Source organism: Ictidomys tridecemlineatus, chromosome 11 (assembly GCF_052094955.1).
Source record: "Ictidomys tridecemlineatus isolate mIctTri1 chromosome 11, mIctTri1.hap1, whole genome shotgun sequence".
NCBI lineage: Eukaryota > Metazoa > Chordata > Mammalia > Rodentia > Sciuridae > Ictidomys > Ictidomys tridecemlineatus.
Window position 1 is genome coordinate 24,116,024 of NC_135487.1, and position 71,622 is coordinate 24,187,645.

At 50.7% G+C, this 71,622-nt stretch overlaps 1 protein-coding gene and 1 long non-coding RNA gene across 2 annotated transcripts in view; one reads left to right on the forward strand and one right to left on the reverse strand.

The window, feature by feature from the left end:
* Window positions 1-9,155: 9,155 nt before the first annotated feature.
* LOC120890712 (uncharacterized) lies at window positions 9,156-58,387 on the reverse strand. The gene is made up of 5 exons (XR_005735090.2): window positions 58,184-58,387; window positions 50,511-50,681; window positions 12,468-12,561; window positions 12,100-12,260; window positions 9,156-11,810 (listed from the first exon to the last, which is right to left on the reverse strand). It is a non-coding gene; the product is annotated as an uncharacterized LOC120890712 (long non-coding RNA).
* Window positions 58,388-71,559: 13,172 nt separating this feature from the next.
* The window catches only part of Gjb5 (gap junction protein beta 5), a 3,044-nt gene continuing 2,981 nt past the window's right edge, over window positions 71,560-71,622 (forward strand). Inside the window, exon 1 of the mRNA XM_005317784.4 lies at window positions 71,560-71,622. This exon is cut by the window's right edge and continues 84 nt beyond it. The gene's annotated coding sequence lies outside the window, so the exon portion shown is untranslated.

Genomic DNA, 71,622 nt, shown 5'->3' on the forward strand with positions numbered 1-71,622 from the left:
CCTCTAGAACCATGACATAAAACCTTTTTCCTTTATAAATTTCCCAGTCTCAGGCTGGGGATAGAGCTCAGTTGGTAGAGTGCTTGCCTCGCATGCACAGGCCCTAAGTTCAATCCCCAGCACCATCAAAAAAAAAAAAAAATCCAACCTCATGTTACATTAACAAAAAATGAATTAAGTTAATCAATCGCTTACTGTGCTTTGGGGGTTTTATTATAAGTAAATTTTTTAAAAATACCAATGATTTTTGGTGACCTTTAATAACTCACTCTGTAAGCAGCCCTTACAAAACATTGCAGACGGCACACATTTATCTGTTTAGGGGGGCAAGAAAAGAAGTTGGATTTTTGGACCCTTTGCAGCCCACAAGGAGGTCCTGTGCCGGCCAAGGACCGCATCTGGGGAATCCTCAGTTGGAGAAGATTTTAAGGGTCTCTAAGTACAGAGAAAGAGTTCAGGGGTCTCTAAACACAGCCCAAGGGTTTGAAGTCACACAGGGCTAGACAACCTCAGCTCTACTCCTTGTTGCTATAACACTCAAAAATCATTCTGGGAAAACGAGGGAAGTTGCCGTGAACGGTTCATCCTTCCCACTGAGGGTGAAGGGCGAGTCTTAGGATTCGGCTCGGAGCCTCACGCCTGTGGTCTCATTTAATTCTCATGCCAACATCGTGAGGGGACACTATTGTCGTTTCTTCTTCCGGGATAAGGAAACTGAGGCGTGGAGGGCTCTGTTTTCCAGGGACAGAGTGGCAGAGCCTGCGAGGATTGGAATATTTGTGGCTGTTCCTGGAACCACTCCCCCGGGGTTGGTTTTGGCAGGATTTGAGCCGTCTGTGCATCCCCCTCCCCCTCCCCACTGGCATATCTGTTTTGTACCAAATTTCCGGGGCAGCTGAGTGGTTTGGCCTCCTGCGCTCTTGGTGGCCCACGGGGCCTGCGGTATGATGAACACGTGGGCTCCTCCTCTAGAACCTCGCACTTGTTCCCCTGGGTTTCCATCGTCCCCGAGGCTACGGTCACTGCATGTTGCCTGCTGGTGTGGGTGACCTCTGCCATGACCGCCTGGCTCCCGGGAGGGGCCGAGCGAGTGTCTCTTCACAGACAGCTCACCACAGTGGGGGCAGGGGACATGGCCTGCAGAGACCCCTGTGGGACTCACAGGGGGGCAGGTCTGAAAGGGAGGCCGGGGAGGACGCATTAGGGAGTCTGCGCTTTATCTTACAGATTAGGGACCTTTTCGTAGCAGCGGTGCTGGGAACACACCTGTGTCTAGTGTTGGGACCACCAGGGCCACCACAAGGGCGGACCTTGGCATGCTGGGATCCGCCAGGGTAAAGCGTGTCTATCATCAGGTGGAGACGTGGCTGAGGAGGCTCTCTGGCCTTGGTCTGCCCAGGGTCTCCTCTCTCTTGCCTCCTATCTCCTTCTCTATCTACTGCCCCTTGGTATCTCCCGATGGTCCACAGCAGCCAACACGCCCCGGGTCCGGGCCCTCTGGCATCTGCCAGCTGCATTCCATGGCCTGCTTCCTCTGTGCCTCGGTGTCTTCATCTGTAAAAGGGGACAGCAAAGGAACTCACCCTGTGACTGCGATGAGGACTAAAGGAAGCAAGCACCACCACCACCACCACCACCACCACCACCCCGCCGTCCCCAGAGCCCTTAGAAGGGCACCTGACCCCAAGCAAGCGTTATGTAAGCTCGGCTCTGGTCCCTGTGCACTTGATGCAGACCGGACGGCCCAGAACTGCAGGTGACACCATCCTGAGGCCCTCCAACGGCTCCTGACCAAGGGCTGGACTCTGAGGCAACTGATGCTTCTGCCGCCCTCTCTGCCTCCCTTTAGTCCTCCCCACGCTAAAAGGCATTCATAGGAGAACCAGGGATGCTCCTCTGCTCGGGATTCTGCCCTGAAACCTGTGCAGCTGCCTGGAAACTCCTGGGGAGCCCTTTGTCTGAGTCCTCCTCTCTTTACGCTGCAGGAGAGGGCTTGCAAGCCTTCTGAGCTTGGGCGAAACAAGACTTTTGTAACCAAGGGGCCTCTCCAAACCAGCCACTCAGGCCTCTGCTCTCTCTGGCCTCGTGGGTCCCTCCCAAGACGTTGGCAGGTTGATGAAAAGAAAGGAAAGACCCTGTCCCTCCACAGCTCCACTGGGTGACTGCCTGGTAACTGTCCTGTCCACATCCGGTGAGTCATACGGGCCTCCCAGATGCTCCTTTCTCTGCACCCTGGCTTCTTCCAATCAGAGAGCGGTTGCCAAGGGAACCACAGGTATCAGTCTCTCTCCATCCCCTGAATCAAGGCCTAATCTACATTGAAAGAAATTTCCATTCCAGAGCTCAGCAGATTTCCGCATTTTACAACCTGCTAAGACTACTTCCTTACAGGGGTGGCCCTGCCTCCACAGTGCCTAAAGCTTGCTCTTTTGCCTAAAATATTCATGGGTGCTACTGAGATTATTCTTACAGGATTAATTTGGTTAATCCATCCCTCCTGAGATGTGAATGATAGAGTAAAAAGACAATAAAAATCCTTCAGCAGAATCATTGGCAGAATCGAATGAGATCATGTAGGTAAAGTGCTTGGCACAGAGAAGGGATTCAATCAAAAGCCTTTTTTGGGCCAAGCAAAATGGCACAGGCCATAATCCCAGCAACTGGGGAGGCTGAGGCAGGAAGATCTCAAGTTCAAGGCCAAACTCAGCAGCTTGGTGGGACCCTCAGAAAATCAGGGAGACTTTGTCTCAAAATAAAAAAAATAAAATAAAAAGAGCTGAGAATGTAGCGCAGTGGTAAAACACCCCTGGGTTCCAACCCCAGTACCAAAAAAAAACTTTTAAAAAATTAAAAAAGGTGTTGAGCCTGAGTGAAGGCTCCTAGGAGGTGCAGGGAGCAGGAGGAGGATGTGGAGGAAGGAGCAGAGGAGACGTCTGGGGACTCAACTTGGCCTCTGTGATGTGGCCAGTCACTCTGCAGCCCTGCAAGAAGGTCCTCCCATCCCCTGACGCTTCTTCCGAATCTGGACTGTCCACAGTTACTGATTTCCTTGAGAAAGAGAGCCGGTCATCTAACTGCAGCTGCCTTTCTTCAATCCACATCAGGAGCGCCATTGTGTCTAATTAATTTTTGAGCAGACTCAAGAGAGATTCCAAAGAGTGAGAGCTGACCCCTGGTTGCCTTTCAGGGTCTCCCAACTTCCTGCCATCCCAGGCTGCTTCTCAGTCCTACACCCCCCCTCTCCCATCCATAGCAGTTCAGTTGCCTCCCATATACCGACACCCACAGGCGCCCAGGAAGTCAGGTGCGTGCGTGCGTGGAGGCATCCAGAACAAGTATCCTGAAAAGCCTCATCTCCTTTTATGACCTGGCCTCACCGTGTCCATCCTGCACTCCTCTACCTGCTGAAACAGTCACAAAACGCCCAAATGCAAGAAGAGGGACTGTCTCCATATGAAAACTAGTGTCAAGGTCAAGGTCAAGGTCATGGGTCTCTGGAGCTACGGTAACAGAGTCCCATGAACTGGGCAGTTCCAACAGCAGAAACGTATCGTCTCAAAGTTCTGGAGGCTGGAAATCCAAGACCAAGGTACTGGCAGGGTTGGTTCTGTTGGGGATCGAAAATCAATACCCAAGCCCCACACTATGGTGGTGACTTTGAACAGAAGGACCCACCTCGAGGCTTCTCTCCCAACTCCGCACCCTCTGCCCGGTCTCAGATCCTCATTCTCTTCCAAGTGCAGGGCAGGGCTTCCTTTGAGGCTCCCATCCCAGAGGCAATGCAGATGCTCTGAAATCTCATTAACGAGGAAATCACAAACACCTGAGACCGGAAATTAACCTTCTCCCGCCTCAGGACATCTGCCTGGACAGAGCTTTCATCTATACTCGGGGCAGCTCTGAAAAATTCCCCGAGAAACTTTTATCTACCTGATAAGACCAACTGTGCTCTGTGCTTTGCTCCCCTCGAGGCCCACAGCGTCATCACCACCCTCCAGGATCCCCCAACGCCACCGCCATCCAAACCCCCTTCCTCCCTGAGACTGGAAGATATTGAAGCCTCAACCATCTGGCCCTTCAGAGAGGCTCAAGCTTTGCTTACAGCTCCGGGGCCGGTGTTCCCCGTGCATGTTAACACACGGTGTGTCCTCTCTTCCCTGTAGCCTGGAGCAGACCTTCAGAGAGTGAAGACAGGACTCTGCCCACAGTTCCTTCTGAGCGGGAGGGAGAATCTCTCCCCTAACTACTGAGGTCTGCTATCCATCCTTGGCCTGCAGAAGCTCTATCTCCACATGGTGTTCTCTTTCTGTGTCCAAATTCCCCCCTTTTATAATAACACCGGTCATATTAAATCACACGCAGAGTCTAGCCTGAGACCCCCTGAGGCTGTCTCCAGCAGAGGGCTCCCCACCACCCCACTTTTTGCTATGCAACAGTGGGCCCTATGATCTATCCAAGCCCCATCTCTTCCCACCCCCAACACCAAAACCAAGTAAACGGTTATGGTTTGGGTCTGGATATCCTCTCCTGAAGGTTCATGTGTGGAAGGCTTCGTCCCCAATGCAGAAGTGTTAATCAAGGGGTTGATCCATTGATGAGTTTATAGCTGAATGAGCTTTTAGGAGGCGGGGCCCAGATGGAGAAAGTAGACCATGGGGGGTATGCCTTTGAAGGGTATATTTCATTCCAGAACACCTCTCTCTCTCTCCCCCGCATCACTATTTCCTCCCTGGCTACTGTGAACTGCATGAACTGAGCAGCCTTCATCCGCCATACCTTTCCTCCATGATGTTCCGTCTCGCCTTGGGCCCAAAGCAACAAAACCAACTGAGCATGAACCAAAACCATGAGCCAAAATAAATCTTTCCTCCTCTTCTAAGTTGATTTTTCTCAGGTATTTTGTCACAGCAATGAAAAGCTAACTCACACACAAACCAGAAACCAGTGGGAGTTAAAGCGGGATTACCAATCCATTTGAGCGTTGCATGATTCACTTACCTGCGATACCTAGAACAGGCGAATTCATAGGAACATAAATAAAATAGGGGTTATCAGAGACTGGGAGCCAGAGTGAGGGAGTGGAGAGTAAGTGTTTAATGAGTACAATAGAATTTCTGTTTGGAATGATAGAAATAAGTTCTAGAAATGGATAGTGGTGATGGCATACAACGTTGCAAATGTCCCTGATGCCACACTTCAAAGGAACTAAAATACTACATTTTCTGTTGTGTATATTTTATCACAATTTTTTAAACAGGTCCCATCTGGGGCAGACAGGGAGCCAGGGAATACAAAGGCAGTCAAACTTCTTAGGATCCATCATTTTCCAAAGCACTTTTATATCCCTCTAACTGATTGTACCGAAAGAAAGAGAGAAAGAGAGAAAGAAAGCCATGTAAATTAGTTCTTGTTGTTGCCATTTTGCAGATGAGGAAATAAAGATTTAAAGCATTAAGTATTCAAGGCCACCAGAAAGGCAAAGCGCAGACCCAGATCTATCTCTAAAACACAGGCAAAGGAATCCACCCAGGTGGCTGGCCTTTCAGGGGATGGAGCCGTTTAATTTCACAAACTCATTACACACCAGAGCTGGCGGGACCCTTAGAGATCTGGCTTAATCTGTTTGGAGGACAAGGGATCTATAGTCCTAGCTGGCCGGCTCTTAGACAATGATCAAAGCCTGTGGAAGCTGACTGGGCTTGCTGTTCCCTTGTGCCCTTGCTGAGTAAGTGGTGAAGGATGGCGGTCCACCCTTCTCCCATGTCCCACCCATGTGACCTCAAGCCTGTCACTTACCTTCTTCATATCCCATCATTTAATGGCTATAAGCAGACAAGAATTGCTGAAGATTATTGAAAAAGAGGGTTAAATTACTTAAAGTAGCCAGCACAGAATAGGGTGCCGTTATCATCCACCAAGCACAGACGCATCGTCTGCCTGCTCTGAAAGTCAGCTTCAAAATACCAGAGTACAGGTAAGAGCCCCAGCTCACAGACAGACTGCTGCCTGGGTTCTTTTTATCATCAACATCATCATCATCATCATTATTATTAATGGTTATTTTATTGAGGCCTAATTGACATACAATAAACCATGAATACTTAAAGTTTAACATTTGACAAGTTAGGACCAAGCTATTCACCCCCAAAACCGTCACCTCCATCAAAGTAATTAAAATCTCTGTCCCCCAAAGTGTACTCTCTTTTCTGTGCCCTTTGCAATCCCTTCCTCTGGGTCTGCCCAATCCCTTCCTCCCACCCCTCCATCTCTGGGCTATACTGATGAGCTTCCAGTCATTGTAGTTTGGCTTGTATTTTCTAAGGTTTTTGTATAAATGGAATCATGTGGTGCCCATTCCATACCTGGCTTCTTGCACTAGGCAGCATTATTTTGAGACACACCCATGTGGTTGCATGTATCAAGAGTTCATTCCTTTTTATTGTTTAGTACCAGTGTATTTGCCATGATTTATGAGTTCACCCATTGATGGGCATTTGAGTTGTTTCCATTTTGAGTCCATGATAAAGCTGCTAGGAATACGCATGTACCAGCCTTTGCACTGATCTACCCTTCCTTTTTTCCTTGGGTAAACACTTGGGCATGGAATGGCCCGTCCTAGGATAGGTACATGTTGAACTTTTTGAGAAAATGCCAATCTGTTTTCCAAAGTGGCTGTACCGTTTTGCATCCCACCCGCTGTGTGTGGGAATTCCAGCCCTCGGCATCCTTGCCAACACTGGATACAGTCAGTTTTTTAACACTGGACCCTGACCCTGGCCATTCTAGTGGGACCAGTACTGTGGTGGTAGCTCACGGTGACTTTAATATGCATACCCCTGATGACTAATAGTTCGGAGCTTATTTGCCACCCCTGCACCTTCGCGGGTGAAGTGTCTGTTCAAATCTCACCAGTGCCACTCACCAGCTGCATAACTTCAAGCAAGGACCTCAAGCTCTCTGCCCCAGATTCCAGATTCTGGAGGATAAAGACAGCGCTTCCCCGTGGGATGATTGTGAGAGCCTCTCCAATCTCAGTGCCCACTTACCCACAGATCCCCCCACCCAGCAGGAGCTTTATACCAGTGTCTGAGCTTCCTCCTGTAGGGAGAACGCCTCTCCCCTCTGCACACACACACACACTCACACCCACTTCCAGCGGTGGAGGTGAGAGGCAGGCGCCAGCAGTGGAGGCGTATGCGTCCAGATACCCAGGGACTGCTTTTGACAGTCTGTCTCTGGGGCCTTTAAACCACTGTCAAAAGACACTTGATACATTAAGATATTTCTCTTTCTGTTTGGAATTTCAACCTGTCTGTCTCCCAGGTAAAAGCTGGCTGTGTAAAGTAGGCAGAGAGGGGGTGCGGCCGAGGCCAATTCAGTCCCTCAGACAGCTCAGCCCCCCTGCCTCATGCACCTGTCCTCCACCAAGGATCCAAGGTCCTACCTCCCCACCCTCCAGAGCCTCAGGGCTTAGAACTGACCAGAAGCCCTGGCCATAGGAGGTAGGCATGTCCCCAGGAGGAGGAAGGGAGAGTCCCGGGCACCAGACCAAGCCAGGCCCAGATAGGCAGCTGACCAGGATGCAGGGACAGCAAGCAAGCCCAGTCTGAGAGGGTGGCACACTGAAGTCCAACCAGCCTGGGTCCCTTGGCTGTGGACGTAGGGCAGGGCACACCATGGGACTTGGGGACAATGGTAATCTCACCAAACACAGTGCTTCTCAAGTGTGATCTTCAGAGGGTTTTTTGAAGGTGCTAGAAATGCAAATTCTCAGCCACCCCCTCCCCCCCAGCAGTGTGCTTCAAGGAACCCTCCTGGGGCGCCTGAGCTCCATCAGAAAACCCCTGCCCTCACCGAGTGGGGCAGAGGGGACAGGACCATCTAAGACCTTCCAGTCTGTCTCAGGACAGAGGTAGAAGCCACACACCGATGAATCCAGGCTCCTGTTCTGCCGCTGCCACTTCCCAGCTGTGACTCGGAGGTCACCGGAGGTCACCGGCCTCTCAGCCTTTCTGAGCCTCACTTACCGGTAGGGTGGCCTCAAGGTGACACGCATCAGGACAGGGCTCATGGAGCAGCTGAACACACCTGCCCCGAGCATGAGACACAGGAGCCCCTTCCTCGCCCCGAGTTACTGCCACCTGTGGGAAACGATCATCACTAACGAGTCCCATCCAACAGGAGGACTTTGAGAAGGGCACCTAGCTGTGCCACGGAGCCTGGATACGGGCACAATAGACCCACAAGTGGAAACGGCTGTGCTTATCTGTACGAAGCACTCGCCCTTAGAGGGCAGAACAGCCCAGGCAGAGCCAGATGTGGACCAGGAAGCCAGCTTCCCAGAAGGTAACCCACGGTATGATCTGGACCACTCTTTCTTCTTCTATCCACAAAAGTAACCTCAGCCTCCATCCCTGCTACCTGAGAAAGAGACTTCCCTAACATTCCTTAACCTCCACTCTGCCAGTCCCCTCCTGCTCCCAGCCCCTGCTCCCCTCCCAGCTCTCCAGCCCTCTCACCTGGCACTTCCCATCTCAGGCGTCCTCCTTCCCTACCCCTGCTCCTTCCCGGGAACCCAGGGCCTCCAGCTCTGGGCACCAAGGCAGCACCATCTGAGCCTGCTCGGAGCTGCTGACCTTGCACACATCCTTGCACACATCGCAGCACACTGATACCACAGTAATCCCTGTCTCAAGTCCCTTGTCCACCCCAACACAGGAAATTTCTCATAGGGCCATCTGGCTATCACTCTTCTGGGGACCCCAGCCTGGTGCCCTGTTCTGAGGCACTTCATTTCCCTACCGCAGCTCACTTTAATCTCCTCTTTTTCCTGCATCTTGCAGATGCTCAAGACTCCCTCCCTTTAGAGCTGCCCGTGGACAGTTCTTAAATTCCTGCTAGTTTGTTCTATAGAGCCATTTAATTTGGAGCCTCCTCCTCCTTCCAGATTATTCGAGGTGGGGGCAGAGAGCGAGCCTGCCCTTGAATAATCAAAAAAAAAAAAAAAAGGCTGCTGATAGCATTTTCTCAAACAAAAGAGCCGTCTTGGGTAGCCCCTCACCCCCACCTGGAATTTAAAAGTGGCTGCAGGCATTTCTGTTTTTAAACATCCGTTTTCCCCTTGCTATTACACATATGCAATGTGCAGAAACCCCTGGAAATTCCTCAAGTTTTTATTAAAAATTCCAGATGGTGCAGCAGAGATTTCAGACACTATAGCTTCTGTTAACAACAGGAAATTAATAACCAAACCGACTCCCAGTCAACATCATTTGGATTGGTGACAATAACATGAAAAGAAGAAAGCAGAGTTGCACAGCATTTGAAGCACAAGTTGCAGAATCAGCGAGACCTGGGTTCAAATCCTGAGTGTCCCACTTATTAGCTGGCAGTTGAGGGAGTCACCTAACCACTCGGCACCTTAGCTTCCTTGTGTGCAAAATCGAAAAAGTACAGTTCCGCTGTCACTCCACTTAGGCAGTCCCCAAATTCATCAGGATAGGGAGAAACAAAATTTGGGTTCTCTACCGACAATCGAATATTATTCAGCGTTTAAAAAAAAAAGGACATTCTGACACCCGCGGCAATGTGGATAAAACTTGAGGACGTGAGGTGCACAGCAGAACCAAACACGGAGAGACGGAAAGTTGAATGGAGGTTGCCAGGAGCAATGGGGAGAGGAAATGAGAGCTGCCGTTTAAAGGGTACTCGGTCCAGAAAGACGAAGAGAACTCTGCAGATGGACAGCGAGGTCAGTGGTACAACACTGTGAATGGACTTAGTCCCACTAAGCCGTCTTCTTAAAAATGGTTAAAATGGTCCATTTTAGGTTCTGCATATTTTATCAAAATTGGGGGAAATTTTAAAATAAGATAAAATAAATCACCATGCTGTACAAAAACCACAGGGCTTCTGGAAACAGTGGATTGGGAACCACTCAAAAATCTCTTGGGGAACATTTCTTTAAAGAGGAACCTGGTTTTAAAAAAAAAATGGCAGCATGGTTTTACACACACTAAATGATTAAGATGTGAAAATTACATATACATGTACAACAAGCACGATGGGTTACCGTGCCAAAGACCTTTTGTTTGCTTGCAGAAGTGAGCATCAAAGGACTGCAGCTTGTGAGTCCCTGTCAAGAGAGGGGAGGAGGAGGATCTGAAATCAGAAGGAAAGTCAGGGCACCAGGTCAGCGTCTCCTAAAACACAGGATGAAGGAAGGAAGCCCGTAGATTCTGAGGGGTGTGCACCTGTGCTTTCTGGGTATTTCCACTCAGCCGGGTTTAACTGGGTACAGTTTCCTATGCCCGTCTAGCGTTCCTCGCCCAGGATACCAGGCAGAAGCAATTGCAAAATTAACATGATGCTCCGATGATTCCCTAATACATGGATCATGACGAAACAAATGCACATTTTCAAAATAAGTGCAACAGCAGAACTGACTGTCTCTACCTGATGGAATGATTACAAATACCAGGTGATATAATGTGTACGTGTTAGTCAGCTTTGCATCCGTATGACCAAAATACCTGACAAGAATAATTTAGAGGAGGGAGAGTTTATGTCAACTCGTGGTTTCACAGGTTCAGTCCCTGGCCGGCTGACTCCATGGCTGTGGGCCTGAGGTGAAGTAGAGCATCGTGGTAGGAGGGCACCATGGAGGACCACTGCTCAGCTCATGGTGGCCAGGAAGAAAGGAGGGGGAAGGTGAAGGGAAGATGAACCCTTCCAGGTGTGATCCCAGTGACCGGCCTCCTGCAGCCAAGCCCCACCTACCTGCAGTTACCACCCAGTCAGTCCATATCGAATTAGAAAGGGCTGATTGGATTACAACTCTCATTGCCTAACCATTTCACTCTGAATATCCCTGCATTAACGCAGGATGCAGGACATTTTGGTGACACCTCATACTCAAACCATAAAAACATATGAAGTTTTCAATCGTGCCCAGCACAGAGTAACTGCTCAAGAATGACACTAGTTGGGGTTGTGGCTCAGAGGCAGAGTACTTGCCTGATACTTGCCAGCACCAAAAAAAAAAAAAAGCAAAAATAATGCTAGTGACAATTTGTTGGGACCGTGACAGTGGTTGTGGGGACTGTGGTTATTGTTCGTGCCATTGCTCCAAAAGACGTGGCCCAGTGCAGGACCAAGGGAGGCTAAATGCTCATCTTATAGATGGTAGAACTGAGACCCAGAGAAACTGAGAAATCTGTCAAGATCACAGGAAAGTCTGGTACAAGATGACTAATGTGACACCACACACACACACACACACACACACACACACACACACACACACACAACCTGATACAGAAGTTGCACAGTGTGTCCCCTGGGTGCCTGTTGGTTAATTACTTTGCTCAGGTCCCTAAATCTATGAGGAAAAGGCCCTCCACCTTCAGGGAATTTGAGCCCTTTTTAAAAGGCAAAGGAAATGGGTAAAACTTTCAGTTCTGTCTGAAAAAGCAAGACTGATTTTTCTGGAGGTTCCTATTGACTTGGAAAGAGCAGATCTGCCCATCAAATGGCATTTTACCAGCTGATCAATTTGGTGTCATTCTCATTGAATTAAATCAAATTGAAATGTAATTCCCTTCCCGGAACAAATCCCCCTGCAGGGATTCTCTGTGCAGAAGTATTTGACCTTGTGCTGGCTGCCTAGAGGGCTTTCCAGAAACCTGGGGGCACCGGAGGGGTCTGCAGAGCTCTTGTCCTTCTGTCCACAATCCACCTAGATGACTTCTGGGCTGGATCGCCACCCACTCCTGGGTCAATGGGAGTATCCAGATGGCTTCTGATGACGCCTGCAGAGGACACGGTGGTATACCTGAATGTGTGCTTATACCTCGGAATGTGAGCAGAATATGCAAAGGAACAAGGACCATTGAGAGCCTCCAGCCCACAGAGAGGCTCAAGGGAATTAGGAAAAGACTCCCCACCCCAGAGGTAGAATGACAGAATGGTGCCCTCTTCTGGAAGGGAGAAGCTGCTCCTTCCTCCAGACACTATGCCAGCTCCAAACCAGGTTGCAAAGGTTGGTGAGTGGAAAGTGGGCTGGAATTCAACCCTCCCCACCCTCCAGCCTCAACGTACCCAACCACATTCAGCAGCACTACCCAGTTCCCACGATGGCCACCATAGTTGTCCTGGCTCTGAGAGCGGTGGTCCAGCTCTGGCCAAGCATGCACATGACTCAAAGGACCCAGGAGCTTTGGGATGAACTGACTGCAATTGTGGACCAAGTCTTGGGGACCCTAAAAAGAAGAACACAACACATTCTCTGCCCAGAACTTCCCATTCCCTGAGATTGTGCAATGCTGACCTTCCTGCCCTTTATCCACCCCTCCACCCCCAGCCTTGGGAGCCAGAAGAGCTGGCTCCAAAATCCTGGCTCTACTGGGCCAGCGACTTAACCTCTCTGAGCTTTAGGCCCCTCATCTACAAAGCAATGAAAACAATACCTGTCAGCCATATGTGGGAGTGACCGTTAAGCTGGAAGACTTCCCTCTGAGAGTTAGGTGGACAAAATCCATGCAGAATGAGGAGATATGCCATCTGTTGGCACAAACCAAGAGAAAAAAAAACTGAAAATGTGACCAAAGAGTTTGGGAAGACCCCAAACACCAGTCATGGAGGCCTGGGTATAGTCACAGGGAGAGAGGCGGGCTGGGCTGGGGGGTGGGGTGATGGTAATGGAGTAAGCAGAAACCTAATTAACTAAATCAGTTGGCAAAAGCCGGTGTGAACACAGAAAGCATGCCTAGCCTGGAGCAGAGACAGGGGAGCCCAAGGAGCCAGAGCTGGCCATATTTACTCTACGATAAATTCACCAACTTCATGCCAAGCTCAGAGGCCTCTTAGCAGCCAACCACTCAGCCTCCTCTTAAAGATGTCCAACCCTCATCAACCTTTCTCAAGCTGCAACAATCCTTGGTCCCAGGGTTGTTATAAGGATTAAATGGGAAAGCGCCTGGCACGTAGCAGGCGGCAAATGAGCTAACATTCCCCTCCCACCCCGTTCCCGTTACTCCTGCAAAAATAATCAATGTCAAGTCTTTCCCAGCCATGCAGCATCTCCTCCTAGATTTTCCTGAAATCCTGCTCTTCACTTTCCTGGTCCAGCTACCCTCCCTGCATCGGTGTGTCCACCATGTTTCTTTCCTCTGTGCCCAATGGAGCGTCACTTCTACCACCCAGGAACGCCCCTCTGCTCCACACCCAGCAGGGAAGGCCAACTTAAGGAAGGAATCCTAGAAATACCTACCTACAACCAGTGCGATAAACTCACCAACTTCTGGGTATGAGCCACCTGGGTGTCTCTGTGTCCAAATTTCCACTTCTTAGGAGGACACCAGTCAGATCAGACGGAAGCCCACGGAGCTGGCCCCACTTTAACGTAAACCCACCTTTACAGAGTCAACCCTGCAGCCACGCGGTGAGCACTGGGTTTCAGACTTCAACATGGGAGTATTGGAGAGAAGCCTCAACCTACCCAACCTGAGTTGTAACTCAGCCCATTACAAGGATGCTATCTGTAAGTAAGAGCCTATAAGAGTATAAAAGAGTGAATCCCAATCAATTAAACCATCTTTGTGGAAAATGGAAAATAGTCTCCTATTGGGCCAGCCCGAGGAAAACCAAAGCACAAGGCTGGGCATGCACAGACGGCGCTTCACCCCGTCCCCCTCCCCCCGAACCTGGAGGCCCAATGCCCACCGTTATCCATGGGGTCTTCCTTCCTCTCTCTCCCATCCCAGGCCAGGGATCTGCCAAGTACTGCTGGAGAAAACCTGTATGAACCCAGGGCCTCCACCTTCCCTCAGGGGGTTCAGCAGCTCTGCCCTCCTCCTGGCCTCTCCTGGGCTTGTGCATGACCTGTTGGTTCTGCATCTGGACCAGCGTCTCTGACCCCTGCTGGGCCTATGGACCCTCCCTCGCTGATACTCCCAGAAGGTCATCTGTCCACTTTGCAGGAGGAAGGGTCACAAGCTTCTGCCCATTTTCTTTTCTTGCCGCCCCCCTTTCTCCAAAGCTTACGAGAAGAAGGTGCTTTATATGGGAAAAAGAAAACAAGGTGACTCCAAAGTGGTGGTTTCACCATAGAAGACTGACAGACCGACCTTCCTTCCTTCCTTCCTTCCTGAGAAAGTCAACTTCATCTCACGGCAGCTCAATTTATCTCTGAGAAGAAGGTTCATCCCTTGAAGATGGCATCTGATCACACTTAGAACAACATCCGAACTCCTTACCATGGCCAGCAGAGGTGGCCTTATGTGATCTGACCCTGTCTACCCTAACCCTGTCGGACACCCTGCCCTCCCTGGCTCACACTGCACCCACCACAGTGCCTTTTGGCTATTCCCAGAACACACCAAGCTCGTTCGCCACCTCAGGGCCTTTACACATTCTTTTCCCTCTGCCAGATCTTGGCATGAGTCAAGTCAGACAGTTCTCCACTTGAGCTGCCTCCTCAGCTGGGAGGAGGGCCAGCGTGTCTGTCCCCTGATGACCCCCATGAAAACCAGCACCCACGCTTCCTGATCTCCTGACGTTGTTTCTCTGTGCTTCGCTTATCAGGGAATGCCCGGTGAAATTGTATCACTCTGCTTGTTTACTCCCCATCCCCCTCGAAAAGTAAGTTTCCAGGCAGCAGGGAAATCCCAGGCGGTCTTGGGGCGAAGCAATCCCCAGCCTGTGGCTGGAATTCATTTGATCTTGTGAAATGAATAAAAAAACACTAAGACGGAAATGGCTCTGGATAGAGCCATTTCCGGGCTACCAGAGTGACCACCACGTCCCCTACAAATGAGCAAGATTCCATCTCAGTGAATCAAAAATGTAAGTAACCATCTCTGTTGAAAATAAAAAAATAACATCATGTTGGACCTAGAAACTGACAACTCCATCCCCACATCCCCGTTCTAGCTCAGGTTAGGTGGGAGCTACCAGCCACCTGCTGTGCTGATCCTTGCCTTAGGCCACAGGGACTGAGTGACTCAGGGGACAGGCACAGGTCCAAACCCATCAGGGTCCTTCCCTGGGATCCTTCAAACCACAGCCAGAAAAGAAGAAAATCTCCCCATCCCCCAAGGCAAAAGGGTGAGGCTGACAGCCTGTCCCCCCGCAGAGTGAAAAAGTGACCCCGAATGCTCTGTCAACACAGCTCTTCCTGTAATCCGGGCACCTGAGACAATAACCATCTTTTTGTCCCAGCTGGTGAGCATTGTGGTTCTGTCGCTCGCTACCCAAAGAATTCTGCTGTGATGAATGAATCCACGGGCGCCAGATGCCTGGCCCGGTGCCTGGGTCCCCGCAGATGCACAGTCGCTGTCACTGTCCTTTGCACCACCCTGTAGCTCCGTCCTCTGCCTCCTCCCCTCCCGTCTCAGGTGGGGCGTCCCTGCCGGAGGCCACCTTCACTGTCCCCGCACACCCACGCAGGGCCCTCCTTCTCCTCCTTGGCTGGAGAAGACAAGGTGGTGCTCATCTTCCAGGGGTGTGCAGAGCTCGTAAAGGCAAGAAAGAGCCAATGTGGCTCGTCTCCTGCCTCTCTGTGCCTGGTGCACAGCGTGTGACCAAAGGCCTGTCACTAGGCAGAGGCGGAGCTGCATAGAACCAAGCCTCGGGCGCCTTATAAACTGAAGAGGGCTCCATAAAACGTGCGGAAAGGGAAGGGCTGTCGCATGTAAGGGATTGTGATCGTGGTTTTATTAGCCAAATAGATAACCCTCATCATGAAAGGAGCCTTTCCGAATGATGGATGGCTCCCAGGCCCCGCGGGGACATGGGTATTTCTCAAGGCCGCCAGTCAAACAAGTTAACCGCATAACATTTCTCTCTCCATAGCAACCGGCCTGGCCTCCTCCACCCGGCCCCCAGCACCTGCGCTTCTGGAAGTGCCTCAGCTCTGTGGCCACTGCCTTCTGCAGCCCACCATCAGCGAGGGACACGCGTCCCAGCCCCCAGCTGGGACAAAGGCTCAGGACTGGGGTGCAGGAATCTGGGGTCCAGAGATGGGTCTCTCCTCTGAGCTTCTGAGTCATTCTGGTCAGCCCCGTGTGCCTCTTGTCCTTCTGCAGTTCTCAGAGGAATGAGTACCCACCCCAGGTCCTGAGGAAGGGGTGGGAAGGAGGCCCTAGCTCCCAGATGAATGGCCCCTCTCCATTTCCTGGGGCTCCTTTCTCTCTGCATCTATATTCTACAAAGCCTCTGTCTCTGTTCAGACGAGAAGCAGGTGCTGGGCAGCTTCACCTTCACCGTGATCCAGAAGCAGGTAGCACACGCCCTGCAGAGACGAGAAAGCTGAGGGAATGGACCAGGTGAGAGACCAACCCACCGTCATCATCTAGCAAGTGACAGCATCGCCCCACAGCAGCCAGAAGCCCCCAGCCTGCTCCCCCCATCATCACTGAGCACAGCCAGAGGGGACTCAAGAGTGGCAGTAAGGGACACCCTGCAGGCAGGTCCTTTGTAAGACTGTGCAGTACCCTCCCAGGCCCCAGCAGGACGGCCACCAGTGCCTGGGGAGACAGACCCCCTCCACCTCTCAGGTGGACCAAAGAGAACGGAGCCCATGGAAATGGACAGCGACAATTCTCAGCCTGAGATCTTGGAGAACAGGGAGGCAGGACAGTGGGGGGTCTACAGCAGGGATCCCCAGCCTTTCTCTGTAAAGGGCCAGAGGGTAAATATTTTCAGTTTTGCAGTCCCTATCACAGACACTAAACCTCCATCCCAGTGTAAAACCTGTGATGGACGAGGCATAAACAAACAAGCGTGACTGTGTCCCAATAAAACTTTATTTACAAAGACAGGTGGCAGACCAGATTCGGCCCATGGGCTCTAGATTCCCAATCCTGATCTGGTGCAAAGGATGCTCAGGTGCTTGGGCAGGAGCAGCAGGGGAGGATAAACTTTGGAGGGAGGGAAGATCTCATCCACTGAGCGCTGACCACACTGCCGGCATACAGTAGGTGCTCATTGAACATGGACCTGAACAACTGAGCTCTGAAGCAAGAGGGAAGAAAAAGGTATGGGGTAGACTTGCAGAGAAATATTGAGATAGGGAGCTCAGATCTGACGGTCTTCACACTCTGAAGAAGATAAATTAGGCAGTGCAGCGATGTGCCCACAAACGTGGTCAAGGCTCTCAGAGTCCTGTAACTCCAACAGCTGGGCCCATGGAGCTCATTAACACCACCCGCCAACCCCAAAAGAGAGGTCTCCAGCAGTGAGTGGAACACAGAGAGGAGAGGCAGCCTTGAAATCTGCCGATAACACCCAGCCAAGTTGGTTACCAATGTGTACAACAGGCCAGTGCCCTGGACCAAACCGCACAGGCAGAAGCCAGCTCCTTCCCCTGGCCAGCGCTCTCCAATCACTGCACCTGCGGACACGGTGAGTAACTCCACCCACCACCACCCAGAAAGTGCCCGGCTGGGCTGCTGTGTAACTCCAGCAGGGCTTTGACAGAAAGGTACCAAGGTCTAGTTTCCTAGCTGCTTGCCACCTGAGGCCTTGCTCCTGAGGTCCGCAGGGAAATCCACAGACAAGGGCCCCAGTACTCGGGGGAGAAGGATGGAGAAGAGGGAAAGCAATGGCTGATGGCTTAGCCCACGAGAACCCCTGGAGTGGAGGGGACAGGGGAGGCCGAGGGATACAGTATTGCAGGGAAGCGTATCTCTGTGACAGATGACCTCTTCTCTACCACACACATTTCTTTATCTGTAATGAGTGCCACGTGCCAATGTCCTCTCTGCCCCCATGGTTCCCCGGGGCCTCTTGGAATTGAGTGGTGACCTCTGAGACAGGGGCTGTGCTTGTTGCCCCCTGGCACTTTGGAATTCCCATAGCTCCCACCGGTCTCCAACTCAGTCTCCAGCTCAGTCTCCCAGCTGAGGTCACCGTGGGTGGCCATGAGGCAGCACAAGCCCATTGAACACCAACCCAGAGCCACAGCAAACATGGTTTTTGTCATCACCCATTATCATGCTAGCCTCATAGGTGAGGAACTTGAACTTGAGGCCCTGAGGGGTCACACAGGGCTGAGCAATCTAACACTTGCGCCTGGGTGATGAGCTCCAGTGCCCAGGCCTGTCAGGTAAGCAGGTCACACTGCTGAGCCCAGACGCGTGCTGTGTGAGAGGCAGAGACCACAGCCATTGGAATGGATGCCTGTCTAAGGGGGACAGTCCTTAATGGTCCCCTATATTGCTGCCATGTGCAAAAAGCTGGAAAAGAAGGCCTAACGTTGCCAAGTCTTCCAATTCTTCGAGAGAAATCCAGATCCAAAATATTAAGGGAAACCTCTTGATTTTTGAAAACTGGCTTAATTTTTTTAATGCTATAATGCCAGATAAAACACCCTCTCTACCTTATCTCATGAAATTCAAGTCCCTAAGAGGTCAATGGTATTCATCCCCATTTAACAGATGACGACACTGAGACTAGGAGAAGGAAAGGGACCTTGTGGAGTGACACAGCTAAGTACCCAAACCAGAGCCTGGGCCCCAGCCACCCTAGCGCTCCAGGTTGCCCCCCATGTGGTGAGAACCTGGACGCGTGGTTCCCATATCCTGGTGCCCATCACTCCGAGCTACACGTGGGGTGAGGCCTGGGGTGCGGCTCCCAGCTGAGTTCCTTCAGCATCAGACGTCACTCCGGCTTGGGCTCAGCTGGCATTGTCAGCCGTTTCCCCTGGACTGTCACTGACTGATGGGGGGACAGTGATCCCAGGGAGCCCTCAGCCTGGGTCACTGAGATAGCAGTGAGCAGAGCAGGTGGCCAAGTGCCCCAGTTAAAACAGAAACAACGGGAGCCCATGCTTCATCCAAACCTGCGCCTCGGCTTCTGAGGATGGTTCCCCTCGGCTGAGCCTGGGCGTTGAAACCATCTGGTCCGACTTTGTTTTATGAACTTTGCTATAAACTTATAGGAAGATGTGAGCCGAATGCTGGTTCACGTAGGAGAATTTGTAACTTGCCAAAAGCAGAGGGTGTCCATCAAACCTGGAGGAAGTCCTCTGGGGCCCTGCCACACAGTTCTGGCCTTAATTTTGACCTGCATGACATTTTTATTAAGGACTTAGTTGAAAACATAAAGGGCCTGTTTACCGAATTTGTAGTTGATTTTAAAAGAAAAAAAAAAAGGCTTAGGCAGATTGCAAAAACAGCGACAGAATCCAGATGGCTCTAGACAGGCTGGACTGATGGGCTGAATCTAATAAGATAAAATAAAACAGAGATAAATGTCAGGTCCTGAACTTGGCTTCGAAACACTTACTATTCAAGGACGGGATTGAGGTAGGCGGGACAGTAATGAGACTTCGAAGTGGCAGGTTTTAATAAAACTCAGAGCTTTGAGTCCACATAATCAGCATGGTTATAACACTTAAGAAAAAGATAATGATAATAATTGAGGATGTTCATCACGGCATTGTTTATAATAGCATGACACTGGGAGCAATCTAGACATCCAGTAGCTGGAGTTCACCCGGACAGTTGAAAATAATAAGTTCATTAAAAATAGCAACAGCCCAAGAATATATTTAATGATCTGAGAAAAGCATATTAAAGAAAAATCAGTAGCTTATGAAGCAGTATGTACAGTGTGAGTCGATTTCTACTTTTTAAAAAAAAGGTACGGAAAGATAGAATGCAAAAGGTAAACTTGACAGTTTCTGGGTGGCACTAGGGTTGATCTGGGGGCTGGGGGGTTGTCTCAGTGTATAAAGTTCTTGAAGCTTTGAGAAAGTTAATGAGACTCTCAATCATATAGAATCTTAGTTTCTAAAAGCCGGTAAAAGACATTTCACTGTGCTTTGGCACAACCAAGACTGGGGTCTTGAGTCTAGTTGCAGGTATCTCGCTTGACGATGTAGTGATGGATGGTGTCAGCAAACACTCTGAGGGCTTACAGCCTGCCTGGAAGCATACAGTTCTTGAAATCGTTATCTCACTCAATAATTTCGAAATTTCATGGCTCCTCAAGATACCAGTGCTTTCTCCCCGTTAGAGGAGGTGCAGAGAGACCAAGAGACCTGCCCAAGACCACACAGCACCAGGATTTGCTGGAAGCATTAGACTCAGGTAAAGGAGACTAGAAAGAGAAGGCTTCCCTGAAAATATTGTGAGTTTAGCAGAGTGTGAAGCATCCCCGGCAGACCTCCTGGGAGTCCTCTGCATTCAGCTGGCCACCGGTCATTCTAACTGATCCACAGTTCCTAGTCTTCTTGGGAGAAACTGGGAAGGCACCATTGGAACTCAATGGAGGGGCCATCAGGACTGAATTACAGCCCTTGGACTCTGGAATTAAAACCATCTCTAATAGAAGGTGAAGAAAGTTCTGACTCTCAGGCTTGGGAAGACCAAAGCACATGAAATTGAGATGGGGGAAGAAGATCAGGAATGTTTGGCAGAGAGTGATATAAAAAAACTGGTACAATCCTCCCCACCCCAAATCGGCCCAGCCTCAAGGGGACTTGGTTACAGCTCCTTCTCATCAAGAACTGAACAAAATAGAAGATCTGCAACTCCTTATGTGCAAGTCAACCAAAGGGTTTGCCAGACCTCAGGCAAATCTCCACTGGGAAGCAAAGCCCACCTGGGAGCCAGGGTGGCAGCTCTAAGTCCACCACCCACCAGCTGTGACTATGGCTGAGTACGGGGACTGGCACTTTAAAATTCTCTTCCCAAATCTTGTGGAACACCCAGGCTTAATCTGGAGGAGGAGATCTGTCCATTGTGAACCAGAGGACAGGGCTAACTCGATTGTGGAAGGAACAAGACATGTCAGCTCCCAGTTGGTGACTCCCTGCTATGGAGGGACATTGGCCCCAGAAAGCAATGGCCTCCGGCAGATGTCAGATGGTCACTGATTATAAGAAGCAATGTAGACGGTGTTTGTGCCATGCACCTGGAAGGCTGGGAGGGTCAGGACTTTGGGTTTTCTCAACATTATTTCCCCAGGTCTTTGGCACATACCTGGATTATAATAAGTGCTCAAAAAAAAAACTGTGCTGAATTAATAATTAGTGAAATGAAGAGTTAGACCAGATTACCACCAAGGGCCCTTCTGGAACTGAGTTTCTGATCTTGGTGACTTTTATAATCAATGTCCGTGAAGTGTGTTCATCATGGCTCATTTCTTCTGACGATCCTGCCCTCAATGATCCCAGCTGAAGCCCCAGATCACTGTGGCCCTCTCAGTCCATATCATCTCACCCCAGTGGCTATACCATGTGGCCCCACATAGCACCCCATGACACCACCGTGCCACTTAACAGAGCCCCAGAAGTTGCACATTGGTTTGTTTGCAGTATTTTACATTTACGAAGCAGGCAGCTACATACACGGGTCTGCAAATATTTGTTTTCCTCTTGGTTATTTCCTCAGAGTCTACTTTGCAAAAGGAATGTGTTCAAAACCTCCCCCAGTTGGTGACTATCTACTCTGGCAGATTTAGAGCCTTAAACCCAAGTTTTTCCAGCTGCTGTGGATGGTAACGATGTTCAGTCCCACTGCGAGCAGACAATGGGCCAAGAACCTTCCAACTCAGACACTTAGTTGTTCCAAAGCTTTCCAGAGACCACTTAGGATGGGGGACCCACAGGAGCGTTCTTGCATCCATTGTATCATCTCCAAGTCAACAAAAGTTAGGATAAATATCCTCCCCACTCATACTCCCCTTCTAGAAGCCTCTCAGTCTGGGAGCTAGGTCCCCAGAGGATACCTCCTGCCACAAAATGGTCCCCCTGAAATTCATTGTTTATGTCCCTTCTTAGAGTTTATCCGTGGTGAGGCCAGGGGGAGCTATAAAATAAGGTGCTCAGACATTTGGGCTTCTGATAGCCTGTTCACTAAGGTTTGCCCCAGACACATCATCATGAAAAGTGAGCAGAAACTGTCACGTCTGGGATTCCTAACCTGGCGGGAATGGTCACATCCGATTCTGCCCAGCAGAGTAGCCTGGCCAAAAATCCAAACAATTTCCCAGCACTGCCTGCCCACGAAATACAAGCCCTCTGACCAGATGAACGGTTTTCCAGCGCCACCAGCAGGGTACAAGGGTGCCCCTCCCTCCCAACTGTCCCAAAGTCAGCTCAGAGCGCTTGGCCATTCCCTCCTGCTTAGTTTAATGGCTGCAGTCAGGACTTCGGGGGCCGGAATGGACTGTGTGTGTGTCCCTGTGGTGATGGAGTGTATTTCCCAGGGTGGGAGAGCTCCACGCCGAGGCAGCAGCTTCAGGGTGGGCTGCCTGTCCCCTGCACTCCCCATAGCGACACCTTCCCTGGGTATTTGCTTTATTACTATTTGTTGTGCAGAAGGTTTTTCTTGCAGTATATTCCGGGCTAATTTTAGAAATTTGTTTTCACCTTCTGACATTGATTCCGGGGGCAGCTTGCAAGCTGCCTGGAACGAAAAATCAATGGTGACAGCCTCGGAGTGGGCTCCCATTCTTCATTAACCCCGAGCTCCCTGCAGCCCCAGCCCCGTCTCCTCCTTCAGGGCTGGCCCTGGGCAAAAATGGGCAGTCAGGAAGTTTTCCTTTGGTGTCCTCAGCCTTTCCGTCCTGAGCCCTTTTGGTCCTCGCTCTCTCCTCCTCTACCAATGCCTACTCCTCACCAAGTGGGGAGAGAGGATTGGGAAGTGGGGCAGGATCCACTGAGCACCTCCCATGTGCCTGGCTCTAGATGGGCAGCTCCTATGAATGATCCCATGTCAGTCTATCAGTAATTCCCAGAAGGTGTGATTGCCTCCATTTCACAGAAAAGAAGACAAGAGGCACAGAGGAATCTAGAAACGAGCCCAGTGTCTCACAGCTAGTAGAGCTGTGCAATTGCGATCTCAACCTCTCAAACTCCAAAGCCTGCATCCCCACCATCATACTGATAAGTACCACAGTGCAAGAAATCCAAGAGGCATTTAGGGTGAAGCATCCCCCAGGGACACCCAGAGAGTACTTGGCCCTGCACCCAGCCACCCCCGCTCAGCCGTAGGATCTGCTGAGTTCTACACACAGGGACTAGCCCTAATGACGTCTCCAGGGACATCAGACTGTGCTCCTGGGCCTCAGCTCCAACCACGGTGGGTTGCAGAATGGGCCAAGGAAGTTCTAATTGAGAACTTACAGAACTCCTGAGCAGATCGTAGCCCTCAGGCCAAAGGTCACTCACAAGATGTGCAGAGCAAAAAGTGAACGCAGGAGACCTTTGAACATGTGAACAGGCAAAGCAGAACAGGGGACAGTGGAACTCAGGGTAGAGAAGGAGGCGAGGCTACAGGAGTCTGCACCAGCCCTACTCCGTAGAAATGCAGTGCAAAGCCACATACAATTCTGTAGTAACCACATCAAAAAGGTAAAAAGAAACAGGTGGATATAATAATAGACTCATTTAACCCAATGTATCTCAAACATATCCCAAATATTATTTCGACAATCAATATGAAAACTTGTTCAAGCTGAGTGTGGTAGTGCATACCTGTAGTCCCAGCTACTTGGAAGACTGAGGCAGAAGGTCAAGACCAACCTGGGCAATGGAGCAAGACCCTGTCTCAAAAATATAAATAAATAAATAAATAAAGCCAGGCACAATGGGGCATGCCTATAATCCCAGCAGCTGGGGAGGCTGAGATAGGAGGACTACATGTTCAAAGCCAGCCTCAGCAACAGTGAGGCACTAAGCAACTCAGGGAGACCCTGTCTCTAAATAAAATATAAAATAGGGCTGGGGATGTGGTCCAGTGGTTGAGTACCCCTGAGTTCAATCCTCGGTACTCAAAAACTAAATTAAGTAATTGATTTTTAAAAACTTAAGAAACACATTATTTTATTGTAATTTTTATCCCCAAAAGGCTTAGGCCTTTAAGGTCCTTATACACATCTCAGTGTAGACTAGCCAAATTCACTTGCTCAATAGCCCAATATGGTCAAGGGCTGCCCTATCATACTGCAAGGCGAGATCTGTGGTTTTTAAAATTGTGTTTCACTGCACCCAGCCTTCCTTGGAAGTGTTCCAAGAGTTCCCTGGATGCTCAGTTTCAATTTCATTTATTTTCACAATTTAATTTTTTTTACAATTTAAAAACTAATATTAAAGAAATCACACTTAAAGATATTCCATCCCAAATTTTAACACATTAAGGACAATCGGTAGGAAAAGTTGGGTTTGCATTTGAGAGGAAAGATGACTGAATTCATCGTCTCTTAGGATGAGCTTGTACTAGCAAAACCCTTCAAGCTGTTTTGGATATTGGTCATTTATATTAGCTTTTGATTAAACAAACTCAACAGCCCACGTTTACCATGTGCTTGTTATTTTTGAGCCTCATCTCATCAAACTCTCAAAGAAATCTTCAAGGTGGTACCATTATTGTCCTTATTTGCAGAGGAAGATCTTGAGGCTGGGGAGTTTGACAACTTGCCCAGGGTGCAAGAGCAATGTCAAAATTCAAATCCAAGCCGGGCCGTCCAACTTCTGAAACTAAACCTCTTAAGCACCAAACTACACTAAAAAAAAAAAAAAAAAAAAAAAAAAAAAAAGTAAAAAGAACAATCCATTATGCTGGTATAAATCTAAAAAGCCCTGTCAAACTTCAGGCTGCCTGGTACTGGCTCCTCCCTGCATCCCGGCTCACAGCCTCTCATCAGGCCCTCCCCACACACATGCACACCACCCAGCATTCTGTTTAGACCACAGTGTGTCAGCATTAGCTGTGGTCCCTTTGTTCCCAAGATAAAGCATTTTAAATCCTACTTAGCCCCCAACCACCTAAGGAAGAGGTTGGATTTTTATCCTATAAATGTTATGAAGCCAATGAGTAGTTTAAGCAAAGGGAGTGACAGAGGAGATCAGATTTGCATTTTAGAAAGCTCATTCTGGAAGCAGCAGGGAGGGTAAATTGGAGGGTGTTGGGACTGGGGAAAGGAAACCAATTTAAAAGCCATTAGAGAGGAGATGTCAGATAGGAGAGGGGGACCCACAAGATGAAATTGCTGGGTCTCGGTGACGGAGTCATCCCTGAGTGGGAGCAACGGAGAGCAAGTCGAGGATGACGCTGGGTTTTGGTTTAAGTAGCTGAGTTAACGGCGGGACCATGAGCTGAAATAGACGTACAAGGGGAAGCCGGGCGTGGTGGCACGCCATCTTGGGAGGCTGAGGCAGGGGGATCACAAATTCAAAACCAGCCTCAGCAATTTAGCAAAACTCTGTCTCAAAATAAAAAGGGCTGGGGATGTAGCTTGGTGGTGCAGTGTCCCTGGTTTGATTCCCAGTACCACAAAAAAAAAATAAAAAAATAAATTAATTAAATACAAGGGAAAGTGTGAGTTGAGTGAAACAAGTAGACAGGATGAGCTTAGATTTTAAGATTGGAGCTGACATAGTAATTGATTGCCCAACATCCATTCATCCCCTCGGCCATCTGTCACAGAAATGCAATCTGAAGAATTCACTCCAGATCCAGGGTGGGCCCTGATCCATGTACCGTACCAATCATGGCAACCCATTCCATGACAACGCCCCTTGCCACCTGCCATTTCTCTGGTGGCTCAATTGGTGTAGAGACCATAAGTGGACTCACTGGGAACAAAGAAAACTGCCCGGCTCCAACAACTGTGGGAGAGGAGCCTCTCCTGATGAGAACGAGGAAGCAGGCATCCTGTTGGCTACCACAGCAATCCTCCAATTCAGGAGGCTCGGGATAAGGCAATTCTGGAAGAAGAGTTTGACGGAGAGAGGGAGACGTGGCCCTTGATGACTTCCACTGAAGCGCTGGGCAAAGCCACCCAAAAAGTCAGCCTTTCCCTCCATGGAAGACAAAAAATGTCCTTACTGTCACTCTTGCAGTGCTGGGAATTAAAGCTAGGGTCTCCCGAACGCTAGACAAGTGCTCTACCACTGAGCTACACCCCTGTCCCAATTTCCTTATTAAGAGTTGGCGTTTTGCTACATGCAGCCCAAATGGCCTGACACCGATATGTTGAATGGAGGTGACAGTGCATGGAGCCCCTTGGAGTTACATAATGCAGCAAGCCCAGGGTGACCTGTGGGACCTAAAAGAGAAGTGCCCATCAGACAGATGGCTGTTAAATCTGAAGTTCAGGGTAGAGGCCAAGCTGGAGAGGCGGGGCTGATGTCATCAGATGGAATTGAACCTGGCGGGGTACAAGGCCAACTGAGCAAAGAACACAGAGTGAACACAAAGGAAGAGGGGCATCGAGGAATGGCCCCCAGGAAGCACTGATGCTGGGAGGGCAGGAGGCTAATTGCTCTATAGAAGACAAAGGCAGAGCAGTGACGGAGGGGCCAGGTATGCTGGCACACACCTGTAATCCCAGCAACTTGGGAGGCTGAGGCAGGAGAGTCACAAGTTCAAGGCCAGCCTCAGCAATATAGGGAGACTCTCAGCAAGTTAGAGAGACCCTGTCTCAAAATAAAAAATAAAAAGGACTGGGGGTGTTGCTCAGTGGTGAAGCACCCCTGGGTTGAATCCTCACTACAAAAAAAAAAAAAAATGTGACATAGGAGTCCAGGTATGGGATGGAGACTGAAAGATTGCAGCCATGGAGGTGGGGAGAGAAAAAGAAGGGAAGAAATGAGAGAGGAGGGATTGGAGCAGCTGCTGAGGGGCCAAGAGCACTTTGGAAAGAGACCTTGGCACGGACGGGAAACAGTAATTAAAGTACAGGCCAAGCTGCTTTAACAAGATCCTTAAGCACAATGGCTTAAATAAAAGACGTCATTTTCCTTCCCACACAACAGGCCAGAAGGAGAGACGGCCTGGGGCAGGGGTGGCTCTTTTCCACAAGGTCTCCAATGGCCTGACCATGCCATAGGGTCTCTGTACATTCACAGCTGCTTGTCACCAGCATGACCAGATCCTAGCCCTTGGTCAGGGGAAAGAGACGATGCCCAGTGTTTTAGTCAGCTTTTTCACTACTGTGACTAAAGGACCCATCAGCACAACTGTAGGGGAGGAAAGGTTTATCTCGGCTCACGGTTTCAGAGGTCTCAGCCCATAGGCAGCAGGCTCCATTCATCAGGGCTCCAGGTGAGGCAGAATATCATGGTGGAAGAGAGTGGCAGAGGGAAGCAGCTCACATGGTGATCAGAAAGCAGCGGGGGGGGGGGGGGGGGGGGGGGGGGTGTTGTTGTGGCTCAGCGGTAGAGTGCGAGTGGGCAGGGTTCAAGCCTCAGCACCACATAAAAATAAAGGCATTGTGTTGTGTCCACCTACACCTAAAATAAATAAATAAATAAATATTTAAAAAGAAAGCAGAGAGAGAGACTCCACTCTCCAGATACAAAATATATACCAAATAGCCACACCCCCATGAACCACTTCCTCCAGCCACACCTCACCTGCCTCCAGTTACCACTCGATTAATCCCATCAGGGATCAATTCACTGACTGGTCTAAGGCTATAACCCAATCATTTCTCCTCCAGACCTTCTTGCATTATCTCCCACGTGAGCTTTTGAGGGACATCTCACATCCAAACCATAACACTCAGTGAGGACAGCTTCCATGTAGGGATGCGATCCGAAGTCCCACGCTTCCTTTTGGCAAGAATGAAGACGTGGTTACACCCGGCTGCAAGGAGCCTGGGAACTGTGGTCCCAAGCCAAGTACTCATGTACTTTCCTTAAACTCAAGGGGCTTTGGCTAAAGGACACTTGGAGAGCCCAGCTGCTGGTTTCTAGGAAGCCACGGGAGGTGTTCCACAGGTGACAATCCCCTCTGCTCCCTGGGGAACCATCTGAGCCTCTCTGAATTAATTTCCTTACCCCAGTCAGATGGATCACATTAGAAGGCCTTGAAGAATTCCAGGCTCTGTGATCACAGCCTGTCATCTGAGACCACTCTGTCCACACGGGAGACGACCTTGCAGCCTGGTGAACGTGGCACGGCCCATTGACTCAGTGCACCTCCCCCTCCTTCTTGGCCACTCCGTCAGCCTGACTTCACGAAGGCCCATCAGAACCAAGCAGAGGGCGAGAGCCTCCCATGCAGGGGCTGCACTGTGCAGATGGTGATTCCCCTTCTCATTTTTAACCTTCCCCCAACCACGGGCTCCCTGCTCAAGACGCTTTCTCTCAGACTAGCTTCCACATAAGGCTCTCCCTCCCTTCCCCAGCACCACCCCTGACTTGTTCCCCAAACCTCTGCAGTCTGGCCTCTGCCCCATCACTCAGCTGACTAACTGTCACTGAGGTCATGACATTTCAGGTCTCTTCCCAGCCTCTTCCTCCTCTGCCTGCCCAGGTCTCCTTAGACACAGTTGACCACCCCTTCCTTGAAGCTCCACCTCCCTTCCCTGCTATGAAGTGCCACTCCTGCCCCCGGCAGCACCCTGCTTCCCTATCTTTTAGTTCTGCTCCAGGTCTTTCCTTCTGTGACTCCTCAAGAGACAGACAAAGGCCAACGCAACATCTGTACAGGAGCAGCCAACTAGTTAGCCTGGTGGAGTGGAAAAGATGTAACCTGAGCTCAAAACCAGATTTGTCACCCATGTGCTCTGTGAGCTTGGCAGGTATTTTTTTTTTTTTAGTGTCTCTGAGTCCATTTTGTTCCTGGAAAAATACAATGATACAAATACCTCGGCTTTAGGTGAGGCAACTTCCTAATAAACACCTCCCCCTAAATCTCAGTGACTAAACAAACATAATATTTCAGTCCAATGAAGCTGAGCAGAGGCCAGGGGACTATTACCTATGATTATACAGAAATTCAGTCCAGTGACTGAGTCCATCATTAGATTTTCTATTTCAGCATCCCACAAGGGAAGAGTGAGTGAGGGTGTGTAAAAAAGATTGCACATGATATTCTTTAGAGGCCAGACATGCAAAACATGCATCTATTACTCCTGCCCACATCCCATTGGCCAGAACCTTCATGTGATGCAACCCAATAGCATAGGATGCTGGGAAATGTAGTTCCAGGAGAAAAAGAGGATTTGATGAGCACCTAGTGTCCTCTCTACCACAGGGTGGCTGTGAAAATGGAAATCACAGTTATAAATCCTATCACTTTTCTGGAATGGAGGAGTTACTATATGAATAGTGGAAAATAGAAAAAACAACAACAACTTTTGTTTAACTGTTTTTCAACTTTCCCAAGTATTTAAGTCTGTTCAGGCTGAGATAAATAATAAGACTGAAGAAAGGAAGATGGCAGCCATGGAAGTGTGGCCAAGTCTGGAGGCACAGGGGTAGGAGCAGCAGCAAGCAGAGTGGGAGGGGTCTCGTGAAGGGCCACTGGAACCCAGTACAACCTCTGGTTTTCCAGCCAGCCCTGGCTCCCACCTGAGCCAGAAGGGGTTTAGAGAGATCCGAGTTTCCTTGGAAACCGTTTCCCTGGCCCTCTCTGCATGTTATCAGCCAAGTTGGTTGTAATCAAACCCCCACGGGGCAGAGAATGAGCTCTCAAACTGCCGTCCTGGGGTTCCATCCAAATTGCTTGCATTTCCTATTTAAATTGGTAATTTCCCTGCAAGTGTTCCCCCTGCCCATCCAGAGGCTGGTTGAGAAGGGGAAGCTCTGGACACAGCCCAGGGTCCCAGAAGTGCCTCCAACCAGACCCAGGTCCTCAGCCAAGGCTGAAGGCCTCTGGCAAACCCAAGCCTCGAGAACAGCAATGTCAGGCCAGGGGCCCCTTCTGTGGGCCCCTCTGCTCTACGAAGGGGAACAGCCCAGATATCAGTGATGGAGAAAGACGCCCACAGGCCACAGTGGGCGACTCCAGAATGGCGGGCATCCTTGTCCATGGTGAATGTAGGGGGACTTTGGTCCTTTTTTCAGGTACACACCTTCTAAGTATGAAGGGTTGGAGGCTGGACCAAAGGCTTGTAGTCCTGAAGTACTCAGAGCTGAGACCACAGGAGTAGGAACAGATGGGAAAGCCCTAGAGTGCTAGGCAGGTAAATTCCAGAAGGCTCCGGAGTCCCTCACCTCCACTCCTTCAGCTAGCTCAGTCCCCCAGTGGTCTACAGGAAGGGACACTCCCACCTCCTTTCCTTTCAGAATGGGTAGGAGGCCCGTCACACACACACACACACACACAGATATGGACACATACATGCGTGCACATTGGAGAAATTCGTTCATGTGTATGGATAGATCAACGCACACCTGTTTTCTTGAAGACATGCAAGCTGATCCCCCTCAAGGCACACAAGCACGTTCACGGTAGACCTAGGCATGTTCACAAACACGCACCCGAGTCAGAATGGGCACACGGGGCATGGCAGCGTGAGACAGCATTAATGAACATACGTGCGCCCAACACTAGTCCAGCCAGCTGTTGCAGCGTGATCCCTGACCCGCACCTGCTGGGATGGGAGATGGACCCTGCGTCACAGGTGGCTAAGCAGGGCACAGTCTGGATTCCGAATTGCTAATAGATCCAAGGCGTTGTGGCTAAATTGGGTTTAACCCAAGGTCACACCCAGAGTCCAATATGACGGGTCAGAGCATGGAGCCTCTTAGTGGAGTGGGCGAGGGGCCTTCATCAGTGAAGCAGGTACCCCGACTGCAGTCGGGAACCTGGACTAGGAAGAGCCACTGGGAAGAAGCCTTCCTCCCAAAGGAGAACCTGTAGGTCAGGGCCTTAGCCCAGCACAGAACCCGTCAAATGAGGAACCTGCCATTTGGCTAGATACACAGTGAGAAAAGGTTCTGGGCTCATGGGCAAGGTGCCCAGGGCCCCGAGCTCTCAGAGCCTGTGTACAGAGAAGCACAAGTGATACCAGCCTCCCCCCCATCCCCTATGGCTCCCCACCCAGAGCCAGGCTGAGTCAGGTGAGCAGCCTCTAGGCAGGGGACGCTCGGTGTCTACTGCTCCAGGGACTGAGATAAGCCGGGCACTCCTCCCTGAGCCAATCAGACCCTGGACTCTATTATTCCCTCAGTGTCCAGGAAGACACCCAGAAGATTCACTGTTGACCTGCAGAAGCTTCCCTCAGGGCCCTGCCCGCACAGCAGCCCTAGGGGTCTTAGTCAGGCGAGCTGGGGGCACTGGAGAGCCAGGCCTGTCCTCCCAAGCCAGGGAAGCTGGGAGCCGGGCTGTGCACCTTGGGGATGGGGAGCAGGTGTTGGATTCCAGGGCCCAGGGCCACCGTCCCCACGTTTCCCCTCTGAGAAGAATCCCACAGAGTCTCATAGCCCTCCTGCTCCTTTCTAACAGACAGGTGTGAGAGAAGAAGCGGAACTCCAGCAGGCCAGCTGTCTGCAGCTGCGATTATGTGCCCATCCGCAGCTTCTGGCAGAGAGACTGCTGGGAGGAGGATGGACAGGGTGACATTTCCAAATACTCAGTTTCTCTGCCACCCAGTATCTGTCTCTCTCTCTCTCTCCCTCTCCCTCTCTCTCTCCCTCTCAGCTACTACATAAGTCTGGTCTCCTTCCATCTCCTTGTCTCCTGGAAGACTCTTATTTAACCTTCAAAACCCTGTTCGTGTATCGCCTCTACAATGAAATCCTTCCCCACTCTCTAATGGATTATTCACCCCTTCCTCCTGGCTACGTTATATGTTACGAGTATCTGTTCGTGTTGGGGTGTCTGTCTCCTACACGTGACTGGGAGCTCCTTGAGGGCAGGAGCTCCATGATACTTGTCTCTGTGGTCCAGCACCACCACAGGATCTGTGAGTGTTCCAGTGAGGCACTGTGATATCGCAGTTCAAAGAGGGGGTTCTGGAGCCAGATAGAGCTGGGTTTGAGTCCCAGTACTGCCTCGTCAAGCTGCGGGACTAGACAAGTTGCTTCAAGTCTCTGAGCCTCGGTTGACCCAAATGCAAAATGGGAATATTAATCACAATCACATCTCACAGTTGCATCATCAATAATAAATAATAAATATAGAAAGGATAGCCCAGTCACGGGATTATTATCCCATGAGCATCTAGCCTGTTGATTCATCCATACACTGACTTCTAGAAATTGCACCAACAAATGAATAATTACAATCAGGTATGATGAGGTCCGTGGCAGAGCAGGAGTGATATGGGAGCCCAAAAAAAGGAGCCACAGACTTTGTGGTCACATGATATAGTGGTTAAGTGCATTGGCTTTGTTATCAGGAAGTCCAAATTCAATTCCTACCTGAGTCCAAATACTCAGGAATTGACTCACTGTGTGACCTTTGGAAAGTTATACAAATACTTAGAAACTCAAAAATGTAATAGAAATTTAAAAATGCAAATATGCAAGTTAAGCCAGCAAGGAAGACTTCCCTGAGAAGGTGATGTCAGGCCTTGATGAATGAACAGGAGCTTTCCAGGTGAAGAGGGGAAACCAGGGCGATCCCAGGGGGAGGAGGAACAGGGTCAAGGGCTGGTGAAGCCACAAGACCACCTGGTGACCCCAGGTCCTGTGTGTGAAGCAGGAGTAGCAGAAGAAGATCTGCAAAGACTGGGGAAGACATGAGACATCATGCTCAGATACATTTCCAACAGCCTCCAAGTCCCTCTTCTAGAATGTACTGGGTCCATCCTTAGGAGCTCAATAAATACTTCTAGGAAATGAATGAGAAACACTACATCCCTGACCCATGAGCCTTTCTGCCTGCTGGATTTCCAGTTCTGCCATGAATTGGCTGCAAGGCCCTGGGCAAGTCACTTAACCTCTCTGAACCCTGTTTCCTCCTCTGAAAAATGGAAAAGGGACAGGGCAGCAGCAGCAGCATGCCCTGTCGAGGGGTCGTTGGGAGGGATGAGCGAGAACATGCTGTGGTGCTTGTCACGCGAGGGGCTCTCAGGATCTGGGTTGCAGTTCCTCTCTCTGAAAACAAATGACTCCTCCAACACACACACCTTCATGCCAAACCCTGCTCTAGAAACTTTGTTACCTTGCTCCGTCTTCTGAAGCATCCCACTGAGAAGGCTTTATCATCCCGAGCTACAGACAAGTCCCAAGAGGCTAAGTGAGAGTTTACGATTGTGCCTTGGATGCACAGCTAGTCAGAGTCAAAGCTGAGATCCAGATTCCCATTTTACTTATGCCAAACTCCTGCCACCTCATGGAGGATTTCTTTTCTTTTCTTTTCTTTCTTTCTTTCACTCTGTTCCCCCATTGAAACATAACATATGCCCTGAACATCTCCCAAAATTCATGTGCTAAAATTTAATCCCCAGTGTGATAGTACAAAAAGGTGGGACAGTGAAGAGGTAATTAATAGGATTCACAACCTTATAAAAAGAGGTGGGAGAGAGCTCTTTGCCTCTTTGGCCCTGATGCCCTTCTGCCTTGTCAGAACACAGTGCTTGTACCTGCTAGAGGACACCAAGGTGCCATCTTGGAAGCAGAGAGAACCAGCCCTCACCAGACACGGAACCTTCCTGAGCCTTGATCTGGACTCCCCAGCCTCCAGAACTGTGAGCAATATTTTTTTTTTTCTGTTGTTGACAAATTTCCCATTCTTGTGGTTTTTTGCTATTGTAGCACAAATGGATTAAAATAGATGGACACCCCAATTTATGTAGCAATTAAGACCAGAGCTTCTCTCCCTGAGGAAGCAGGAGTGGGGAGCAGCATGCCCTGCTGGTTTTACAGCCCCCATTCACTCCCCCAGCCACCGGCCCCCACTGACTGACTCAAGGCTCCAAGGAGCACAGGCCAAAACTCTGCACTCCTCCCCCTCCCAGGCAAGCCTCAGAGCCAAGAAACTTGCACAAAAGTTAGATCCATCAATGGGACTGACGTGAGGGGAATGACTCCTGAGCCCCGTGGCTCACAGAATAAAAACATATTCGTTCCTTCTGATCCCTATCCAGTCTCCTGATAAGCCCAGCCTGCCACATCTCAATGTTCCTCTGCTAAGATTTCTACAGGTCCCTCAGATGCCTGGTTCCAGCCTGCTAGCCTTTGAACTTGAGATATTCTGAGCATCTAGTAGTTAACTTAATAATTTGGGGAGATTTGAAAGGCAGACCGGGCAAGTGGTCAGCCAGCTCTCACCTGCACAGAAGATTTGGTAACCTGGCTGTCCTCCCTAAGGGCTCCTCTCCAGGGAAGGCTGATGGAATCAAAGAGCCAGGGATCTCGGGAAATTCATTTGCAGCCACAACAGGATCCTGTTAGCAAGCTGTCCTGGGGATGGGCAGCTCACCCACGTCTCCATCAGAAGCTGCGTCCTTGGACATTTAATAACCGGCTCTGCTTGGTTCAGCACCATCGGAGCCTGGAACTGGGTTTCTATCACAGGGTCCCATGGCCTCAAAACTGTGCCACAGACAGGCCAACTCTGTCTGAAGATAAACCACCACCTCCTAAGCAACAGTCAGTCCCTACCACCCCTGCCTCCCCTCCTGAAGTGATGGAGATGCCCTGGGAGGCCCCAGCTGCCTCCCCCCATCTCTCTGACCAAGGTCCAACTTGAAGTCCATTTTCACCCTCACGCAGCCCCTCAAAGGTTTGTACCTAAATTTCTCCTTTTTCCCCAGTAGGAGCAGACCCCAGATCCTCTGGGCTTGAGCTGGGTTTTCCAGGATGGCCTCAGCACAGCACCACACAGACCTGATTCAAGTTCAGCCTCCGTCCCTCACCAGCTGTGTGACCTTGAGCCTGTTATCTCATCTCCGTCTCAGTTTGTCTTCATTAAGTTCAGGTGTACAGAAAAAGAAAGAAAATACCAGTTACTTAGATAAGGCAGGAAGGAGTCCGTGTCTGGTAGGTATGGACTCTGGAGATGCAGGTTAGTTTGTTCCACTGTGATCAGGGACAGAGTACTACTGCCTCATGGTGCAAAATGGCTGCTTGAGCTTCACATCCTTATTCCAGTTTATAGGAAGGAGAAAGGAGCAGAGAATGGCCAAAGTGTGCAGAACACACCACCCCTCACTCCTCAGAAACCACAACTTAGCACATGGACACCCCTAGCCTCACAGAAAGTTGACAAGCAGTCTTTGTTCCAGACAGCTGTGTCCTGCTAAAACTTGGGAAATCTGAATACTTAGGAAGAGGAGAGCAGTCTCTACTGTGGACCCTTCTCTCCCCACACCCTACGGTGTGGCAATCCTAAACCTGAACCCTGGCACTTGAGCATTCCCCCCAGCCATCCCATAGGCCCTTTAAATGTAGGACATCCAAACCTGGATTAAGTCCATCTTACCAGGACCCAGAAGGCAGCAAGGGTCTTGGAGACTTTGGGTTGGGTCCTGACCACCAACATGTGCATTAGCTTCTATGAGCAATAGTTTTCTCATCTGTGAAATAGGAAACATATCTTCTATGCTGTTGGGAAGATCAAATTGTTGGCTTACACAGCAACATCTGGTGTGGTGCCTTGTACACAGTAGGAGCTCAATACATGTTGGTTTCCTTGATATTGTGCCTTTTCTAGTCTAGCATAACCATTCCCTTTCTCCATTCCATGCTGCCTCCTCCCAAACTGATACAGATTTGGCCACCCAGCTCCATGAAGACCCCCAGATATATTAGCAATATATCTGAAATGGTGAAGGGGGTGGTGAGAAGAAAAAAGAGAAATTATCTCTACGTAAAAAAGGAGATGATTCTCCTGTCAAAAGACTTCCCACAGGGTACCAAATCCTTCCCCCATCTGCCTCATGTCTCCCCTTTACCTCGGAGGAAATATCTCCTGCCTCCTTCACTCTTCTGTTATCTTTTCATTATGGCTGTATCTGTAGGTTAGGCAGATGCCGTGTTGATCTAAGTCCAAAAGGGTCAACTTTAAAATTCTCTAATGAGAGAACTGGCCCAACCCCGCAAGTGTAGACTCATCCTGGATCCTGGCCAAAGATCACCCTAAATTCCGAAGCCCTCAGAATTTTGAATTTGGGCAGACTTTTGACTTAAAGCAACACTGCATCTGCCCTCGACTGAATGATACCTCACAAGTTGATTAGGAGGATTGGAAAAGGAACCTGTGAGACTCGTACATAGTAGAGGGCCTGGAACATGGAGGACACCCAAGGAATGGTCGCTGTTATTAATGCCAACTGCATGACCTTGACCATCACTGGATGGACCAAAGCCAGAGTTTCATCTCGGCAACCAGCACAGTGGGTCTTGGGAGTGGCTTTGCTCTAATTCTCAGTGCAGTGGAGAGAGATATGATCAAACACAAGATTGGCCAAGAAGACAGGAGATTGAAGACAGGAGATTACTGACAGGGAACTGTCCCCGATGTGAGGACAGGTAACCAGGCAGGGGTTTGAGAAATAAGAAGGAGACCAGCTTGGCAGGAACAGGAGAAGAGGAGAATCAGGAGACAGACAGAAAGGCAGGGGAAGCCAGTTCTGAAGTTCAAGAAGGACAAACTGAGGAGTCTGCATTTGACACCAAAGGCAGTAGAGGGTCTTAGACATGAAATAGGGGGGTGGCACCAGGAGAGGAAAGTCGGGGGTCTGTAATGGTGAAGAGGAGGGGTGGATGTGAGGCACCCAGCTGGGGTGGAACCCGTGGGATGTGGTGCCCAGAGATGGGAACGCTTGCAAGTGGAAATGTTGTGTTTCAAACTCTGTTTCTTCACCCAGATTCAGAACTACTCCATGTCACAGTGCACCAAACCCACAGGGCTCCTGCTCCCGTGAGAAGTACAGCCTGGTACAGGAAGATGGCTGAGGCAGCTGTGGGACATCCAGGAGGCAATTCGGGGCAGGGGACAGTCTCAGAGTCATTCTCTCGGGTGTCCTGGATGGGTATTTCAGAAGGTGTCAGAACTGGAGAAATCTGTAGGAACCTTGGTCATGGCCCAGACCTCAACCCTTCATTTCCCTCCGTACGGCCCCCCCAAGGCCCAGGTCCTTCCACAGGGCACTGCTACCAGGCAAGCATGGCAGAGGCAGCTCCCTTAGAGATCACACCTGGCCCACTGGACAGGGGCTCTGGCCTCTTGATTACCTGCTGGTGGGGAGTCTCGGTGATTGCAATCATTTGATTAAGGATACGTGCTCTCTACCGAGCTGAGCCGAGACACAGGCCAAAGAATCTGGATCAGGTAGAGGAGTTCTTACCTGTATCGTGATGTACGTGAGATTTCTCTGCAACAGTGTCTATGGATACCCAGGTCTTCCTCTCCATACTTCCTCCTTCCCACACATGCACTACCACCCAACTCCAGAGCTCCCAGTGTGCCCCAACTGGGCCCCACTTCCTCCACCCTCCCAAACTTAGGCCCTCATCCCTCCTTACCCTCCCGCTGGCCCTCGACTCCCAGCCCCCCAGACCCACACACACTCTTGGCCTTTGTACGCCCCAGGTAGCCAACACATGCATGGTTAACTTAATACTGGGTAAGAGTCCATCACTGGGAGGTAGATTACATGCATGATCCTGTAGAGTTGTATCTTCACCTGCTCTACTTGTATGGGGACACTTTATAACTCACCGTGGCTTTTCTGTGGTCAACAGGCAATAGATACATAAATCTCTTATATAGAATTCAGAGGCTAATATCCTTCCTATAAATGATGCAGAAGCTTAAGGTCATCTGACACAGGATGGTCAGAATTACAACTTCTGGTCCTCATTCCATGTGCAGGAATAGTTCCCAGGTAAGTGCACTTCAATGCAAAAGGACACCCTTCCCTATTGCTGCCTGCTCTCTGATGTGGTTTCCAGAATCACACTGGGAGGGACTCCCTTTCTTTCAAAAATCACTCCTCCAGCAAATTTCTCAGCCTGGACCAAAAGCCTTAAATATACACATTTTCTCTGACTCTATAATTCTGCTTCCAGAAACTTATTCTAAAGAAAATGTGTGTGCAAGGATGTTGGTGGAGCACCATTTAAAATAGCTACCCATAAAAAAAGAACCTAGACTATATATGTGGCTATCCAGGTTATTTCCCCAATGTCTCCCAGCTGGAATCCACCCTTCCCCATTCTGCCGTCACTGGGGCCAGGACTCCACACATGACGCTTCCCAGACTTGGGACCAGCTGGTTTCCTGTGAGGTTCCAGCCGTAGGAGGCACTTGAGGAAGACTGGAAGGCGAGCAGAGAAGGGGTTCAGTTCCTATTTCTTCCTTTCCTGCCAACATCATCCCAGCCGCAGCAGTTGGCTCCAGCCTCCAATTTCCTTCTGCACACCCCCCCCGCAGCCTCATCCTACTCACACTCCCCCCAAAAAAACTAACAGCAGCTGGCTGGCCCCCTTCCCAGGTCCCCAGCTCTGCAGGAACCAGGCTCTATACTCCTCCGTCCCAATGCCCATTTATCTTTGCTTTTGTTCCTCTAGCCCTAAGGACAGGACTGGCTTTCTCTAGTTATTATCCCTGAGTTACCTCTGCCTTCCTTTCTGGTTCTATCAGAAACCTACACCCCCAATTCCCTGCACTAAATTCTGCCTGTCCAAAATACCTTGTATCATGTCTGGTTTCCTAACTGAGTTCTGGTTAATGTACATGCCATTTCACCCCCAGAAGAGTGTATATATATACCATACCAAGGTTGGTTCAGATAGGGACTTTTATACATTGTTGACAGGACTGTAAATTTATAGTAATTTTAGAGAACAATTTGACAGGAAGTAACTCTAATAAAATTAAATTACATGTGCTGCAGTTCTTATCCTGGGCATGAATGCTAAAGAACTCACTTAAAATTTACACAAGAAAAAGAGCATCCTTCCTTTCTCTGCCTGTGACTAGGAAATGGGTAAGTCCACTGTGAATATAATGGAATGCTACACTGTGGTTAAAAATGAAGAAGTGGAAGTTACCTATAACAAAACAGATAAAACTTAGAAGCATAATTTTGAGTGAAGAAAGCAATCTACAAAAAGATGCATACAGCAGCATATCATTTATATATGTTAAGTTTTAAAGCCTACAAAGCCATACTGCATGTTGTTAACGGGTCCACTTGAATATCAAAGAAGTGTACACCATGCATGGCAAATTAAATTAGTTAGAAGCACTAACTCTAGAATAATGGTGACTCAGGGGACAGAAAAGGAAATGGAACTAGGAAAGGGAACCACAGGCATTTGGTTTTATTTCTGAAGCTTGGTGGTGGGTAACATTAAAAGGGGGGGCGGTGCGGAAGGCAGGGTTTGCAGACAGGGATAAGAGTTTGTACTTAGGAGGGTGGAGGGTGGGCAGGCTGGTCAGCACACCATACTTAGGCATCCATTAGAATTATTATGTAAAAATATGACTTACTGACATGAAGAGTGTTTAAGAAAATATTAAGTAAAAATCAAGGATGCAGCAAAGAAATGTATTTTATAACCCCTTTAAAAATAATACATGTTTTTGTATATGAGAAAAAACAGCTGGAAAGAAATAGACCACACTGGTGATAGTATTTACCTCTGGGTAAGAGAGTTAGAAGTGGCTTTTTATATTTATCTGCATTCTCTATAGTTTCTCAAAACAAAAATTAACTTCTTACATAATAAATTCCTAAGGATTTTTTTTTCATTTATACCTACAGAAAATCTTCCCCTGTCCACTGCTGTGACATCTGCATCTCGCCAAGGATTTCCTCAAGTGTGGTCTGTAAGATGATTTTAGGTGATGTAATGCCAATTAAGTATTTTTTTTATTTTCACAAGCATAAATCTGTTTTAATATACTGTACAAAAATAAATTAGCACATTAAACTCATGATTCAATTGATACTTCATTTAAAAAAAAGAGAGAGAGAGAAAGAAACACCAAAATACATTGGGAAACATTGTCTTTTCAATAAACAGTGCTAGGCCTGAGCAATACTTCATATGGGGAAAATAATCTGATTTAGACCCCCCTACCTCACCATGTATAAAAATCAATTCCAAGCCAGGCACGGTGGCACACACCTGCAATCCCAGAGGCCGGGGAGGCTGAGGCAGGAGGATCGCAAGTTCAAAGCCAGCCTCAGCAAAAGCAAGTGCAAAAGGACACCCTTCCCTATTGCTATCTGCTCTCTGATGTGGTTTCCAGGATCACACTGGAAGGGACTCCCTTTCTTTCAAAACCTACTCCTCCCAAAAATTTGTCAGGGCTGGGGATGTGGCTCAGTGGTCAAGTGCCCCTGAGTTCATTCTCTGGTACCAAAAAAAAAAAAAAAAAAAATTCCAAATATCCTAAGTGTGTTAAAAGATAAAACAACAAAGCTCCTAACAATAAGCACAGGGGAATCTCTTCAAGAATTTGAGGTGCAAAGATTTCTTCAATGAAATAAAAACTCACTCATCACATAGGAAAAGACTGATTAACTACACTACTTTAAAATTAAGAATCTCTGTGTATCGAAGGAGACCACTGAGAGAGTAAATTAACCACAGAATAGATGGTGACAAGTTTTATAATCAGCAATAGACTCACAACCAAAATATATAAAGAGGCCGTACAAACCAATTGTCAAAAGACAGACAATGGAATTGAAAAATGAGCCAAAGACTTAAAAAGGCACTTCACAAAACAAGACGCTCAAACATCTAATAAGCAGGTGAACACGAGGGGCACTTGGGGAAACCTGACAGTGTTCTCGTGCTTAGTCTGAGAGATGATTGGATGGACCCATTCACTCCTAAGAGTTGCCAAATTTTCAATTCACAGAGCTATGCACTGAAGATGTGTGCACTTCCCGGCAAATACTTTATACCACAACGAAGAGATTATTTCCACGAGGAAAATTGAGTAAGAAAAAGTAAATCATGTTTTGGCACCTTTATTGATCTAAAGACAGTTTAGAAAGATAACAGTGTATTATGTAACTTTCAAAAGAAACAACGGGAAGAAAAAACAAACGTAAATAAAACCCATTACCTTTTGGAGGAAAAGCAAAACGGACTGTCTGGTTCATCACCGTCTGGATCCACAATCGTGTAAGCCATCAGCCTAATTTCAAAATGAATTAATTTTTAAGAAACATTAACGGAATGAAGTTAGTAATCAAGTTGGTGTTCAGATATGGCAAAAACCGTGACCGTGTTAACTGAGCGGGGATGCCACACGAACACAAGATTCCCGTCGGCCTGGGTGTGAGAAGACAGGCCGCCACCCAGCACAAACAGGGCAGGCGCTGCTGGCCCCCAAATTCACACTTTCTTGTCACCCCTGTGCTATGACAGCAGAGGAGGCCAAGCCATCTTCTGACCTCACACAATGCTAAGGAGAAAACTGAGACCAAGAGAGGAGCGGCTCTTGGTCAAGGACAAGAGGACATTCGCAAGGGCACACCAAGAGTTTGATTTTCTCTTTGCTACACCACCAGCCAGGCCTTAGCAGCCCAGCCTCAAGAATGGACCCTTTGCTCTTCCCCCAACCGTGCAGGAAGCAGTGAGCTGTGACCAGCTCCTCAAGAACTCCCAGGGAGCAAGAGCCAGCATGCAGAGCTCTCCCCTGGCCTTGACCGCCAAGCCAGGTTCTCCCCTGAGCACCAGCACAGAGGCACCTTGCTGAGGCACAGTGGGGACCTGCCACTTTCCTGCTGGGAGATGCTCATTGGCTCCTAACTCCCTAGCCTGGCATTCTAAATCGTTCACGAGAGATCCCAGACTGCTTCTCTTTCTTGACATCAGGTCACCGCCCCTGTGAACTCCAGCTCTTCCTCCTCCAGATCACCGTCCACGCTATGCTAACCATCCCACGCTTTCACTATAGTCCCCGAGAGTGAACCTGGAGGCCTTCAGGCCTTCAGGTCCGTGCTACGGAATGAGGAGCCGTTTGGGTGTGGTCAGGAGGCTCCTGCTAAGAGGAAAAGGGACCCTGGGCCTGGATGGAACAGCAAACACGTTCTCTCGAGCATGCTCCGACATCTTAAGGTAAAGGACCCTTGGAGAATCTGATTAAAACTATGGACCCTGTTCTGGTTAAAGACAGGGAAACACAACATGGGTCCATGATGGAAGTCACCGATTCTTCCATACTCTTTGTCAGGATTTTGCCAAGCACTACAGGCATTATTTCACTTAACCCCCTCAGTGCCACCAGGAAGTAGGAACTGTGGTTGCCTGCCCTTCACAGATAAGGAATGAAAGGCAGAGAAAGGGTAGTCGCTGGATGAAAATTCAAATCTAGGTCTTTCTGACTCCACAGTCTTTTCTCTTACATGACTCACCAAACGTTCAGATTCGATAGCAACTATGGTCAGAATTTCCCGAAGTTTTCACTTTAAGATGCAGATTCCCCAGCCCTATACTAGGAACCAGATCTTCTGGAGGTGGGGCCTGGGAATCTGCATCATTAAGGAGAGCACCAGTGGATTCTCAGGTACCCAAAGAATGACAACGGCTGCAGCCACTGGACTGCCTTCCCCAGTAAGCAGTAGCTAAATGTTCCAGTTATTCTGGTGGTGCAACAAATTACACACAATTTTGTTTTGCTGTCAAAGGTGGGATTCAAGAATTAGGGAAGAGCATCACTGCCATCAGAGTCTATTGGTCCAAGAAGCTACCCCAATTCAAGAGGAAGGGGATCAGACTCCACCTCCTGGCGGGGCCCAGAGAGATCGCATTGCACACATGCATGGGGATGGGACCATCTCTGAAGGGGATGTTGCCGCCATCTTTGAAAAGGGCAATCTGTCACTCGCAGCTTCTACTTGCACACAAAATCCAGTAAAATCAACCTGGCTGCTTCAATCTGCAGCCTGGAGAGAACAACGCTTAACATTCATCAAAGTCACTTTTCAACAGGCTTCCTCATGCTTCATGGTCCACCCTTCCAGCTTCAGAATAAAGCCACTGCAGCTGCACCATGTACCTCCGAGGCCACACTCAGGAAGTGCCCGGCAGCTCATGATCTCATGGATTGATAAAGAAAATATGTGTTCACCCAGCTTCCTTCTGCATTCAGGTGGCCTCATCTCAGGGCACAGAGGAGACCTGATGGGAGACCCAGAAGCAAAATGAAAAAGGTTCACATGAAGACGTCATTGACAGAGGACAGAGAGTGTAAATTGGTGCAACCTTTCCAAAGGGCAGCTTGGCTATGTGTATCAAAGTGTAAAATGTGCAGACTCTTTGGCCCCAGCATTCCCACTTCTCGAATTTAGCCCAAGGAGATATTCCAAATGCAAGACAATATATGCACAGCAGATGCCCATAATGTTGTTTATCATAGTGAAAAATTGAACACTGTCTTTATGCCCACAAGATGGTGATAGATTAGGCCAATAAATTGTAGCTCATTAATACTAATTTTCAAAGAAGGAAGTAGATCTATACGGACTGATGGTGGAAAATTTCCAACACATATGGTTAAGTAAAAAAAAAAAAAAAAAGTATCTGAACAATGCATACTATAAATCACATTTATATAAAGCAATGTGTACTTCAGCCCAAAAAAGAGATATCTAAAAGAAGGTCCCCTACGTGGTAGACGTTGATGTGAATTTTGCTTGTTTCCGTGTTGTTTGAAAGTGTTTAACAGTCATAATGATGATGATGCCTACACCCTGGTTACACTGCTGAGGGTCGTTGCAAATCCCCTACCTACGTTGATTCCCTGTTCTCATGAAGACCGTGTGAAGTGGAGATTCTCATTACCACCCATTGTAAGTGGGACTACCAAGACAGACGGCTCCCCACGGTCACACAGCCAGCAAAGAGCAATGACAGAAGCCAAACCCAGGCCGTTGGCTCTGGAGCCCAACTGCCATGAAGCCATCCTGCCACTCCACCATGACTAGACACAGCATTTTTACCAAAAAAAAATGAAGTTGTTCTCTTAAAAGAGAAAAATAAGTCTCCAAGTTGGTCTTAAGGTGACTGGAGCTTCCAGAAGGAGCACCCACAGATCCTCACTGGGGATTTTCCAGCCCTCTCGCTTGCTGGGTGGATGGTGGAGATCCCCCTTGGGATGAGTCTAAGGGCGGTGACAAGGTCTGATCTTGGAAGCCCCATGATGAAATGGGATGAGAAGGAGACCCAGATTGGTGACTTAGCTGAGCGTGGGGGGTCCTTCAAGCCTACAGCTGCCCAAGAGTCAAAAAAGAGACCCACCCTGACCCCCAGAGCATGTAGACCCAAACCACAGCTCCTGGCCCAGGCCGAACCCAGGCTAGAAACAGCTGTTACGGTCAACAGCTCTTATGACCAAAACTCCAAGGGCCAGCGCACGAGAGCCCCAGGGAGGCAGCACCGATGGACGCAGAGGTCCCAGCCAAGCCCAGTCCTTATGTGTCCCTGGACTCCAGCATGTCTATAGAGAGAATGAAAGGAGGCCCTGGGAGATGGTCCCTAGGAAGGGAGAACGGAGGTCCGAGCACGGTCCGAGATCAGGTAGAGGAGATGCCCAGGTGTCCCAGCGCAACCCCAGCAGCCTCATGCTCGAGACCTGGTACAAGGGGCTCCAGATACACAAGCTAAAGTTCCAGGAGCCTCGTCTGTCTCCCACCTCCAGGGGTCCATGCAAGCCGCTGAGTCCGCACCCCCGGGGCCCTCAGCACATGCTGTCCAGCAAGGGTTGTTGCTCCTCCTGTCTCAGAGCACAGTGGACACTTCAGGCTTCCACAGGGAGAGGAGACACCATGGCAGCATCTTGAAGTGGGTCAGGAGGGAAGTGGTGGACACTGAGGTGGCCAGAGGCTCAGTGAGGAGCCCCCAGGGGTGCACAGAAGCTTAGAAAGGCATTCATGGTACCTGGAGTTGTCTTGGGCCCCAGGGTCAATTTTCCCAGGATGTGTGTGTATTGTGGGAAGCAGAGACCAAGCGCAAACCCTCGGGAAAGCAAGAAGGTATGCAAAGGAGGCTGGGCCTCCATGTCCGCAGACTGCCCCAGAGACCTCTCCTTATCTCGCGGTTCCCATTATGACTGCAGCCTCCTCCTCCCACTCCAAGACCCCTCCCACCTCCCTATCAGTGCCCCCACCTACATTGCTCTGGGACCCGCATCCGGGTCCTCCTCCCAGCTGCATCCTGAAGGACCAGGTGGCACTGCCAGGCTGGAGGCAGAAGGGACCTCACTCTGGAAACTTTCTTTTTAAATCAGAGCAAGAAACAAATGACTGTGCAATCCACTGGGATCGCCCTGGGTTGGAAATTTAAAATGCATTAAGGTTGAGAGACCTATAAACATGTCATAACACGCTCTGCGAGCTGCTGCCTCTGTGACTTGCAGGCACAGGAGCCCCAAAGGGCACAGGCAGGCATGTTCCCTGCACACAGATGGGCACAGACACCCGTACACGCCCATCTCTGGTACACCCTCCCTCCACACCTTTGCGAAGACAGGCATGGTCTCCTCCCACCTATGGACACACACAGATCTGTCCGTGCACACGTGCCCCAGTAGGCATGCAAACACACACCTTGCACACACATGAGATGTGCAGGCACATGCAGCCCCACCCTGTGCAGAAAACTGTGCACTTACTAAACCTACTCTATAAGTTACCCTATAAGTATGCACACGCCTTCCCCCTGCATACCATACATGCACACACAATTATCTCCACTTGTAGACACATGGCACAGAAATAAACTCAGTCCCAGGCTCACCCTGGATCAGAGACAGACACCCTCACCCCACGCAGATGCACACACTCACACACGCTGATTCCAACCTCAGCGACGTGGATGTGCATACACATTCACATACACTGATGTAAAATATGGACATTCATATGCAAACACCGCACTCCCAAACCAGATGTGTGCAGTTTACTTTACCCAAAGCAGAGATTCAGTGCACACTCGCCCACCCGGAGTGTGCTCACAGAAGGCCCAGAGACACAACATCATCAAATAAACATCCAGCATCCCCCGCTCCCACCCCCCGACTTGAGCAACCATCTGGCTGCCCATCCAACAGCCTGCACTGGTTTTCCTTTAATGTTCTCTCCTCTAGAACCAGTGCACCATTGCCCACTGGCTCAGGTCATGCACCTTGACTCCACCGTCTCTCTTGGCCCCCACATCCAGTCTGTCTGTAAAGCCGTCCATGACGGCCTTCAAAGTGCATCTCCACCTACTCACTTCTCCCCTCTCCATGCCATCGTCCTCCTCCAGGCCACAATCTGCCACCTGGATGTGGCTCTCACTGCCCCTCATGCCCCACTTCCACTGTGCCACCTAGAATCTGTGCTCCACGTTTAGCCAGCGCTAAAGAACCCTCCATGGCTTCCACTGCACTTTACATGTAGCCTCCTTATCCAACCAAGTCTCCACACTCAGACCCTGTTCCTCTCTCGCCCTGGCCTCCTCTCATGTCCTCCCTCCCCTCACTCCAAGCTCTCTCAGGACATGGACCCTCTCACCGCCTCAGGCACACTCATCCCTTCCCCACAGCAGGGCCTCTCCACCCATTCACTGTCACCCCTGCCTGGTGCCCTTCCCCTGACCCTTGCTATGGCCACACTCCTCCTCCAGGTCTCGGTTGAAATGTCACCTCCTTGGAGAGGTCTTTTCCTGATCATCCAACCTAAAGAGGACACTCCCCATTCCTCTCTGCCACGGCACCTTGTTTCCCGGGTCGCAGGTATCACCAGAAGCACTTCTCTATGTTCCTTCTCTCTCTCTAAACCTGCAGTGTCCCAGAGTGGCCACTAGCCACAGGCAACTATTTGAATGAAATAAAATTAGGAATTCAGCTGCTGGTTGCACTAACCATACTCCAAGTGCTCAAGAGCTGCAGGTGGACAGTGGCTACTCATCAGCATGGACATTTCCATCATCCAGAAGGTTCTCTGGGATGGTACTGCTCCAGTTGGTCGCCTGGGGAGGACAAGGCAACGTCTCTTCTACTGGCTCTGTGTCCTCTGTGCCCAGCATGGTGTCTGGCTCAGCAGGAGCTCAGGAAATAGTTACTGAATGAACTCACATGTGCGCAGGCCGTCAGGAGAGAAGAGGTGGCATGTTGAGGACCCATTCAAATGCCACCTCTTTCTTGAAGGCTTCTTGTCATCTCTGCCTTCCTCTTTCTCCCATCATGATGCTTGTGCCTCTATGACAGACCCTTATTGGCCCTTATTGGCCACAGACCTCCGCTTACTGCAGAGCCTTTTATCCCACTTCCGCCGTGAGATGGAAAGGGGAATGGAAGAAATATCAGGAGCCTTATCCTCATTGTGTCCTCAGACCTCCATCCATTTCTCCACCCCCACCCCCACCCCCCACCCCTCTCTCTCTCAGTGCTGGGGATTGAACTCAGGGGTGTTTAACCACTAAGCCACATTCCCCAGCCCCTTTCTTAATTTTTTATTTTTATTTTGACACAGGGTCTTGCTAAGTTGCAGAGGCTGTCCTCAAACTTGCCATCCTCCTGCCTCAGCCTCCCAAGCCACTGGGATTACAGCTATGCCTCACTGCACCCAGCTCCATCCATCTCTTTGAAGGCAACAAAGCAGCTCCCATTGAGAATGCAAATCCTGGACACAGGTAATCTCAGGTCCTCACACCCGTTCCGCCTCCTACTAGATGTGACTTTGAAGAGACTGCCGAGTGTCCTCAGGTCTCAATTTCCTCATCTGTAAAATGTGCGTGACAATGAATACTTCACAGACCTGCTTTTCAGAGTGAAATATAATATGTAAAATAATATATGTCCAAGTTGTTGTGCAGTGTTCCCTCCGAGGATGTCACGTCCCTAGCAGAAGTGAGACTCATTGACATTCTACACGCTATACACAGTCTTGTATGGAAACCTCGGTTTGTTCTAAATTTATTCCAAAGGTGTCCGAAAGTCCTTATAGATGGGAGCCCCGGGTCACTGTCCACATAGCCTAATCACTAGCTGGGCTCTGTTTCTGATCCAGTGACTGCAGTTCTTAAGCAAAATAATTAATGGTTGCATTTTGGTAATTAATTTCGTTGATATTAAAATGCTAATATTTTGTTAAAAGCAAGCCATGATCAGCACAGAACCCGCACATGGCCAGCACGTATGGTGAGCTTCCTCCATTCTTCTTGTAGCAAGGACAGACGAGGCAAGGCACGGAAGACAGCAGGAAACAGTTTTATTGGGCTGCAGCCAGGTTCAGAGGGCACAGCTTTTGCTGTAATCAATCAATCCCCTGAACCCCGAGTTCAGGGAGTTTCAGAGTTTTATACCCAGCATGTAAGGGGAGGGGCTCAGGAGTTCACAGTCTGCAGAAGTTCACCTTACAGCAGCTTTTTCTTTCACTGTTTTGGGCAAGTTAACCCTTCAAGGACAACACCTGAGGAGGGGAGAGCTTCTTCTCCCCTTTCTTTCCTCCCCCTGCCAGCTGTTACCATGGAGCCCAGTTGGTACCTTATCTTAAAAAATGTAATCATCTCTGTGAAGCCCAGCTCAAGGCCAGAGGCCTTGTTTGCACATTTCTACAAACTACTATACTGGATATGTTTGTGAAAAACAAGTAAGGGGGTGTCCAGCACCTGGAGTGCGGGTATCGTCTCAGCCAGTGGCCAAGTAAAACAGGGCGACACAAAAATAGGAAGTTTATCTACATGGAACTCTTTTGCAGAGACTCTTTTGCTGACAGTCCTAAAATCAGCCATGGTGAAGATTTCTGGAGAAACGCAGGTAAGTCTTTTCTGTGGAGAAAGGGGGTGCCACTTCATTCTGGCTAGAGTGTCTGCAGGTAGGATGAGAGGGAAGAAGGTCCTGACCCAAATATATTATCAGAAAGGAAGGAGCAGACCCCAAAAGGAGGCAACTGGCTGTGGAGAAAGAGGAGCAGGGAGCGGAGGGAATCCAGCCATCAAGGAAAATGCAGCATGGCGCAGTGGAAAATTCATGGGATCTGGGTCCAATCCCAGCTCTGCTTCTCACTAGCTGTGTGACCTTGAATGAGTTGCTTATCCTCTCTGTGCTCACATGTGCGAAGCAGGGATAATGACAGCACCTACTCCAATGGGTTGTTCTGAGGCTTAAATGTGCTTATAGTTATGCAGTGCTCAGGACGGTACCTGGCACATGTTCGTTTGTGTAATAAATTGGTGAAGAAATTGGAGAAGCGCTGAGAACTGGGTCTGGGAATCTCCCCAAACCTCCCTCCCCTCTTCTAAGTCCACCTACCAAAACTTCTTCCTATTTTCTGTAAGTCCTCCCCCATTTCCACCCACTCCCCCCTTCCAATTTGAGACAGATTCCATCAAAGACACAAAAGGACTCTCAAGGAAATATAAAGTGACCCGGATGGGGGTAACACTCAGCCACTGGTCCTCGTTACGACTCAGGGTGTGGGAATTAAAACCGCATGACAGGCCTCGGAGGGTCTCGCTCAGGACCAGGAGGCCCTCAGAACTCTTTCTAATCGAGTGCACCTTTGTTCAATTGGAAATCTTAATGCAGCGTGTAACTCCTGGGTGGACTGCAGACATCCCTGATTTAAATACTGAAATAACACTGATCAGCTAACAAAAACTGCCTGCCTTTCAGCACTTAACCACAATGCCGTGTGCCAGAACACCAGATTATGATTTTTTTTTTTAAGTCTTAGAGTCCCCTATCCCTCCCCGATTTCAGGGTGAAGAGCCAGGAGGGAAGAGAACCCATGGTCCAGTGAGGCAGACCCGGGAGGTTTTGAGACCTGGGAGCCAAGGGCACAAGGGCACGGGATGGAAGGAAGAAGAGAAGAGAGACAGACAGACAGACAGTTGGTCTGCAGTCTACAACAGGTAGAATAACAGTCACCCCCCACACACAAAGATATCCACATTTTAATCCCAGAACTTATGAATGCTTACTTCTAAGGCAAAAGAGATCTGCAGATGTGATTAAGTGAAGGATCTTGAGATGCAAAGGTTATCCTGGATCACCTGGGGCTCCAATGTCATCACAACCGTCCCAGTAAGAGGGAGGCAGGATGCCCAGAGTAGAGCACAGAAATAGAGGCCCAAGTGATGCTGGACCACAATCCAAGGAATGCGGGAAGATTCTAGAAGCTAGAAAAGGTAAGGAAACAGATTCTTTCCTGGAGCGTCAGGAAGGAACACAGCCTGCTGACTCATTTCAGACGTCTGACATGCAGAACGGTAAGACAACACACTGGTTATTGCATTGAACCACATTTGTGGTAACTGGTTGCAACACCAATGAGAAACTAATGAAGGGTCCATAATAGGCAATGAGGACAATCGATTCAACAACAGATACTTCCTGGAGGCCTACTGTGAGCAGGTACTGCCCAGGGCCCAGAGAAGCAGCAAAGCCCGCTCCCCGAGCTCTCATTCTGGTGGAAGGAGACGGTAAATAAATGAGTTAAACAGATGGGATAATTTCAAATAGCTAAAATGACATGAAAGGAATAAGAGAGGTGACATGGGAAAAAACTATAGCAGTAGGAAGGGGGCCCCTGTGATTAGATGGGGGAAAAAATCTTCCTGAGGAGGTAGCCAAGAAATGAAGAGTTATCCAGGCAAAGATCGGAGAGAAGTGTATCTTGGACTGTATGGTTGAAACGTTGCTGCGTAACAAGCCACCCCAAAACTCAACAGCTTACAACAGCCATTATTTGCTCCCAATGTTACAGTTCGGGCAGAGTTCACTGAGAACACTTCACCTGTGCATCATGCGGCATCAGCTGGGATAGTTAAACTAGGGTAGGATAGTACCCACTCACACCGTCCATTAGTTGGTCTTCCTGCCAACTGCAAGCTCATCTGTCAGTTAGGAAGGTCAACTCACCTCCACATGGACCTCCATGAGGCTGCTTGAGCTTCCTCAGAGTATGGTATCTTGAGTTCCAACAGGAAGGAAGCAGAACTGCCAATCCACGGCATCATTTCTACCCCATTTGATTGGTCCATAGTACAATCAAAGCTCAGATTGAAGGGAGTGGATGAGTAGACACTCTCTCTGTGTGGGGAGAGGGACACATAATCAGTGGTCATCTTTCTTCCGTCATATATACCCAGAGGCACTGCAGTTGCAAAAGCCCTGAAGTGGAAATGACATTGATGGGCTTGAGGAGAGAAGTGTGGCTGCCTAAGAGAAAGAAAGGAGCTAAGAGGAGACAGCGAAGATGGGGCCAGGGAGGAGGGCAGCCTCCGGATCTCGCAGGGCCTGTAGGCCATGCTAATGGGTTTAGGTATTACTCTAGGGTAATGGGAAGCCACTGGAGCAAGGAAGGGACATAATCTGATAGCAGCTTTTAAAATACAGCTCTTGACACTGTGTGGAGAGAGGGAAATGCAGGGGCAGGTTATTACCACGAGACCGTTGATGGACACGGGAGCCAAGAGAAGGCCCAAGGTCTGATTTCTGTTGCTCATTTTTTCAATTTGGGGGGAACAGTAATGAAAGGGAGAGGGGGAAGAGAAGATGGTGGGCCCATTCTAGACTAGCAGAGTTTGGGAACCAAAGGAAAGAAGTTGTTAAAAGCAGGGGCCTTGGCATCGACTCTGCGGTTGCTAACTAGTGACCTTGAGCAAGAAACTTGTCCTTTCTCACCTTTAGTTTTCATAAAATGAGGATAATAATATTTATCTTATACAGTTAGTGGGGAAGATTAAATAAGGTCATTAATTCATTCAACAAATGTACATTGAATGCCAACTATGTGCTTGAAAAAGACAACAAACGACTCTACCTCCGTGGAGCTTATAGCTAAAGGCAGAACGATATTGATCTATAAATAATTTAGTGCCTGGCACATAATACCACTCCACAGCGATTTTTATTGCTGCATTTGAGGAGCTTATGGCACCCCCACGTGGAGAGTTTCAATAGTCAATTCGATATTCAGTCTGGCTGTCCCAGGAGTGGCTCTCATTTCACGGAACACCTACTAAGGGCCAGGCACTGAATCAGGCTCTTTCGTATCTGCTAAACTCCTAGAGCTTCCAAACACTGGAGCTGCCAAGAGTTTGATTCCTCGGATGCCAGGATGAATAATTTATACCAGGCACTCAAAGGGCTGCAGACTCTGGCCTCTGATGTGTCACAGGCGCAAGTGGGAAGGATCAAAGCAGTTTGTCACACCCGCTTCCTCTATAATTTATATTGAATGTGGTGCCCACATGCAGGGCACCATTTTAAACAGTCCGTGTGTATCAGCTCCTTATATCCTCACAAAAAAACCTTATGAAATAGGCACTCCTGTCATCCCCAAATTACAGATGAGAACAATGAGGCCCAGCCAGAGTCACAAAGCTAGTTAGTAACTGGCCCACCTGGAATGTAAGCCCAGCTGGGGGACTCCCGGCTCTGCTAGCCTACATGGCCATCCCTCGGATACCTGAGGATAGCAGAAGACCCCGTGGCCTTCCCTATTACGCAGGCCTCTCTGAGCCCAAGGCTGCCGCTGGCCAGAGACAGCACCATGTCTCGGGGGAAGAAAGCCAGCCTGGGAGGGACATCAACTGGGAGCCAAGGTCTAGCCCTAATGGCTCAGCCACAGACCTCAGGGAAGAACCTGAGACTCCCTGGGCTTCAGCTTCCTCTTGATGAAACAGAGGGCCCATTCATTCATTCACTCGACAAATATGCACTGAGAGACTTCATGTCCTAGGAAGAGTGCCACCAGTGAGACACACACTGTCCCCAGTCCCCAGGAATCTGACATTCTAGCAAGGAAGACAGAGGAGAAAACACAGAAATAATCAAAGTGAGATGAGCCATAAGGAGCCCCCTGGGAGAAAGCACAAGGGCTGACGGGGAGAGCAGGGGTGCACACCTATTTTGAAGGGGACATATTTTGGATGAAGCTGGAGGAGTCACCTGACCCCTGAGAAGGAGCCAGCCATACCCCGGGGAGGAGGAGAGCACTCCAGGCAGATGGAAGGCGTTTGGACACGCAGGGGAGTCCAGGGCCGCCCAGGGGCGCTGTGTGCGGTGCAGGGAACCACCCTAGATTGCTGGTCTCTCTTCCTGGCTTGTGGCAGCACCAAAGAGGACTGTGCCGACAAAGCAGCAGACAGGATGCCCGACATGTGGCAGACACTTGACAAATGTGAGCTCTCTTCCTCCTCCCTCCCCCAGCTGGGTGCCATGGTGCCAGAATGGGGCTCCTTCCAGGGGGACCCACATCCCCGGAGTCCCAGCGGAGAAGCTCCAACGACGGCACGGGGTCTCCGAGCTCCCAGCCCGTCTCTGCCACCATGGAAGTGCACACTTTCTCCCTTTGTCTAATTATTCCTAATTGGAAGAAAAATTGTTTGGTAAATCAACTGGCATCTCCTTGGCTCCCGTGTCCTAGCAACCCGACTCTGGGGGGGGGATGGGGGGGGTGACACTGGAGAGGAGGCGACTTGCCGCCTCCGCGCTGCACGGAGTGCCAGGGAAGGGCAGACGCGACAGCTACACCCTCAGCCTGGCGTGTCCCCTCCCTGTGGCCCCTGGCTGCCGCCGCACCCGGTCAGCACCCAGGAGCACGCGAGCGCACGGACATGCGCACACGCTCCACGGAGGCCACCCCGCTCGCCGTGCCTGCGACGCCACCTCGGCCTTTCTGGAAAGCAGAAGGTGTCTCAGAAATAGATTTCTAATTTTCCAGCCACCTGCTCGGCTGAAAGATATTCTGGAGTTTATAATTACTTTTCAGGCACTTAACTAGAATCTAGTTTCTAGGGCAACTTGATGCATCTCTTAATGTGTTGATGGGTAAATTTCAGCTTCCTGCGCAGCCCAGGGTGGCGGGAGACTGGTCCAGCCAGGTCTCAGGGGAGGGCACCGCTTCCTTGGTTTGTTTTTTGAGGCTAGTAATCCTCATCTGATAGCATCGTGGAAGGAGTAAATGAGATAATTGGGCTTTGACTCCTGGCCCAGGCCCCGGACGTTTCCTGAGCAGATTTATAGTTCTAAGGCACACAGAGGGCATGACCTTGACCTTCCAGGGGCTCTCGGTTCCGGGCATGCCTCAGAGGCAGAAACTCCCTCCTCCCCCTCTAACAAATGGCTAGAGTTTGGTGATTGGCCAGAGTTTCAATCCTACCCACACCATCTCTGGGCTGTGTAATAATGGGCAAGTTATCCACCATCTCTGGGCCTCAGTCTCCCTAACTGGAAAGTAGAGGTGATAGTGTGGTTCCCACCCCAGAGGCTGGTTAAGGGGATTAAAAGAGTTCATCCATAGCTGGGTGAGGTGGCACACACCTGTGATCCAAGCAACTTGGGAAGCTGAGGCAAGAGGATGGAAAATTCAAGGCCAGCCTCAGCACCTTAACAAGGCCCTGTCTCAAAATAAAAAAAATAAAAAGTGGGGCTGGAGACTTAGCTCCGTGGTAAAGCACCCCTGGATTGAATTCTCAGTACAATAAAAGAGAGAGAGAGAGAGAAAGATAATTCACATAAGCACTTGGCCCGAGGCCCAGTTCATAACAAGCACTGATTCTATCGCTGTTGTTAGGGAATCATCCAAGAGCAGTTGCCCAGGGTCAAACAAGTCTGGTTAGGGATACAGGAAGCAGGAGACAGTTCAGAGCACTTACCAACTGGGACAGAGGTCTCCCAGCAAAGGAGGGTGTGTATACGTTATAACTTCTATTTGTATTTCTACCTCGTCCTTTTTGATTTCTATTTCTGTATGTCTGACCGTGTGTGTATTTTATAAATATATATTGAGAGGCTCCACTCAAGAAAGTTTCATGGACAGGGGATTATCATCCAAAAGGAGAGAGAGAGAGTAGAACAAATGATTTGAGATGGAAGAGGGCTGAGATGCCATTTTACCCATCCCCACCCTTATTATTACCCTTAGGGGGACACTGAGGGTCAGAAGGGGGTCATAATTAACCCAGAATCACATCAGAAACAAAGAGCCAAGCCCTGAGAAACCCACAGAAAGTCCAAGAAGCTGGAGCCTCAGAATTCCCAGGCCCCATGGGTAAAACAGTCCTGGAAACCTTTCTGGAGGAGGTGACAGGACCTGACCTTTGAGCAGAAGAACAAAGTCACATCTGGGCCAAATCCAGAAAAGATGAGCCATTGCTTGCAAACCTAGTCCCACACCACCACCTCCCAGGGTCTTGACATGGGCTGAGGACTCGCTCTGGGCCAATTTCAAATCCTCTAGGGCTGGCAGACTTCCTGAATTACCTAAGAGCTGAGCAGGCGTGAACACCTGGGAGAGCTGTCTGTCCTCACACCGGCTCCTGGTTGCTCCCTCTGGATTTCCACCTGCCTCTCTGTCCACTCCGTCTGTCTCTTTCTCTGTGTTTCTGGTGGCTTCCTCGGTCAGTCATCTCCCTCTTGCCTGAGGGACCTGGGCGGTGTCACTGTCTCTGGCCTTCAGTGGACTCCTCCCTGGATGTGTAATTGGGGTCCCTGCCCCCCCCAGCTGGGCTCTCTGCCTCCTCTGTGCCTGACTCATGGCATGTCTCTGGGTTTGCCTGCCGTCTTCTTTCTGGGCCTGTTTCTCTCTCCCTCTCTCTCCCTGGCCCTGGGCGTGTGTGAATGGAGGTGGTACAGATCTGGGTTTCTGTCTCGGGTCCTGCCTGCCTGCTGCCCGCCTTCTTCCTGGGCCTGTCTCTCAGCCAGTGGTTCTGAGTGTAAACCCCAGGGGCCGGTAGCATGGCCTGGGCATTCGGTACAAATGGACATTCTCAGCACCACCCCAGACCCGCGTCAGAAACTCCATCCAGGGCTGGGGGGCCCACGATCTGTATTTCAACAAACCCTCTCCCTGGGGGCTTCTGATCAAGTTCAAGTTCAAGCACTAGTTTAGTCTCTCTTTCTGGATCTGCCTTGGCTCTGGTGTGACTTCATCCCTGTCATTCTCCCTGTGGGTCACACCTAAGGCCACTGGACCTAAAGCAGTTGTATCACCCTGGGCACACTTCACCCTGACTGCTGGGACCCATACCAAGAGCAGGGAGGCTAGGAGAGGAGTCCAGTGAGAAGCACTGAGGCAGCATGGGCACCAAGGAGGCTGGGGGAGGCTGTGGTGGATTAGCAGGGACACACACTGTTCCTCAGCTGGAGTCCTTCACCAGGCTGCAGATGTATTACCAATCACGGGGCCTGTCCCTCCACTGCACCAAGAATCTCCTGGGTCACTGGAAAGCCATCCTGGATGCAAGGGAGATGCACTCTCAGGGACCCTGATTCCTCAGGATACTTCGAACACTACCCTAGGGATTCTGATGAGCAGAGAGCAAAATCCTAACGTAACCTTGACAACCTCTTTACAGATGGTGATCAGGATGCACCTTTTGCAGATGGAGAAACTGGCACTCAGAGAGGGAAAGGATTTCACCAATGTCACATAACTTCAAACAGCAAAGTCAGGATTTGAACCTAGATCTGTGAGGCCACAGGTCCACCCTTCTCATTTGGCTCCGTGTGCGTTTTGCACCTGACACTACCATTCTCCAGGGTCTTCCAGAATGGCTGTGTCTTGCACACCCACCCCCAACCTAAAGGCACCCCCTACCCTGTTTCCTCTGTGCAGCTCTGAAACCCTGGTCCTGGGCAGCCAGCTCCGCCCCCTCTGAAATGGCTGGCCTGTTACTGCACCCCTCCCCTGGGGAGGAAGCTCTCCCATCCCCCCAGAAAGATTCCTGATATTCCCTCACACTCCTCCATGAAAGCATGGGTCTCCCCTGGACCCTGCCCAAAGTCCAGCCAACAGTCTTCTGGTCACATATGACAAGCTGGAACTTGCTTTCTCTCCAAATCCAGCCAGTGCCCTGGTTTTGCAGCCACAACACCAAAAACAGAGCCATGGGTGGGCAAGAGTTTTCCAAACCCTCTCATGGAAGCGCCTCGCCCACAGGAGCAGCCTGGCCCCTGCAGGAGCCTGAGCGTACAGGCTTTGAGGTCTTGTGTGTTCTCTTTAACCTCGGGATAACTTGACATTCTACCCAAGATGTGTGGAGGTTTGTTTCAATATAAAAATAATGCCTATTGATTGAATTTTGACAAGGAACATGTATTACTTTTGTAATGTAAAATATTCAATTAATAAGTGACTATAACCTTTCTAATTCCTCACTATCACGAACAATTGATGATCCCGAGAGACGCCGGGTTTCCTCCGTGGCTTTACGCATCCCACCACCTAGCATGTTCCTGGGGTGTCTGTAATTCTTTCTTCTTTTCCTTCCTTTCCTTCTCTCATTCAACAGATATTTTTGGATTGCCTCCAGTGCCCCGGGCATGGGGCTAGAGTCTAGGAATGATGAGGAAAACAGACATGCTTCCTACCTCCAGGGAGCTTCCAATCTAATCAGGGGATCGAGGGATTAAAAGACACACAGTCGCGCACACACACAGTAAAGGTGTAACAACAAGAGGCAGGAAATGCACAACAGGAAAGCAAAGGGCATGTTGAGCAAGAATAATGGGGGTATTAAAACTGTTTCCAAGGAAGTGACATTTAGAGGGAGACATGAGGAGGGGTTGGCCAGGTAAAGACGAGCAGCAGGAGATGCTTCAGACCCAGCCACAGGAAGGAGAGGCGCACAGACCTTCTGGAGGCCCAGCCGTGAACCTATCGTGAACCTATCGTCTGCAGCAAGAGCTGGAGGCCAGAAGCAGGAGCAGGCCCTCTTCTGAGCCCTGAGAAGCAGCCAGCGATCTGCTAGACCCAGCCCAACTGCAGTCTCTGGGCACGGGGCCACCTGTGATCACACAGCCAGCTTCCAGGCTGACACCAGGAGGAGGACCTGGAGCCGGGTGGGGCGGGCACTGGCAGGCAGCAGATGCAAAGGCTCACAGGCTCTGGATCAGCCCATGGTAGCCAAGCATAGAACTCTGGTCAGGCCAAGCCCAAACCAGTCCTCTGGGGTTTCCACGCAGGTTCCCGTGATGCCTGGTGGCAGCACCTGTGGGGCACCTGGGCATGGGGAAACAGCTTGTAGGTATCTAGGGCCCATCTGGCAGCCCAGGTCTGTCACAGATGCCACCTGGGTCCAAGGCTATCACCTCTCCTGTAGTCCATGAAGGGTCCCTGGCCCTTGACACCCTTCCTGTCAGGCCTGTCCGTCTAGGACTGGTCCCTCCTCTCTCGCCTGCTGCCACCCCAGCAACCAAAGACCATTCGGCCTGGGCCCTGTGTCCTGAGTCCTCAGCCACCATGGCTTGTTCTAGGGCTGACACCAGCCCCCTGCTTGCCCAGCTGCTCCCCAGGATGGCACCTGTCCTCCATGGGGCCTCGCTGGTGTGTGCCCCGACACCTAGCTGCTGCCCCTCCCCTCTGCTGTCCCTGGGCCACTGCGCCAGCTTCCTGGCTGCAGTCTCCCCCGCGCTCATTCCACTGCCCGTCACCAAAGAGACCATTCCAAAACCACGAATCTCGTATCGTCAATTCCCTGCTTCGTGCATTCCAGGTAGTTTCTATTGCCCTTGAGAAAGAGACCAAGTGCCTCTTAAAAGGGGGACAAGTGTCCTTACCCCAACTCCCCCCTTTCCCCTCTCACCTTCCAGGAAGACATAGAGGAGGAAAGGGCATGATGGGAAGGTCAGAGGAGAGTGGGCAGAAGAACTCAGGAGCAGAAGCACAGCGTGGAGCACCCCAAACCTTTGGCCTGGGTGCCCCACCAGCAGGGGCAAGCTCTGGTGGCAGGAGCAAGAAAGCTCTGGGCTCTCATGGCGGAGGCTGCAGGAGTCCAGCAGCACGTCAGCCCGGGCCTCTGCTGCCACCCAGAGGCTGGATGGGGAAGCACAGGCGGTGAGCCAGCGAAGCAACCCACCTCCCCAAGAGCCCCGCAGATGAGCAAGGTCTCACCAAGTGTCAGGCCAACCACAAGGGCCTCTGTGGGCAATGACAGCGGCAGGTCCAGCCTAAAGGGTGCTGAACACACTTCTATTATGCGCCTGGCATAATATGTTTCCAGTTACCTATTCCCACCTCTGCGTCCCCCATTCACCCCTCCTCTTCCCTACAGGACCTCCTTCCCAAGCCCCTGTGTCCCAGGGAACTATCCCAGGACAACAACCCCCTTATAGCCTCAGCTCCTCTGCATGCCCTGCCCCCCCCAAATACACCTGCCTGGAGTGAGGGCGGGCCCCCACCCCACTCAGGCTGGCACGCACTCCCCAGGTGTTTACTGGGAGCCCAGTGGGTGCAGGCTGTATGCTGGACCCGGGGTCACCGCTGGGGACAGACGGGTCCTCTCTTGAGCTTACCTTCTTCTTGGGGCAGACAGCCAGCCAGATTAGCGAACAAGGTGATTTCCAGACAGTGATAAACAGAACCATGTCAGAGGGGACCAGAAAGGTGCCAATGAGGGACGAAACTGCCTGACCTGATGAGGCCTCTCTAAAGCTGGGCGTGGTGGCTTTAGAAAATCACAAGTTCTTTAAAATAAGTCCACTGCTCTCAAAACGGAAAATCTAACTGCCCCCCCCAAGTGCCTTAAGTGCAGGGGTGCTTACTGATTCAACTTTCAGTCCAAAGAACATAGCGGAAGCATGGTATGTTGATACGCAGGACTTACCCGGTAGGGTGGAAAGGCACCATGGAGTCCTCTCTCCCCTGACCCCCATGTCACTCACTCCACGAAGGTAGCTGCCACCTCATGAGGACACGAAGGTGCTTCCCTGTGGAGACACCCAATGACTCAGAGCCGAAGCCTCCTCCAACCACCATGAGAAGGAGCCAGCCTGGAGGTGGCCCTGCAGACCACGGCAGCCCGTGCCAACCCGCATGGGAGACCCCAAGCCAAAGCCACCAGGTCAGGCCACTCAGGGCTGGCTCATCCACTGGACGCCCTGTGCCCAGGCCACAGCACTTCAGGGCTGGTGAAAATGGTATAGTTTCTTTTCAAATTAGAAGACATAAAGAGCTTTTAAGTCTAAAATGTTTTAATATGTAATATTAATATATGAATCTTTATACCAGAACAATCATAAAATGTAATTTTTTAATTCTCTTAAGAGGAAGGGGCCAAAAAGACAGAAGTATATAGGTTCCATGAAAATCATCATGTGGCCCTGAAGCTGCTACTGAATTCCTGGCCCACAGAAACTTTGAGATAGTAAGTATTTTGTTTGTAAATTGGGGTGATTTGTTATGTGGCAAGAGAGCACGAGTATATCAGCCTAGTGAAAATTCTAAGGCAGAGCTCTGAGGACAGGGAAGCACAAGGGCAAAGGCCCTGGAGTAGAAGTGCAGAAGGAGTGTGTCCAAAGTGCCCAGAAAAATAGTCATTCAGCCTGTGTTAGCCTCAGTTTCCCCACGTGTAAACTGGTGAAGACCAACGTCACAGCTTCTCGCTGGGCTGCTGCGGGGAGTTCAGACACAGTGTGTAGCACGATGCGAGCCCTGTGTTTGCTGTTCTTATCCAGCCCCTCCACCCCACCCCACCCCCGCCCCGCCTTTCTTTCCCTCTCAGTCTGCCCAGACCTCATGCCTAGAGGCCTGAGTCATCCTCTCACCAGCCTCCTCAGCCTTCTCCTGCCTGCCATCTCCACACTGCGCCCAGCAGTTAGGTCCAAAGAGGCTCCTATGAGATTCAGAGCTGGAAGAACGGGCATCCCACAGACCGGGAGGCGCAGGTGGCTCACAGCTCACCCTTCTCAGCGCCCCTGAAGGTGCCCCAGCCTTTCCCATGGCCCCCTCGCGGATGTGCCCACGTTCAGCAACAGTCTCCTGGATATCCTGGAGATATCTCCTGCAAGACTCCTGGATATCCTGGAAAGGCCCCTACTTTTCCCCTAAAAACCTATCATTTGCACACACACACCCACGTGTTCTGCTGAGGCGGGTCCAGCCACAGCAGGGGGAGGGTCACAGACACACACACACACCCACGATCACACACGTGACGCCTAACCCCCAGGGTGGACGCTTCCACAGAACCACGCACAGGTGAGGAGCGCGCTGGGTGGGGTCGATCTGTCCATCACTCCTTGCCCCGCCCCGTCTCTCTCCAAAAACGCCCCCTGATCTATGATAGTGGTAATAACCGTGCTCAGTGGGAGCAGGGCTGTCCACAGCCCAGCGCTCTGCAGGCGTCCGTGCTCACTGCGGGGCGGATCCTCTTGTTCCCTCTGGTGATGCGCATAGGGCCCCAGAGGCAAAGTGACCTACCTGGAGCCACTCAGGCAGAGTGAGATGCAGACCCGAGCCGTTCCTTGGCAAGGTCCAGGCTCTCGGCACTGAGCCACACTGGCCAGTGTGTGCTGCCCACCCTGGTCACAGCAGCCAGCACCCGGGGGCAGCCGATCCACAGAGGAGGAGCTGGCCCAATCTGTCACTTCTCAGCTAGATCAGCAGCCTCGGGCACAAGGCCAAAACTTCACTGCAAGCAGAGGGGGCAGAGGGGACAAGCAGCCTGCTGGGGGAGTGTGGCAGAGGACAGCCAGGATGGGGAGACCAAGAAGTTCCCAGGACCACTGAGAGCAGATCTCCATCCAACTGGCTCCCAAGCTCCAGGCTGCCAAGAGCCTGGTGGGCCCCTGGTTCTTGCCCTGGGAGACCAGGAGGTATTGCTACATCTACAGTCAGCCCTCTTTGGGGGGACAGGATTTCAACAGTCCCTGTCCTGACTATCAGAAAAGCTCTGGCCAAAATATAGTCTGACCTTGGGCAAGTTACTTAATCTCTCCAAGCCCCCAGACTCCTCCGTGAAATGGAATGTTATGAGAATTCAAATCAGTGCTTAATGTGAAACTGCTTAGGAGATCTGCCAGGATGTGACAGTACACTCAACTCTACTGTTGTGTGGCTCCAGGAAGGTAACTGAACCTCTCTGGACTTTGATTTCTCTGTTCTTTGCCTCCCTCTCTGTTTCAGACCTTGCATCCCTGACTCTTTCCGTCAGACATCATCTCTGCCTGTGTCTAGTTCATCTCCCAGCCTCTCAGCTTTGGCCCTCCCCCATCCCAAACCCCTTGGAGTCCCATTAATTTTGAGAGGTTGTCTGTATGGGTTGCTGCCCAACCCAGTCCTGGGGCTCGAAGAGCCGTGTAATTATCCACTTGGAGCCAAGGGGAAGCGATAACCAGTCCTCCCTCCTCCTTCCCCGCCGGCCTCACGCTCTTCCATTTCGCTCAAACATCCCCAGGGAAGCCGATTATGGAGGGGCCCGCTGGGCAAGGAGGGGAGGGATCCTCATTACCTTGCAGAAGGTCAGCAAGAGGGAATGGGGGGCAGCCCTCCAGCCTCCATCAAACACGAGGCTGCAGTTGGGACAGCCCGTTCTGGGTCCGGCTCTCTGTGCCCGGCAGTGCGGCCTAATCTCTGGGTCCTCATCTCCAGCCAGAGCCTCCTCCTGTGCCCAGCCTCCCAGTGCACCCGGCTCCCCCTCCCCTCCCCAGCACATCCCATGGGCCTCCAATCCTGGATGCACACCCCCCACACCATCCCTCCCTCCTCCCTCCAAACCCATCCCCTCAACACCAGCCACCCAGGCTCTCCCTGGGCTTAGCAGCCACCAAGTCCCCAAAACCTCTTCAGCCATGACCTCTGAGCTCCCTGGAGCAGGGCCGGGGCCCTTCACCTGGTCGGCCTATGGGCCCTTCACAGGAGCAAGGCCAGGTCTGACTGCATGCTGTGCCCTGCCCACCCCACCTCTATCCACACACCATGCCCCCTACTAATCTTCTCCCCACTCCCCACCCCCTGCATACAGTGGAGGAACAGGGAGCCGAGGGGTCAGGAAAAGCCGAGCCTCACTCTGTCATCCCCTAACCGTGTGCCCGGAGCAGCTCCCAGCACCTCTGACCCACAGTGTTGTCATCTATAAAATGGGACTACCTGTCCAGGGTTGTCAGGAGGTCCTTTGAACACATCCAGGGTTACATTATCAAAGGACTTCAGTGGCCAGGCCAGGGGCCGACACCAGAAGGGCTCCCTGGAGGCCCATGGAAAACCAGAGAGCAGAGGCCCCCTACAAGGGGACCTGCTTGTCAGCTCCAACTGTGGGCAGGACAGGGAACAGAGGCCCATGTCGCTGATATTCCAGTTTTTCAAGATCGTCCCCCCAAACATGTTTTGCTGTGGAATCCCCAGATTTGAATATGCTGGCGATTAATTGAAATGCTTCTCTAGCACGGTGAAGCCCAAACAAAACATTTGCCTCCAGGTCACCAGTCTGTACTCTCTGATGTATTCGAGGCGTTGGGCCCAGCGCAGGCTCCAGAACAGAGAGTCAATAAACACTAATTCCCTTCTCTGCCCTCCTTATTGATTCTCTCAAAGGGAAAAAAAAAAAAAGTCTCTGAAGTCACACCATCATCTGCATGCAGCCTCTTCATTTCGGAGTTGACGAGGCCCTTGTTGAGATCCAGAGGTGTCCCCCAAATTCAGCTGTTGAGATCTTAATCCTGAATGTAGCAGTGCAGGGGGGAGGGCCGCTCCAGAGACGTTTAGGTCAGAAGGTCATTATCAAAGGGCAAAATGGAGGGAAGCTGTCCTTTTTTTCCCTTCTGCCTTCCGCCATGTGAGGACCCAGTGCTCCTCCTCTCCAGGACACAGCATTTGAGGCACCGTCTAAGAAGCAGGAAGCAGGAAGCAGGCCCTCGCCAGCTCCCACACCTCCAGAACCGTGAGAAGTAAATCCCCATTCTCTGTAAATCACCCAGTCTATGGTATTTTTTATAGCAGTGAACCAAGACAGCCTTCTCCCTTTCGTGTTCTCTCATGCAACAGCCCCACAAGGTAGTTTGACGCCAAATGGGGAAGTGAAGTCAGAGAGCATAAGTCAGTCGACAAACACTGTTCCCCTCCAGCTCTGCACCCGTCAGTAGTAGGTGGCAAACCCAAGGTCACGCAGAATATTTTTGGTTGCAAATGACAGAAACTGAAATTCACCAGGCTGAGGCAAAGGGTGATGGGGTGGCTTTCATGCTTGCAGGGAGGAAAAGGGTCACCTGGGCTCTGAAGATGAATAAAGTGGGGGACTCAGTGTCCCCTGGGGGTTCACTTGTCCATCCCTATGACAGACTCCCTTCCTTTATCACAATCATCATCTCGTCCAGCATTTTCCCACCCAGGCCACCCGCAGGGGGAGAGCCTCACCTCCCACCACCAGACACTCTCTCTTTACTGGGTTCAAAAGTCCCACAGAAGGCCTCAGTGGGTCCCTGAGCATTAAGTTGTCACTCTGGACCAATCAAGTGAGGAGCAAGGAGAGCAAGACTGATTAGCTCAGTGTGGAGTCAGTCCCACCCCCAGGGCCAATCAACAAGAAAGCCAGCTCTGTGTGAAGAGGTGAGAGCAGGGAGAGAGAAGTCCCCAGGAAATGAGATTGCGGCTCTGTGCAAACAAGACATGTCTTAGTTTCGGCTTTCCCCAAAGCCAAGCCTGAGACAAAGATTTGCATGCAAATTGTTTATTTGGGAGGAATATCAGCATGGGAACTGGGAACGGGAAGTGAGCAGAGAAGGGAGAGAAGTTAATGAGGGCTGTGCGGGGGGACACGGCGACTTCCATGGGCAGCCGAGCTGAATCCTGCTGCGGGCCTCTGGGAGACAGTAGAACAGGGCCTCTTGGTTGTGTCAGCCCAAGAGTGAGGAGGCTGGAGAATCTGTCCCCTCGTTTTATCACTCACAGCTCGATGGCTGTTCCCAAAGGGGCATCAATTTGCTGTCAGGCTGAGAAGTCCCAGAAGGCCAGAGAGCCCCAGGCAGTGTGGCAGGTGGTGGCCACTGGACACGGGGCCTGCCTGCTGTCAATCAGCACACTTGCAGAGTTCCTGTCAATCATCGAAAGGAAGCATTCAGGGAGGTGGTGGGGTGGCTACCGAGCACCTGCGCCACGGACCGACCCCTGGATAAACGAGGTTTCAAATCCAGATCTGAATGTTTCCAGCAAGTCACGGGGTCCCCATCCTAAACCACGACTGAGCAGAGCTCTGAGCACCCAGGCCAGAGTCCAAAAGGGAAGTCCTTGGCCCTACAACTTCTGGTCAGCAGAGGGGAATGTGGTGGCCAGAGCCCAAAGCTTCAGGAACTGCCCACAAGCCCCCAGTGTTCCACAAGGAAGTCACTCGCTACAGAGGGCACTCGCTGCCTGAGACCATGGATTCACTGGGCCTCCAAGTTCAAGGACGTGGGTCTGGCTGCTGCCACACTCCAGCCTACCCTGAGCCTCCCAAATGGTAGGAAGAGACCCAGGGGCACTCCCCAGTCCCAGCCCCCTCGAGCTGGAAGCATAGACAGAACTGGAGGGGTCAGCCTGGAGGCCCAGGAAGGGCAGCAGGTCTTCTCCCAGGAGAAGAGCAACAACCTGTAGCCCTGGGGGCGGGGGGGGGGGGGCTGCCTGCAGACCAGAGAGCAAACTCCTGGAGCTTGCCAAGTGTCACCCTGCTGTCCAGGGGCCCTGCCCTCACTCCCCATAGCCCCCTTGCACCCAACAGAAAGGAAACAAAGCCTCAGAGAGGAAGCTGACTTGCCCAGGGCCACACAGCCAAGGAGGAGCAATGGGATCGACCGAGGTCTGTGTGGGGCCTGAATGTCCCAGAGCTCTGCCTCTCCTGCCGTGCCTACCCCCTCCCTCCCCACCCACCTCCTTCCCACACTCCTGCGCCCCCTCCCATCTCTGCACAGGATCCATCCCGGAGCCTCCCAGGAAGCCCCCCAGGAGAACACCCCATTCCCACTCGACCATTTCCCAGAAGAAACCAAAGCTGCTTCAGCACAAGCCGAGCCGGTGTCTGTGAGGAGCAGGCTCTGGGGCTCTCCCCTGCCCAGCCCAGGCCCAGCACAGAAGCAGATCATCGACAGAGATCTCAGGAGGCTGGGCCCTGCCCCTCGGCCAGACCCTGCACAGCTGAGCCACCCCCACTCTGCTCCAGGATGAAAGCAGCCCTGAGGCAGGAGCATCTTCGGCATCTCTGTGCCCTTCAGGGATGGCGGACTGGACTTCTAATGCCAAGGTGGGCATCCCTCTCCTTCCATCCCTTCTTAGTAGAGCTACACAGGCTCATCCAGACCCATCACCTGATAAAGACAGAAAGAAAATGCTGCAGTCTTGGCTGGGCACAAGATCACGAGCCACCACACACCTTGTAGATTCAAACAGCAATTCTTTATTCCCGAACTCACACCGGCCTCTACACATGTTCTGGGGAAATCCAAGTTCTGCCCGCCAAATCACATCCCAAAATACTTTCTGAATTCCATGAGAACTCAACGGGAACTCAGGCAGCAGGAATGCCCTATACCCAGCAGCAATAACCTTAAACCTGGAACTTCCCTAAACCCAGATTGTCTTAAACCAGGAACGCCTTAAACCCAAATTATCTTAAACCGGGATACTTCCTAAAACCTGCAGGACACACCTTAAACCTGAATCCACCCTCGTCCTTGAGCAGGGTCACCTTTCTCAAACACACATGCAATGTCATAGCGAATTTCCATTTAACATGGGGTACGCTGGCAAGGAAATTTCGATGCGTCATTCCTACTTGGCAATCGCCCTCAGCAAGAAAACAGGAAGAGCCGGACACCATAGCACATGCCTGTATTACCAGGGGCTTGTGAGGCTGAGGTAGGAGGATTGTGAGTCCAAAGCCAGCCTCAGCAACTTAGCAAGACCCTGTCTCTAGGTAAAAAATATTTTTTTAAAAAAGGGCTGGGGAGGTGGCTCAGTGGTTAAGCACCCTGGGTTCAATCCCTTGTAGAGAGCAGTGACAGAGAATGGAAGAGCAGTGTCTGAGATTGGGGTCTCTGATGACTTCATGGCTGTGGCATGCTTGGTACCTGGGAAAGTTTCTGTGCAAAGGTGCAGGAGCCTAGCTGCTATGATAATGCCCTTCATGAGGAGACTCTGTGCTAGAGTCTTATCAGCCTCAACCTTGATCTCAGGCACTCAGCTCCTGGCAACAGAGGAAATTTCTTGCTAAACAACCACAATGTTTCACTAGTTCTTCTGCTCCTGAACCTGCCTGCATAACAGTAACTTTAAACAATGGCCTTTCTTGAGAGCTACACAAAGCTCCTAACATTGCATATTGCAACTGTAGAATGTAACTGCAGAATAAGCTGCATAGATGTTTCTAGCTCTGTAACTTTCATCAATACAAAGAATGATGCTGAGGCTGGGGTTGTGACTCAGAGCACTCGTCTAGCATGTGCAAGGCCCACCACAGAAAAATAAATAAATAAAATAGAGGTATTGTGCCCAATGACAACTAAGAAATAAATATTTTTAAAAAGAATGATGCTTGCATAGTCTTTAATATGATAATGAGACATATGTAAATAAAGGTTGCTGGCAGAATTCTTTAGACCTGCCTCTCCATCAAAGAGCAGTGCTCCACCTGACCCCAACTATATCCTCACAGTCTACGTGTGTGAGTCTTTATTTTTCTTATCCCCCTTTGCCCCTTGCCAGAACCTGCTAGATTGACCATGCTGGTCATGGAAATTCCTGGTACCAAAGAAGGAAGGAGAGAGAGAAAGAAAGGAGACAGAAAGAAGGGAGAGAGAAAGAAAATAGAAAGCAGCATAAATTCAGTCTTGCTCCAGATACTGTCCCAGCTGACAATAACAGCTCACATTTATTAGGTACTTATTACCATCCAAGCATATATGTTTTACATATTTCTATTTATCTAATCCTCACAATATTCCTATGGAGTAGAAACTTTAGTGGCCCCACATTCCAGATGAAGAAACTGAGACCCAGAGAAGCTAATAAACTTGCCTGGATTGCACAGCCTGCAAGCAGAACTGCTATTAGAATTTAGGCAGCCAGGCTCCAAGGCCCATGCTCTTTACATAGTGATGCTTCAACACTTGGGCCTAAGGATCTGGCAAGGTTCCTGGCTCCTTTACTCTTTGGGGGAGGGGGGATGGTAATAGGGATTGAACTCAGGGGCACTTAACCTAAGCCACATCCCCAACCCTTTTGATTTTTTTTTTTTATTTTGAGACAGGATCTCACTAAGTTGCTTAAGGTCTCACTAAGTTGCTGAAGCTGGTCTGAAAATTGTGATCCTCCTGCCTCAGCCTCCCCAGCAGCAGGGTTTCAGAAGTGTACCATCACTCCCAGCTGGCTCCTTTACTTTTGATAAACAGAATCATTCATTCATCATCAAATATTCATTAAGCACCTACTAGGTGCCCAGTAAAATACCTAATGGTTGAAGGAAACATGATTCCACCTCTGAGCCTGGGCCTCTTAAAATCAGTCTAAAGGAGGAGGAAAGACATTAAGGACACAAACACACCAATAACTCTGAGAGCCAGGGGATTGTGTAATGGAGAACTAGACTTAGTTTGCGGGGCAGGAAAAGCTCTTCTGAGAGAGCAACATTTAAATTGAGGCCTCAATTCAATGCTGGCTCAGAGAAAATGAGGAAAGCACATCAAAGCATATGCAAAGGCCCTGAGGTGGGAAAGAGATGCTGATATTTAAGTCAGAGAAGGCAGCCAGCGTGGCTGAACCGTGAAAGCAAAGAAGCCAGCTCATGTGGGACTGTCCCACATGAGCAACGAGGAGCCTTGGGGAACCACCAAAAGGCCTTGAACAGATTTTTTAGTACGATTTGCATTTTCGAAAGACGGTTCTGCTGTATGTAGGGAGCTGAATGGAGATGAGCTCAGCCGGAGAGAGGTGTTTTCATGTAAGGCATTAGGCCTGTTTGGCACAGGGAAGGTGCTCAACAGTGGAGCTGGTTTTCCAGCCTTTCCTCCTGTCCCAGGTGGGGGAAGTGGGCACCACCCTGGCATGCCACCCTAGGCCAACAGCCTCATTCCCCAGGAGCAGAGGGTCACTTCATTTGGGAACAGGCGCTTTCATGGTGGGCTAGCCAGGAAGAGGCCAGGGAGCACATGCACACCACCCTGGCCTGGCGCATTCACAGGGAGCCCCTGAGGATGGGGCAGACCGATTCCCACCCACAGGGGAAGAACAGGGAGGACCAGCAGGGTGCCTTGGCCCTGCCCCGGCCTGAGGCTGACCCTGGGGGTGGGGAAGCCAGGGTCACTATAAAGAGCAGAACCTGGGGGAGTAGGTGGGTCTCATCTTTATGCACCAGCACTTTCTCTGCCCCGCCCTTGTCCCCCGCCCATCTGCTGACACAGCTCGGGTGAAAGTGGTTTCTCTGCGGCCTGCATTCCCTTCGGTGATCTGCTTCCCTCCGCAGAGCAGATCCTCCATCTCTGATCATTCCTTCTCCTCCGCGGGCTCCTCTTTCTCTGCGGCTTCCTCCCAGGGCAATGCTCCCCAGAGCTCTGCTGGGGCCCCACCCTTCCAGTCCTGTGTCTCCTCCTGCCCCGAGGTGCTGCCTCCTGCTGGCCGTGGGTGGTCAGTGCGTTCCCCACTGCACTAGAGCTTACCCACTAGAACCAGCCTCTGTGGCCGATCTCTGCCTCTCCTGCCCACAGCCGCTTCTCGTCCTGCAGTCCTGCTTCCTACCAGTGGACCCACCACCTGCCTGGTCACCATCACCAGGCCCGAGCCTGCCAGTTGTACTTACCAGCTGTTTTCCAAATCTAGCCCTCCTCTCACCTGTGCCTTAAATCACTGCAGCAAGGACAGACGGCGGCTTCTATAGTGACATTCGCAGGTTTCCATACTGAGAATTTGCCCACTCACTCAAGTTTGTTGGTGACCCCAAAATCGATACCCGAGGCACTTTGTGGCCATGCACCACAGGAGAAGAGGTGAGGAATTTGCGCACCTCCCCTGCCCCCATGCGGTGGACTGTCCCCAGCTGAGGTGGCCCAACTGCCTTCTCTCTGCTCTCTCTGCTCTTGTCTGGTAAATACGCGTCTTGCCGGAGGTCCTTTAGTACTACATTTTTCTCATTTTTGTGCTTTTGGTTGGTGATTTTATTGCTTCAAATGGCCCCAAGCACAGAGCCCGAAGCACTGTGGGTGTTCCCAAGCCCAGGGAGGCTGGATGCCCCTCCGGGAGGAAACCCGTGGGGTGGATGAGCTCCGTCCAGGCCTGAGCTACTGTGGTGCTGGCCTCAGTTAATGTTAATGAATCACCGATCTCTATTAAGTAGGATGTCATTAAACAGAAACACGGAAGACAGGGCTACGTATTGATCAGCTGGAAACCTTGTAAACAGGCTTACAGGAACTTAACCTGGTACTTCCCCCGGGAGCTGTGGTCACTGTGTGCTAACTTGGTACTCACGGTAACTGCCTTGGCTGATGAGAGCCCAGGTTACCAATGTGTCCACGTCGCTTCTCGGCTTGGACCGCCCCATGTCTCTCTTTGCACCCAACATGAATCCAAATCCTTGGCATGACATCCCAGGTCCTCCACAGCCCAGAGGCCCCTGCCGACCCACCAGGCACATTGCCAAGTGGTTCCCCCACCGTGGCCCCAGCCTCCCTCCTCCCTCACATTTCCCAGAGGCCCTCTGCACACTGTCCAGGCCTCGAAGGCCCCTCCTCCTGAGCTCCTCTTGGTGAACTCCTACACATCCTTCAAGACCCAGCCTGAACGTCACCACTCCGGTGTCCCTCTGACAGAAACTGACACTCGTTCTTTGCACCTTTGATAGCTCTTCTCACATATTGTAACTGATCTGTTAAGGTGTCCTTCCTCCTGTGTGTGGCAGTAGTTTTTTGGGAATGGGGGGGGGGGGGGTTACGTGATTCTTCAGGCACTGCTCTGCCACCAGGGGTAAAGCCGTGAATCAAAACCAATCCCTAGGAGTGCACCACGGTGCCCACAGGGTGGCCCGTCTGTGAGAGCGCATATGCACGGGGCTCACGGTGCCTGCTGTGGACACTCCGTGGACTTCACTCCAGCCCCATGTCATATCTGCTGCCAGGCCTAAGACCCACGGACTGCACCTGTGCACAGGCCAGGAGCCTCCCCAGGTGCTCTGCCCCCTCCCACAGCCCCAAGATAACATCTGCCCAAACGAGATGATCTCTAGTGAGCAGGTCCAGCTCTCCCTCCTTTCTCCTCTGCCTTCCCCACATCTCAGAAGAAAAGGTGTAGACATTTTTAAAAGGAAGAGGAAGTGACATTTTTTGAGTACCCCTCCCCCCCGCCACGTGCCAGGCCGGGCAGTTTGGGAGGCAGCTGTGGGAAGGACTTCCTTTGAGTCAGATGCCCTGCTGAGCACTTCCGGGCCCAGGCTGCGGGATCACTGCACCCACCCTATGAGGCAGGCGATATTTTCCCTTTTTAGGGCGAAGTGGCTGAGATGCCACAGCAAGAAAGTGGCAGAGCCAGGACTCAGGCCTCACCCTCTGCGCATCCAGTCACTGCACATCACAAGGTCTTCTCAGGACACCCCTCGTGGGAGCAGCATGTCTCTCTGTACAGGGGAGGAACCAGATAAATCACCCAGATCAAAAACCAGGAATGAGATTTAGAACCTGGGTGTGAGATCCAGACACAGGAGTGTGCACTCCAGAGGAGGAGATGTGGACTCCAGCCGTGGAGACACTGGGCCCAGACTGGACCCCTCCAAGGTTCACAGGAGTTGGCCAGTTAAGGAGGAAGTGGGGAGAATGGCGTCCTGGGGGTGGGGGGGACAATTGGGAGAGACCAGAAACAAGAGTCAGAGGCGTAGGATTTCCAAAGCCCCTGGGCCCCTGAGGAAGGAAGGCCACTCAGAAACAACCAGAGAGGGACAAGAACCTGAACAGCAGCCCACAGAAGCCAGAGGAGGCCTAAGAGTCAGCAGTGAAGCATTTCAGAAGAATGAGAGGGTATGACAGGCTTTAGGTGCTCCCATACAAGCCCCGGGATACCATGAGCAGAGGGTCATAGTGGACCTATGTTTCTCCCCTGAGAAGCCAGGATTCTGGGTTCAACACCCTCAGAGGAGCGAACCCCTAAGTTTTCTGAGCCTCGTGAGAGGCTGTCTGGGAGGCTGAAGCCCATCCAATGGCAGTGCCGCCTGCAGCTCCTCCTCCCGCAGCAAGTCTGCCACACCCAGGCTGCTCTGGAGGCTCTGACCCAGGAATGAGCTTCCCAAGAAACCCTCCT